Raw genomic sequence first — 63,146 nt, 5'->3', positions numbered from 1 at the left:
ACGTCTGTGGACTCCTCAGTGTTGTGATGCAGGTTGAAAGAACCATTTAGAACAGCAGGTGCTAACTCAGGACAGGTTCTGGTCTTCCCTCTTTCCACTAGTTCTCTCTGATCCTCTTCTGTTGCTGCTTTTCACTGTTTTGCTGAAGGCTTTTTGGATAGTTTTCCTCACTTCTCTTGGCCTTAGCATATCAAGAGGCCCAGTAAATGTAGTCTTAGGTGTGCCTGGGGTACAGTGGCTTGTACTAAAAGGAATGATGTGAAAGACTAGTTTTGGTTAGGAAATTAGATACTCTTGAGTATTACAGGAGATGTATTTGTTACGTTTTTTGCATCTCAGGCTGTCTAGTAACTTGAGACTAGGCAGCTGTAGTTTGACTTACAAATGATTTGAAAACCTGCATAAAAGATTTTAAGTTCGATCTAACCCCCTGCTCTGTGAAGCCAACAGTGTCTCTTATGTCCTTTAATATATCTGTATCATAAGTGCCATTTGGGAGATGCTTCAGCTGAAACTTGAGCAGCACATTTGAAGTTACCTGCATGTATGTATGTGGTTGGATGGGACCATGGCCTTAGCGGTCCTACTGAACAAAAGCAAGACTGCATGTTGTACAAAGGGAGAAAGTTGCATAATATAAAATATAATCTAGTAGTCTGATATTTCACAAAATGAGGTATTCCAGTAACTAGGATCAATTGTGCAAGTTTCAAAGAAAATTGAAGTATTTATACCATATAGCTGAGATCGGACTCTTGTGCTGTATTGATGAAGTCACACAGGTACCAAAAACTAAGCTGGCTTACATAGTGAAGAGCATTAGTTCTGACACTGCAGTAGATTGCTGAGAGGCAAAAATAATTCTAGAAAATGTTTAGAAATTGCTTTTCTACTTTAAAATTGCAAGTAGAATTTCAGTAAGGCATTGTATATTGTTTTTTTAAAAAAATTTCCATTGATAAAATCAACTTGGATAACTTGTTTTGTGTCACTGTAGTCTTTTTTAATTGGTTTTAATTAAAATGTATTAAAATATTGATGGCAGTCTAAATTACACCTTGGCACAGACCTACTGCAGGAGGTAATGGGGAGGGGAAAGAGCAGAGGAAGCCCAAATACCTAGCTCATTACTGACCCTGCTTTCACTCTTTTGCAGCAGTCCAGCTTTCAATTTCATACAAGCTGATACAACCAACTCTCCATGGTGAATGTATTTGCATTTTTCCCCCTTTAAACCAAACCAACAGGCCACATGCAAAAAATAAAAAAGCTTCCACAAATATTTTGAGTATCAAAGGATTTATTGAAGTAAAATAAATCAAGACCTTGTTTAGTTCAAGGTATGTGACTTTTGTAATTAAGTTATACATAGTGATTGATTCCTTTAGATAAAAATCCGCATGCAGACCTAACTCCTGCAGCTCTCACTGAATAAGTTAAAAATGTGACTTATGCTGTACTTTTTGTACTTTCCATATCTAGACCTATATTCATTTTATAATAGACTGTTCTTAGAAAATTTCAATACCTGTGCTTCTAAAATAAGACTTTCAAGAAAGCAATAAATGAAGCAAACAAGTCAAGAATATTTTGAATATTCAAGGTAGTGTACTTAACTACCAGACTTTTGAATTATCTTCCCTTGTGATTAAAGCTTAATGCTCCAGTTAAGTCCACAAAATATATTGCTATACATTATTAAAGTTCAACAGTAGAGGCAAATAAATTAGCACTTTTCCCCTCATATTCAGTAGACTCGAAAATGTGAAGAAGCCCTGTGTGTTAAGGCAGTTTTCTCCTCAAAGTCCAATTGTCACCCTCACTGTTGGCAACAAGCCCTTTTCTCAGCTCCCTCTTGCTCTGTGCTGTCATGGTATGTGTTCTTTGGTGCATCTGCTGCAACCTAGTGAGCATCTAGACAGCAGTTCCTTCCTCCCACTTCTGTGAAAAGCTGGATGTTAATTTCTTGATCTCAAGCTAATCAAAGCTGGATTTTAGGACCAATGGTTTATGTATTTCAAAGACTGACAAAGTCCAAAACAAAATTGAACAAATCAACTGCTCTGTGCTGTGGAAGGACTTGTCATTGTTGAATGGTAGGACACATCTCTGAGAATACCTGAAAGAGGAATGAGTCACAGTACAGACCATAAGGACCTGGAGCATGTCTGAAGTATCCTAAATCTGTCTTTTTATGGAAATTGCAAAGGGAGGACATGCTGGCTACTGACTAGAGCAGAACTTGTGGAATTTTTCCAGGTCATTGTAACGTTAAGAAAGTCTATTACTACAAATACTGAATTTTTAAGAAACTAGGTTTTTCTCCTGCCTTGAAATACAGCTGAGTTCTGACTCACTCTTGCGTTCTGTTATGCAAGGGAAGCGAATCTGACTTACGGGGCAGGTGACTTAAGGCTCAACAATGTGTTAAGACAGGAAAATGAAAATAGAGTTGAAGTGTATTACACCAGTAAATTCCTTTATGCCTTCAGGTCACTTTTGTTTAATCACAGTTCTTGCCTCAGCTCTTAAGATGACAAACTGTTCTGTATGACTAGTTGCAGATTTCCAGTAGCCACGTTTTCCCGTGCAGTAAGACAAACGCGTTGAAATGCCCCTAATTCTGTGCTTTTATTGCTTTATCTAAATCATCCACCACTTGCTGCAGCCTCTGTAGGCTGGGGTGGACGTTCTCCTCCATCCACTCCTCCACAGTACACTGGTGGAAAACTTTCTCCATGGCTGCTTGGAGGTCTTGCACCACAGCGTTCCACTTGGAGAGAAGACTAAGCAGAAATCAGAAGGAAGAAACAATCACATTTGCAGCTGAGCTCTGCCTCAAGGGAGGGCCTTTTAAAAGGAGTACAGTCTTTAAAAGGACTTTACAGGAAAAGAAGCTCCATTCCAGGAGCTCAAAGGACCTGATTTTTGTGCAGATGGCAAAAGGTTGGTGCTGTTTGTGTTTAAGTACCATTAATCTTGGCACTTTTCTTATGCGATTGCTTTTAAAGTACCGAAATGTGAGCTCAAAAAACCACTAGGCTTTGCATTTTAAGTGTAACTGAAACCCACTGTGAGCCTCGTTGGGAATTTAATTCTGGTTTTCATCGGGAAGAGTAGATGCAGTTGGATATTCACCTTATCACAACAAAAAATGTGTAAATTAGCCATTTAGCATGAATCAGCATCAACTTTAGGACAAGTTCTGAAAAGCACAGTGACAGGGAGCCGGGGAAAAAGGTCTGGTTTTATTCCAAGCCCTGCCTGGAACCTGGCCCATGGCGAGCTCCTACGCTGGGGCTGGCAACTGCTGTTAAGATGCAGCACGTCTATTAGGAGTAACTATAGAAGGGAGAGTTGCAGAGACCAATTTTGTACTTGTTTTCAAAGAATTTGTTCAACAGAAGGCAAAGACAAATGAGTTCTTCTGTTTAAAACCAAATTATGAATACTTCATATTATTTGATTTCCAGTGATGCTTCTGAAATAATTACAGAAGGAGGCGAGGACTCAAAACTACATGCGCTTGAGTGCCCAAAATAGGACAGACTTTATTTCCCCTAAAATGCAAAATAAGTCGTGTTACCTTACTGCATCTGGCTGAAAGTGATGCATTATTATGGGATGAATAATCTTCCTTTTTCTGTGGTAGGGGCTGAACCAGCCTGTGACATATCTGAAAATGAATGTTAGTATGAGCAGTTCTTGAAACAGCAGTGACATAGGTGTTTGTAGGCCGACAGGGAGGTGATAGGGCTTTAGCTGAACTCCTCCTGCACAAATGGAGATAATTCTTAAGGAGTAAGTAAATTTATCTTTGGAACTAGCTTGTAAAAGACTGTTCCTGGCAGATGAGAATAACTGATCATCTGTTGCAATTTAAGTTCCATTTCAAGGTGCTTCTTTTGGTAACCATACCATTAAAAAATTCATTTTTATTTTAAATAACAGCAAGATTTAATTCAGGAAAGAACTTGTTTCTTGAAATAAAGCAGCACACAGTGTTTAGGAATTCTGCTGAAATACTTGAAATTTGCAGCCAAGTATTACATTCTGCTGAGGTGTCAATATATAGGGATGTGATGCCCGAAACGTAGAGCTTGGTGTTTAAATCACTTTGCTGGAGTTATGCTCCGTTTGGAGATGGCACAGCCCCCACACCCCTGCAGGCAGCCAGAGAACCAACATAAACCTTATTACCTGTTCCTTTCGAGAAGTTCATCCACTGACGACTTGAGGTAGAAACTAACTTGTGTCACAAGTGTAAGAATATTGCTCCCAGGAAAGGTCCCCAGACTTGCGCTGTCCAAAGAGGAGCTGTTAGTTTCTGAGCTTACCATGCAATGAGAAACATCTGAATCCCACAGCTGGAATTTTACCTCATGAAAGTTTCAGTTTCCAGGTTGGACATTCCCAGGAGCTTTTCCACATTTTCTTTAATCTTTTCAGAATAGCCACCTGGCAAAAGACAGTGGAAATAAGTAAAAGGAGCCTAAATAACCAAAATGTTCTTAAAGAGGGTTTTTCTGGAGTACCCTGCATTGGCTTAATAGTTCTCCTTGGATGAAGACTTTTTTAAAAAGTAAAAGGGAACTAGAACATGAGAAAAAACTCGGAGGTGGAGTAGGTTGTCTTTGACACAATTGTCTTGTAAAGCACTTCCTAGCTATGAGCTTTCCATTCAGGGTGTGGAGTCTTTTTAGTGCCTTAGTTAAAAACAAGTAGGTTGTGGGTTTTTTATTTTGAAAATAAGAAACGCAGAAAGACAAAAATAAAATTCTACTGGCAACTGTTTTAAGAAAATCGATTAGTTAAGAACAACTTTACATGTAAACAAGATCTAAATCTAAATGAAATCAGTATCATTTATATACCAGTAGTGTTTCAAATCAGTTTCAAAAGCAATTCAGCTTCTTAAATTTTTTTTTGTACAAGCATGAAGAAGCTTGTGACTGTTTGTGAGTTAGAATATAATAAATTATTAGTATACTACGACTTTTTTATATATATATATACACACACACTTATATAAATACTTTTTTTTAAATACTTAGGCCAAGAGGCTTCTCTGCTCCTGTATCACAAACATGCAACATGTATAATCTATTGCTCATCATTCAGACCACAATCAGACAGTCAAACCACCTCAAAACACAACAAGCCTGTGCCAGCCTTGGGGCAAGGTCACCTCACTCTTGTGCTACGTATTAGCTGAGAGAGAATAAAGTTGTCACTGTACCATTCTTTAGTGCCTGCAGACACACAGCCAGTGATGGAATTGCCACAGGGAGAAGCTCACACAAAACAGAGAAGTGATCATATCTAAACAAGAAAATAGTCATTAATTAGACATTTCAGTGTCAGAACATACTAAGCCAGAGGGAAATGTTAATGTTTCAATCACTACAAATCAAAGAGCTCTAGATACCTTAAGGTTCTGACTCAGAGAAGGGACCTTTATCTCTGAAATGCTGAGTGTTCCTGTTTTACTAAGGAGAGCAGATACAAACCACATTACTTTCTCAAGCCAAATTAGGGTTGGAAATTGGAATTCAGCTCTCTGGTATTCCCTTAGACCTCCTGACTCTTGCATAAAAACCTTTTCCTGCTTCATTACATTAACAAACTCTTCTCTCTTATGCTACTTCATTCTATTTGAATTCACGTTAGACATTCAGAGACTCACCACGCATTATGTTAACTATGCTGTCTATAAGCAGGTCAAGGTGGCAGAAAGTACATTCAAGCCTACAAATCCAATCTGCTATTGCTGGTGTCTGCCAAAACAATTGCTTCTGCTGATTAACGCCTTAGCAGTTGACTGGAATTCTAAAATCCACCGTTGTAGTCAGTGGGTGAGGCTCAGCAATAGCCAACAGGAAGGACTGCAAGGTTGCAAAATTCCCTTATAAATCCCCAGCCTCCTTGTACCTCTTGGGGAGTTTTTTGTGGAAGTTTGCTTCCACGTGATCCTCAGAACCATTTAAGATGATGTTCCTTACCTCTGCCAGCCAGTCAGCGCGATACCTTCGAGGACATCAGCGGGGCTCTTGCTTGCCACTTTCAGCCACTGAAGATGGTTTTTTAAATGGTGTCCAATAAGCGTGAGAGACTGATTGACTCCCGTAGCTCCTTTAAAAGCACTAGCAAACCACACCTTGGAGAAGCCACATCTACGATACTTCTCTATCAGGTGCACTGAAATAAGACACAGAAGAACACTTACAGGACAAGTTTTTCTCCGTTTTCAGCTGTAACGCTCCAATTAACAGCAACACTGGTCCAGGTACAACACGCTGCTGAGCCTTGTCCCATCAAGTTTTGAGCAACACCAAGGATGGGTGATTTGACATCCCCTCTGAGCAACCTGTTTCATCAGTGTTTGGCTGCCCTTCTATTTTCATGTGTCCAGCTACTATGTTCCATTCCCTTGAACTGCTACATTGCTTCAATGCTAAGAACCATGGGTATGTTATGAGCATGTGCAACATCTGGCAACTAATCCTTCTTTCAACAAAGAAATATTTGTATGCACGTTAGATGCCTGATTGAGCCTTTAAGAGTTTTTCCTTTGAATTCTATAGGTGTATGAAGCCTTGAAGCTGCTTTTGCAGAGTTGTCCAACATGGAGCTATCTGCTCCCACTGGTTTTAATGCAAGGAGAGTTAACGTAACAGCGCCTGTGAAAAACCTCTCAATCTCCCATCAGTGATTCCACAGCCCTGCTGAAAAGAATTAAGCAGCAGACGATGCAAGTCCTTCATAGGAAAAGCATAAATAAAAGAAGAAAATAAATAATAGCAACTATTATGTGAAATCAAACAAGGACTATGTTTATGCTACTAAAGGGATAAAAAGCAATTTAACAGAAATGGAATTTTTTGGTGTCCAACTAAGGTACGTTTTAAAAAAAACCACTTTGTTTTGGCTATTTTGCAAAGAGCTCTGTTACCTGTTCAGCTTCTAAGCGGCTCAGCAAAGAAGTACAAACCTTTGCCCTCCACATCGAGGTCTGCTGCGTAGTCCCAGATCATGGGCTGCACAAGCTGTGGGACCCCAGACTCTGAAAGGAACAGAGTTCTTCTAAGTAACAGAAAACAGCGAGTTAAAAGTGAGAACTAAGTACCTATTACTGGTACAGTAACACAGAACTATGGCTTGTCACTAGAATTCTGCATGTACAGTGGAAGTGCCCACGTGTACTGTCAGCCTGGCCAGGGCTTTGAACACACAGGTTCACATGCCAGGGGCCACTAAGTCCTCACACATCTTGAAACCACCAATATGGATCAGCAGTGACAACTCATCAGAGATCCTATTCATCCCAAGCCCATTTCATTCTCGGTCCCTTGAATCTATCGGCATACCCGCTGGGATGAACTGGTGGAGCTGCAAACTGTACATGCAAGATTTCAGTTAAATGCAAAGGAAATATTCACCCTTTAAATTTGTGATTGTGTAAGCTGTGTTTGCACAGAATTTAACTTTTCAAGATACCTTTAAAGTACAAATAAAGATATAGGTTTAGCTTCAAATCCCAACTCCCTGACTAGTTTTAAACACGAGAAACCGACCTCTAGAGAAACTGCAGTAAATTGTACAGAAATTCAATATTTTAACTGCATCTCATTTTAATTTGTTTAGCCTGTTACTGCCTGTGGCAGTAGAGTGCAGTTAGCTAAATGCTGTGCTGCTCTTGCAGAAACTGCATGGGCCCCATCTGCATTTTTTGGGATGATTTCCCACTATTAAAGCCATGAATAGGTCAGTCACTGCTGGAGAAGCTGCACAGCTCTTCATGGTATTCTCTAAATCTGCTTAGAGCAGACATGTAAGGTGGCTCTGAAAATGCTGGAACTCTGTCTACACCAGGACTACTCAAATTTTAGCAGTAGTCTCATATTTTTCAACAAAACAAGACTTGTGACATCAAGGTCACTGTCACTGAGCTATCCTACAATTCAGTACTGGAGATCCTCAAGATGGGCACTGATCACCTGTACTGGGTGGTTCAAGTACTCTCACAGGGTCACAGCTTCTCCATGTGAACCTGCACCACTGGAACCACATGCTGCGCAGAGCAACAACTAACCCTGGAAAGTGGTGAAAGACATTTCAGCTGAAACCACAAATGCTAATAGTTTTTTGTGGCTTTCTTAATGTGTAAAGAAAGTAGAATTGATGGCAACCACTGCATGATGAGTGTTTTGTTTATGGCTGTGTATTACCAGATGGAAAACTAATGGATGCACGTGTTAAGACTTGCCCACAGTCACACAGAAAGTCTGTGACAGAGCCAAGGACTAAACGTCTCTACTCTCTAATGGATCATATCTCAATTATTCTCAGATTTCTTGTTTTCATTGTTTTCATCTGCCAACAAATCTGTTTTAACTGGTTGTCTGAACTGTTTTGTATGCTACAAAATATGACTCACCCCATCATTGAGCACACACCTGCCAATGTTTCCTCGCTTATCCCTCTGAGCATATCATCCCACACAATGGGCATCACAGTGGGGTAAGACGAGGCCACACAACTTGCAACTGCTTTTATGTGGGACAAGCACAGCTTCTCTGGAGTGTTGTCTTGCTGCTGCAGCCACTGCTTTGACTCCTCTCCTTCGCCGAGGTAGTAGACCTGAAACATCAAGCAAACAATCCTGACTTCTTGTACAGGAACAGGGGGAACGCATTTGACGCAGTGTCATGAAATCCTACAACATTCAAAGCCTATTGCACGGATTTGACACACTGAGTGGACATACTTGGAAGCACCTCTCAGTGTTGAAGACACTGCAAGCATTTCTATCAGTCTGCAGGAAGCTGTGGCCATGGCTAAATACATCACATAAGGGAATATTCCTATAGAAACTAAAATATTTAAAGAATAATTAATGCATGCAGTATTTGTTTTTGGAATGTTTGTCCTTGGAAGTAGCTCTCACCAGATTTACGCAGTCCAAATCTAGCAACCCATAAAATCTTGATTTATGTAAAATGAGGTTCCTGTTTTGGGGAAGAAAATAATCTGTAAGTGAATTTCGAAGTGACTTGGGGGCATGTCCAGGAGTGGCCCCAGCATACTTGGTCCTATGCAGAGAGTGGATTTGGGCCTGTTAGGCTGGATATGCATCTCAACTCTTTGCTGTTTTAGAGCAGGATTTATCTAAAACATGTTTATTCTGCATAAACAGTATTTTGCTTTATAAAAGCTTGCAGGTCCCTATCTGACCATGCCATTAGTTCCCACACAACAAGATACAAAATGCTAAACCAGTTCAGTACAGTTAAGGTGATCACACTGAATTTCAGGGATGTGTGTGCCACAGGGATGGTTTTAAGAAACTCTGAGAAAGGAGAAAACTCAAGGTTCTCCTCCTCGAGGAGACAAACTACTGAGATAAAGAAACCCAACACTTCCCACCACAAAAGGGCTTCCTTTGAATAAGATGGCCAGAACAAGAAGCCAAACTCACCTGATTCTCAATGAATACCTCCAACTGATATCTCACTTTAAACGCTCATTTGACCTACATCCAAATGCTGAGTTAGCTTTAAGAAACTGCTTTCAATACTTTTGATATTACACTCAGACCAACAGAAATGACATCCTGTGCTACTGGAATAATTTATCATCAAAAAGAGTTTTCTACACTGGCTTGAGTTGGTGGTTTCTGTCCCCAAAATTCTATCCAAATGTGTCCTGGGCACCACAGAAATGCAGAAGCCTCAGCCCTTATCATCATTCCTTACAAGAAAAAAATTCCTGGCTCAAGTGAAGTCCTACCTCATCACATCCGATGTGAAACCACTTCAGGTCTTCATGCAGTGCCATGACCTGGTCAATCATGGCTTTGACCAGTGCCCGTGACTCCTCCTTGTGTGGGTTAAGGGCGTTGGGAAACACCTTCACCTCCCGGAGATGAGCAAACTCTTTGTGCTTCAGCACAAACTGCAAGAGAAAGGAGAGCTTGGGGAACAACCGTAAAATGAAGGGGACAGCAGCGTCCTCCTGTGTCACCAGGGCTCTGCTCACAGTTGTCCTGCTAAAACCTGGGTTTTGGCTGTGTGAGAGCACAGGGGACAGCACGAGGTCTCTTGCCAGGGGTGGTACAGGCAGGAGGGGCACAGCTGCTGCTCCATGGTGCTGTGAGGGTCTCTGACCATGAAGCACCTCAAGAGGTGAGGGAAACGGAGCGGTCAGTACAGTGTCACCCTGGTGTGCGAAGGGTGCAGCTGATGGGAGCTGGATAACTGGAGCAGCAGGAGTTACACAGAAGATTTCCCAACAAAGAAGGCTCTGGGGAGACCTTCTAGTACCTTCCAGTACCTAAAGGGGCTACAAGAAAGCTGGAGAGGGGCTTTTGACAAGGGTGTGTAGTGACAGGACACGGGGCAATGGCTTTACACTGAAAGAGGGGAGATTTAGATTAGATCTAAGGAAGAAATACTTTACAATGAGGACGACGAGGCACTGGCACAGGTTACCCAGAGAAGTTGTGGCTGCCCCATCCCTGGAGGTGTTCAAGGCCAGGTTGGATGAGGCTTTGGGCAACCTGGTGTAGTGGAAGGTGTCCCTGCCCATGGTGGGGGGGATGGAACTGGTTGGTCTTGAAGGTCCCTTCCAGCTCGAACCGTTCCATGATTCTAACACCGCTCCCACGCCACGCCAGTGCCGAACCGGCGCCGCAGCCGCTCACCCCGCCCCGCGCCCCCCGCCCGCTGCTCACCTCCATGTGCCCGAAGCTCTGCACCAGCGGCACCACCTCCAGCCCCTGCGCTCTCGCCTGGCTCAGCACCGCCCGCACCTCCGCGGGGCTGCGGGGCAGAGCGGGAGGTCACGGCCCGGCCGGCAGCGCGGCCCCCCCGCGCCCTCCCCGGCGGTACCTGTAGGCGTGCGGGGCGCGCAGCGGGCGCAGCGGCCCCGCGTAGGGGAAGGTGTCCTCGTACTCCAGCAGCAGCCCGGTGGCGCCCAGGGCGCGCAGCAGCGGCAGCACCTGCGGGGGCGGAGGGGACAGCGGGCGAGTGGGGCGGGGCGGAGCGGGGCCGGGGAGCCCCCGGCGAGCCCCGCCGCCCCCCTCACCTCCGCCAGGTAGGAGGCGCGGGGCGGAGCGCCCTTCAGGTCCAGGTGCACCAGCCGCCGCCGCGGCCCGCCCGCCTCCATGCCCGCCACATGCCGCCGCTCCGGCCTCGATTGCTCCCGACTGCGCGCTCGAGGCGGGCTGCGGCACCGCCGGTCCGCATCGATTGCTTTGGCCTGCCGCCGCCGCCGCACTCCGGCATAAAGCGCTTGGCCGCGTCCCTCGGTCTCGGTTCTCGGCTTCAGTGTTTCGGTGCTGCTCGGCCGCCGTCTCTCCGCCCCGGTGAGGCCCGCTCCCGGCTCTGCGATGGAGCGCTCCTGCCGCTTTGCCTGACGTGTTTCTGCTCGGCGGCCGATTGCTTTCCCCTGGCAGGCGGCAGAGGCGACCCGAGCGCATCGCTCTGTGCCGGCGGGCGCGATGGCTCCGCAGCGGCGGGCGGCTGCGCGCGGCCCCGAGAGCGGCGGGACGGCGGCGGGGCCGGGCCGCGGGGGCCGCCGCCACAGCAGGTACCCGGCCGGGGCGGGGGTGAGCGGCGGGCACCTCGCGGCAGCCGGTGGCCCTGGGGGTGGCGGTGCCTGGGCCTGGCGGCGGAGGGCAGCGGCCCGCGGCAGCGCCGCCAGCCCCTGCGGGGAGGCGGCCTGTGGCCTCCGGGCGTGAGAGAGCGACAGAAGCTGCGTGTAGTGATAAATACGTATGTGCGTGCTCCGAGCGAGGGGTCAGGCGGGGTGCCGGCCCGGGAACCTTGGCCGGGGCTCCCCGGTACCGGGCAGAGGCCGGAGCGGTTCCTCACCGGCTCCGCCGTTCGCTCACGCGGGGCTGTCGCTGTGCTCCTTCCCTAGCGCCAGGAAGAACCGAGGCCAGCAGGAGTCGCGGTGGACTTGGCTGGAGATCGCGTTCGTCCTCTTCTCCGCAGCCGCCGGCGGGCTCCTCCACTGGGGCGCCCTGCGTGCCGAGGATGGGGTCACCGAGGTGCTGGCTCGTCGAGCCGAGACCCTGCGGGACAAGTTCACTGAGATCCCCTGCTCTGAGGACTACGACAGCCACAAAAGGTTTGAAGGTATTTGGATAGGGTTGTCTGAAGTGGGATGAAGCAGTTTCCAAAGGACCGTAACAGGCTGTTCAATGGGATTTGTGCTGCAGAACTGCGTGTTCCTCCCAAACACCGACTCACTAGGTGGATTGTTTAAATCCCCAAACGTTCGGGCCTCTTGGGTCAGCCCAGAAGTTGTGTCTGAAAGGCTTTTCTGTTGTTCCTGTGTATTTCTCTTCTGCAACCGCTTTGCTTAGGCTGCGTGAAATAAACCTTTTGCTAAATCTGTTTCTAGTGTCTTTTTGTACTTGGTTGATTCCTGTAATGGGCTTGCGAGTGAGTTTGTTACTGGTAAATACCATACAGGGTATGGGATGGAACCAATTTAGGGTATTATCTGTAGCACTAGCACTTGTGTGTGATAACAGCACAAATGCCAGCTTCTCATACACTTGTTCAGAAATGTGTGTGTGCCAGCAACTGTTAATAGTACCTGCAAAGCACTTCTCTGTCTTTATATCTTTCAGCTGAGTGTGTTTTCTGTCAAATTGGTATTTGTTTCCCTGGCAGTTACTTCTTTAGAGTGTTGATGTTGGATCATCTAAAGAAATGGAAGATTTTTGTCTTCTCTGATGAAGAGCAGTGAGAGTCTAGCCTGCAGTTTGCGTGGATGAGCTATGCTCATGTTCTCTTTCAGATTTGAGAAAGTGTGTCTTGGTGAACATTTTGAGCTGGTACTGCTGCCAGAAAGCAGCTCTGCTCTTGCTTTTTGTCAGCCTACCTGTATGTCTGTCTGTGTGTTGACTGATAAGCTATTGCATCTTAAAAAAAAAAAAAAAAAAGTTAGTTTTTAGCCAAATCAGTTGTCTCATCTGGTTTGTTATGTAGCTGACAAAACACTTGCTGGCACAAAGCTGGAGGCAGTGTGGAGGCTGGAAGAAACTGCATGGAGCTGAGGAAGAACAAAGATGATCAAAGGGCTGGAGGACCTGCCCTGTGAGGAAAGACCAAAGGAGTTGAGTCTCTTCTCCCTGGAGAAGAGAAAGCTCAGGGGGGACCTCATCACAATATTCTAGTACTTAAATGGCAGCTACAAAGAGGATAGAGGCTCTCCCTTCACAAGAGCCACATGGAGAAGACAAGGGGCAGAGGGTAAAACTTGCACTGGGCAAGGTTTCATCTTGATATAAGAAAGAAATTTTTTACAAAGGGAACAATTGCTGGAACCACCTCCCCAGGGATGTAGTAGAGTCTCTGTGGCGGGGGGGTTTCAAGCTGTGACTGAACAGGACACTGGATAATCTCATCTAGGCTCACTTTACCACAAAAGGCTGGACTAGTTGATCTCCTTTCCAACCTGATCTTCCTTTCCATATCACAGAGCTGTTCTGTGGTTTTCTGTCTTCTAACTTTCTTTCAGTGCCAGTTCTGGTAGAAAGTGTTCAAACTGCAGCCTGGGTGTGGTGCCCCAGAAATGTGGAGGTAATTTCCCCTGTTCTCTTCAGGTGGCTGGTCCTGACACTGTTGATCGAAAGGCTTGTAACTTAAACCAAAAGCTTGTGTGTAGTTGTGATCAGATAGTTTTTCCTCAGTGCTGTTGCTGTAGCATCTTGCTTGATTGGGTTTTGGAGGGTTCATCCCAAATGTTACTGAGGCAGAGAAAACTGCTGGCATGAAGCTGTTAACAAGAGAACTTCCTCAGCAGGGGGATTTTTTGACTTAAAATGGAACATGTGTTTTCATGTGCTTAACTTTTTATAGTTACTATAAGGTGAAACCACTTCTGGCTTTGTTTATGTAGTACCAAGGCCAGAGAAAACTGCAGCTGGTGTTGCCATGGATCTGGTAGTTATGACTGAACTAAGGCTAAAACTGCGTTGTGCTGTTGGGCTTTTGCTTACCAAAAGGAACTCCCCCACTGACAGCCTGATTTTTCCCTTATCTGGTTTGCAAGAGGCATTTTCTGAGCTGTGGACTTGTGGTTTTAACAACCCCATCAGTTATTCTTTCCAATGTAAGGGAGGCAGGAACTTGAAAACTTGTGTGTTTGACTTTTGGGTTTTGGCAGATGTTTCTACATGTGTTTCCCTTTCAGAAGGAGATCAGTGGTGTTAGAAATGCGTGAACATCTGTTTTGTTAGGTGGTTAATTGAAGCCGTGCTGGGGTAAGGAACTCTGCTCGTCTCTGCTCTCGTCTCCTGCTGGGTGCCCGCGAGAGGGTGGTGGTGAGCTGCTGAGCTTTGCTGTCCTGGCAAAGCTGGCCCCTTGCTCCACGTGTGTGTTACTGATAGCTCAGTGAGGCAGTAAATGCGGATTATGGTTCTCTGCCAAACTGGATTCAGCTCCAGAGCTTTAGTCGTTTTGTTGGAAATAGCTTTTTATCACTCAATAGCTTTTCATTCTCTGTCTGTACTCTGGCTTGCCATCCACAGCTGCCGGCTCTGTGTCAGAAGGAGGCACATTCCTGTCCTCACTTGGTATCTGATGCTCCACCATCAAGTTTCCACAGCTAAGATGAGCTTTTTATTTATGCACCTGTCCCTGCTTCAAACTGAACTGGTGCCACTGAGCTGCTAGTTTGCTTCAGACGATACAGTAGTTGGTGTTGCAGAGCAGCGGCTTTATTTCCAGAGCACTGCCTGCCAGTAAACATGCTTCATACAGAAATAAAAGGCATTATTTTTCAGAAGCCAAGCACTTATTATATTTGCAGAAGACAGGGTGTGCTGTGAGCACGGTCTCATCTGCATTCTGAACCCTGTGGTCAGCTCTTGGCTGTTTCTGCTGTCTTGAGACATGGTTAACTACTTAAAGCCACTGTGGCTCCCAGTGTGTCTGATGAAACTCCTGTGTAGTCTCTACTGGGTGTTGATGTATTGTGTCAGTGTGCAAAGCACCCATCATCACTGCCTAGGAGATGGCTTTAAGATGCTTTTCCAGAGACTAGATCGGTGGATGTGGAAAGCAGTGAAGTCTGAGCAGTGGAGGAAAAGGTCCAGTACCTAGACTACTGGTGTGGTTATGGGCTGGTATCCAATCAGTCTTTGCCTCCTCTTGTCCTACTTTGGGATGGACTGCATTAGGGGAGCATCATCATGGGGCTTTTTTTTCTCTTGGGAATCATTCCCATCTCAGTAGCATATGGTTCTTGGCCAAGTACCACTTTAAGTAGAAGACAAAGCTGCAGTTCAGGCTCTTAGACCCCTGTGTTACGTTCTGTTTTCTGTGCACTGAACAGGAACAGAGGCCATAGGGAGTACTTAGGCTTTTGCATGTTTTGGTGTGTTCCTCCTTTATTGAAAAAAAAATGTACAAAAATAACTTACATACGCATACAAAAAATACTGGGATCGAAAGCACAGTGCCTTATTAGAGAAGTGAATTATTTTGCATCTACTAGGCACAAATTTGTGGAAGCTACTGGGTACTTTGTAATACTAAACCGAATTTCTCCTGAGTACCGATTCTGCAAGTATGCTTTTAACACTTCAGTGTTCCCAGGTACCATGGTCTCTGAGACAAAGATGACACATTTCTTAAGGCTACAATTGTTTTCAAACAAAGGGAGTGTTTTGATTTTCCTTTGGCATTCATCCAGTGTTTGTGCCTTACTGTTGGTACCTGACTGACTTTATGCTGGACTATCTTTCCTTGTTTTTCGTCTCATTTTGGAAAGGCTTTTGGTTTTACCTTCAGAACACCTTCTGCTTCCAGTACTGTGTTTGTCAGAGACCCGAGACATGTATGAATTGTCCGAGGTAACGCTATAGTTCTGCCGAATCTGGACTCTGCAGTACCAACCTTTCCAAAAGTGTAAGATCTGTGCTGTTGTTTGCAGCTGGAAATAAAGAGCACAAATCTCTTCTGAAATCGGAAGTCTTTTCTAGCATCCTTTTTGTGGAATGTCATACAAGGAAAACTGTTCAGAAAGTTTGTCATAGAATATTGAAATTCTCCTTTGAATTTCCTCTTTCCCACCTCTTCTCTCCTTAAACATGAGCTTTCCCTCATCTGTAAGAAAATTTTCTTTGCCTTTCAAACATTCAAGAGACCTTTTCAATGGCAGAAGGACAGTCATTCCCCTTTTCTTGTCTGTATTACCCAAGAGAGTTTCCTTGGTTTTGCGGTGTTCAGCTCTCTCCTGAACTCCAAGGTCTTGTTTTTCTATCAGCCTGTTACCTCAATCTTTTTTAATCTTATTTTGTAACAGGGCTATAAAAAAGTGTACTGCCAACATCCAAACTTAGGCTTCATAAAATTGTTGACATCTTTATACCCAACAGAATGTTGGGTACAGTGTGGAGTATATGTTGTGTGATTTGGGATTGATTATTGTCCTGCAAACCTTTTACTGTATCTTCTGGTTACCAACTAAATGTTTGTTGGGTTTCGTTGTTTTTTTCAGTTCTGGGCACCCAAATGGGTTCCTCTTTGGCTGTTTTTTTTTTTATATGCATCTGAGTTTAAAATTGGGTGCTGGAAGCTGATACCGCCTCAGCCATCTGTCTCACTCTTTGCTAGCCTGGAGGCAGAGATGTCTCATCCCTGTCAATTGGCTTCTGAGATGCTCTTCAGCCTTGCATTCAAAAGTGAAGAATGGATTTTAATCTACCGCTGCTGAATGTATGATGGAGCCTTAAATTAAGACACAGCAACATAAAACATGTACATTTTTGTTAGGGCAGATGACAAATAGTTTGCAGTGTTTTCTGGCTACTACTTGTTGCTTTTCAGAACTGCTTGGTCATACGCTCCAAAGGAATACAGCATTTTCAGTGCTTACATTTTTTTTTTGCAAGATCTGCAATGTTTAACTTGCAAATTGTTAGTGCCTGGAATTGAGATTGAAAAATGCAAGAATTTCCACAAAAATTGTCCCTAGCCTTTCTGGTTGCAGAGGGGATATTTACAACACGCCTGAAACATGGCACAGAAGCTCTCCTCTCTACTCTCTCCTCTCCCAAATTTGTAACTTAAAACAACTTTTCACCTATAAAGCCCTTGTGGGTTTTTGTTGGTTCAAATTCTGTGCCTTTGGGCCTGGTACTGTATTGCAAAGTGTTGTTCTTTCGTATGTAAAGCACTTTTGGGTGACTGCCAGAATTTTTAGGTGGATTTTTTTTTATATCAAGGCACTATAATTTCTGATAATTGTATGTTTTGATTCTGCTCATTTATTTAGCTCATAGTCAAGAGGAGAAAAGTGAGCTGGGGGAGCAGTGTTTCTAGTTCATTCTTGTTACAGTGTTGGGTTTTGTGCTGGCATTGATAAGTGGATGCTTAAGAATGTAATCTCCAGTGTTATTTTAGACTGCCAGTTTCCTAGGTCATCTTCAAATAACTTAGTGTATGCTCCCTGGAATGTGAGTCTTGAGCTGACTTCAGTGAATTGTTGCTGGGTAGTCAGAAAATGCAATTAATCATCTGGGTTGTAATCCAATTGGTTTCCTGACTTTGATCTGTGTTTATACAGTCTGCTTGGTGTGGGTGCCTTTGACATCAGTGTAAACATACGTCAAACAAGTGACTTTTCTTTTGCCAAGCAAGAAAACTGGGTATAATTTGGTATGTTGCTGTTAGTACTCAGGCTGTTCACCCACACATCCTTCTTATTGCTTCTTTCTCCTCTTGAAACGCTGGTGTAAGTGGAGGGCTTTGCAGTGCACCCAGAACAGTCAGGGTACATCCAGTAAGATGAAGTGGAAATTCCTACAGAGTACTCATGCTGTGGCAAAATTTCTTTCCATCAGTCTGTGGTCATTATTATCGTTAGTTGCTTTTGATCAGAGCAGACTGATGCATTTGACTTGCATGGGTGGGTTGATTGATTTCTTTCCAGGAGTTTCCCTGTTCTGATGAGAAAATAGTCCTTGAAGAGGAGCTCAGTTCAGCAACAGTAAGTGTATTGGCAGGTGTCAGAAAATACTCATCCCAACTTTTGTGGTTTTACATCTGTATATGGATCTTCCTCAGTAAAGTGCTAAGTGTGACATTCTAAGGTCTCTGTTGGCTCAGAATTGATCTTATTTCTTGTTCTTGCCTGAAGACTTTTGTGGACTGGACTTCTAATTTCATAAGAACTTTCATATATTCTTTACCTTGAGCTCTTACTGCTGGCTTTTTTCCCCATGAGCTTTTAAAATGTAGCATTAGATTTCTTAGCAATGAATTTTAAGATACTTTTTTTATCATATGTGTCTGAGTTGTGTGCTTCAAGACAATTTTGTGCAAAGTCTTGTATAAAAAGCTGCCCCAAGGTGTATTTGTATTGACACCCCATACAGAATATTATTTGCTTCTTTTTGACTTGTGTTTGGTGGGGGTGCAGGCTGAGCAAATCTCTGATTGCAGTGCAAAACACACCAAGATAGAGATATAACTTTCTTGTAGTTTAGGTGATCTAAAATATTCTGAGATTGTCAATATCCCTTCTGAATGTTGTGAATCTGAAAGGGAGGTAGGAGAATATTAAGAGATTTGTTTTGAACCTTTTTTGAAAGATAATATCTTCTTTTTTTTTCTCTTCCTCTTTATGTTCCAGGGTGCACTCCTAGAAAGTGTGGAAGAGGTGTGACAGATGCAGTAATCACGAGGGAAGAAGCTGAAAGAATCCGTAGGTAATTTTTGTTTTAGCTCAACTCTTTTGAGCACTTTAATGACAGTGGGCCTGTGTTTAAGGTGTAGCACAAAGCTCTTTAGCTGAAGGAGGATGGGTTAAGCTGGTTAAAACACTAAACTTTTTTTAAAAAGCCATTTTCCATTTTTGCTGTAATAAAGGACCTTCTCTTTCATACAGAGTCTGCCTAGCTCTGTGGGACATGAGTGTTGTAGAGAAAAAAGGAAAATTCATTAACTAAATTTTAAAGGATTTTCACTTGGCCTTCTGTTCCATTTGGCTGTTAAAACCAGAGCAAGACAATATAAGCCTCCTTTCAGCTGAGTCTGTTTCTGGGTAATTATGGGCTAGTGCTGACCCTGTAGTCCTCTATGAACACTAAGTGATGAGTTTTAATCAAGCAGTAGGGGACACTGTCAAATTATGCAGTTAGAAAAGTTATCAGCCTCTTTGAGCGTGATTTGCAGTTGAGAATCACGTAAGTGGGAAATATCACTGTACTGCTTGAAGCAAATGCAGCTGCTAAGTGCTTTGTTCACTAGTCAGGTTGGCCACTGATTTCAAATTCAGCTGAGCTCCTGATTTTGGTACAGTGATTCTGTATTGTACAGGTTTACTTATACAGCCTCTAAGAATCAATATCTGTGGGGTTCTTATGTTTAATCTTACTTGGCCAGAATGTATTTGAAAGACAATGGGTTTTTTGGGGTGTTTTGGGGGTTTATGGAAGGGGCAACAAGCTCAGAAGTGTTCTGCAAAGTAGGTGCTTTACTGTCATGACAGGCTGCAAGATTCAGCTTCAAATAAATGGCAGCTTCTCTTAACTCAGTCGGGTTATATCTGATGCATCAAATAACATGTGACTCTTCAGTAAGTGTTGTGAATAATGACATGAAAGTTACCAGGCTTCAGTTCTCATCCAAGGTTATTGTTTTGCCTGCAGAATAGCAGAGAGGGGACTGTCCTTGGGAGGATCTGATGGAGGGGTGAGCAGTGTCCTGTTACTTTTTACATTCTTTTACTGTCAAGGCAAGGTTATAAATGTGTTTTTGGGGCCTGAGGAGATAGAGAATTTTTCTGTCCCTTCAGACTTGGAAAACAATTCGTTTGGAAAGTTAATTTGTCTCCTGTTAATACTTGTGCTAGCAGTGTAATTCGCGACTTCTGCAATACAGTTGACACTTCCTGTTACTCAGTTTAGTTATTTCTAGCACCTCTTGAACGGATTTTGTCTTCTCCATCTGGAAACAGTCACTATAGCAGAACTGCACAAGTTTGACTTCTGAAACTAGATTACAGTGGTTCACAGCATCATGTGAAGATTGGTTTTGTATAGTGACAAAAAGTAACCATGGAATGTCTTAAGTAGACCTTTGAATAATTCTTTAAAAATGAAAACAAAACCACTTCTCTAACAAGCACGTTTATTTTCATTTCTTTCCCCCATCTTTGTGCTCAGGGTGTTTTTGTGTATGAACAGAAACTTTCTTGTGCATTTGTAGACATAATCACTTATTTAGGCCTCTGCTGAATTGGGGCATATATTAGCAGAAAAGAAAGGTTTCAATGAAAAAATAATCGTGATTGCTAAGAAAGATCTGCAGAAAATATAACCTGAGAAACTTAAGCAGTGCTGCCCATCTGAAACAATATATTTAAAAGATTTTAATGTTCTCTGTTAAGTTCTGTCAGAATCTCTTTGGGTTTTTGTTTTGTTTTGATTTTTTTTGTTTGGTGGTGTAGTTTTTTTTTTTTTCCAGTTCTGTGGTTGCATAGTTTGCATCTCTGTCTAGATTACTCTGCCTGCTGGGACCTACAGCTTAGCTCCTGTCAGTGATGCTGTGAAGTGGGTTTCCCTATCCTGTTCTTTCAGGACCTACATGTGATTTTTCATTAGACTTCCACAAACAGGGATTAGAAGGGCAATGCATAACATAGGCAACTTCATGGATTTGGACCACAGAAAGCTAATGTCCCCCTGGGGGTCAGGAAACTGGGGAAACTGAGGCAGAGAAAGCTTGGATGAGACATGAGAGGAGGTGAACTTGCTGCCCTGCACAGAGCTGGGCAGGGGACCTGAGCTGGCTTATTTGGGCAACAAGCCAGACTATCAGACAAGTATAAATCCATCATCTGCATCATTTTGGAAGCATCAGTGTGGGATTTTTTTTTTAAAGGGGAGGGAAAACGAAGATCCTGTTTCTGCAATAAAATAAGTCTGTTAAGAAATCTGATGTCCATTGAGAAGTTTGGGCTCCGATCCAAGCCTTCTCATAATTTGTAAATGTGAGAAAGTTACTGCGGGGTGTTACTCCTTAGGGGAGGGTGCAAGAAGAGAGGTGTGTAGTATTGCATGGAGGCCCTAGCCAAAACAGTGGCTAAACACTATGCTGTTTATATGCTAAATATAAGGATATAAATGAAACATGCTAAAAACAAGAGCTGACCAGTGTTTCTGGGAGAAGCCTTTAAATGCAGTCTCTTTACCTCGTTTCTTTCATGGTGCTTTCTCCCCTGTTCTGCCATATCTTTCTCTTTGTTTTTCGATGTGTGTGCTTGTACTCCTCGTGTCATGGAATGAATATTTTCCCAGAAGTGCTGTCGTGGCTCCCAGGTATCATTAAACACTGATGCGTGTGTGGTGATGACATATAGATGAAACTGTCTTTATTTGAGCCTTTTGTTGATTCAAATCTCGTACCTACATAGCATACAAAATGTTTCAAGTCTTACTTCATCTGGCTGCTTTGCCCGTATGCCTCTCAAGCCTGTTGGATTGGTTCTGGCTTGTTGCTTTAAATTTCATAGGCTTTAGATTGTTTGGATAATTCCGTCCAATTACGTCTGTTGTTCTAAGACGAATTTTTTCCTTAAAAATTCCTTAAATAACTCCTTGTTTCTGTTTAGTTCTTTTTAATTCTTTCTTTAGTCACTTTGATCTCTCCACTGTTCCTGAATAAAACTTCTTCAGATTTCTACTGGGATTCAGACTGCATTTTCCTTCTCTCCGATCTCCTTTTATCCTCTTTTTAAGCAACATGTCTGTTTTTTTTTTCCTTCTCTCATACTTTTTATATTTTGAATTCACAGAAGTGGGTTTGTGTCTGGATATAATTTAATAATTTAAAGACCTAAACTTGCAGTTTGTAAATCTGTCAGTTCTCTCCTCCCTTTGCTGTCCTTTCTGCTTCCTTGGAGGATTGAAGTACAGTGCAGTTTCCCTTTCTATCCTTTTGTGTTGAGAAAGTCCTGGCAAACGTTTGAATTATTGAAATCTCCCAGGAGTCATGACCCAGTTGTCATGCTGAGCTTCCTTTCTTACCTTCCTTTGTAGTTTTTCCTAGATTTGTTTTTGTGTACACACACACAGAGGGAGGTTAGAGGCCATTGTAGTCTTCTAGTCTAACTTTCAACAGAATGTGAACAGGAGCATCTTCTCCACCAGTATGCTGCTTTCCCTTGTACGTCTCTATGAAATGGCTTTATGCTCTCTTCCTCATTCACAGAATGTGACTCGCATTAGTTCTCTTGATGTTTGCCTCAGCTTAGTTTTTTTCTTCTTTATAAAGATAATGACCTTTCCTGCCTATGTAGTGTTTTCTTGTACGCTACCCCTGCTTGCGTTACCACTTTGGTCATGACTCATTCATTCATGTCTTTGTAGGTGCTGCCGTCATAACTCCTCTCCAGTGTAAATGAAACAACTCATTTACTATCAGATTTATTGGCGTTTATTTAGAAGCCCCAGAAAAGAAATCCCTTGGTGCAGCCAGTCAGCTGCAGCCTGTTTCCTGTGGTGCAGCGAACACAGCAGGAGCAGCCACCTGGACCTCCCTTTTGCAGGGGAAAACTTAAATTTCTTAATCACTGAGAGAAGCAAACAACCTGAGTAGCTGTGATGCTGAACAGGGGTTTCTGATGTGGGCCCACTGACCCACGCACAGAACAGTTGTTCTGCAGACCACATCCCTCCTTGTTCTGCTTTCAGCCCTCCCAACCAAACTGGGGTCCTCACCACTGTCAGCTCTGTTTTCCAGGGAGAAGATAAAGCTTCTGCATAATACTTGTCCTGTCTCATACTTCTACTACAGGCCACAGGGTTTTCTTCCTTCATAATTACCCTCCTGATAGCATTTAGGAAACACATGCTTGTGAGGAGTGAAAGACATGCTTGGCAGTGTGTCTGTCACTTACAGCTGTGTGTTGGTGTGATTATCTGGACTTAATGGATTCCTCTCCAGCTTCCGGGAGTTGTCTGATATCTAGTGCAAACTTGTACTGGACACCATAGCCAAGTATTGCATTTAATTTCCACAGTAATAACCTGTCCCTCCAGCCATCTGACTGATGTATAAATTGCACTGGTTACGCTTGTGTTTCGTAATTAATTAGTGTAACTCTTAAGAGGCATTACTTTAAGAATGGAAGCCTGGTCCTTCTCTCAAGATTCAAGTAGGGAAGGGTATTTAAAGGTGGTGTTGGAGTGTGCGTAAGACTTCGCACAGTGACAGCAAGTTTGATGCTGCCCAGGAATCAGTGGCCATGTAGAACCTCCATTGCTTTTCCCTCTTCTCAGCTGAAGCATGTGAGTGTTCTCACAGGAGGGGTAGGAACAGTTTTTTGAGCTCTACCAACTTCTCTGTAGACAAGTAGAAGTAAGTTTCTCATCTTTCTCTTATGGGCAGTGTGTCCGCTGTTTTCTTTAAAAATCTCACTTAAAACTTTCAGAGGGGTGGAGGAAGAAGATGGAATTGCTGTAGAAGTGAATGTCTTGTTACTGGTTGGCAATCCCTTTTAGTGAGGATCAAAGGCAGGACCTAGCATGCTTTGCAAGGTGGGGAAATTGATCCTCTTTGTCACATGCTAAGAAATCGTTGTTGCTTGCATGTTCTTTTTGAATCCTTTTAGCAGTGAGAGGGTGGAGAATGTGGGACTAACAATACTGAAGGTCTAAAAGAATACGTATTCGTGCTTTTATTTTTTTAAAAAGGATATTCAATTTCCTTTCTATAGAAGTTCTGTAAACCAGGATATTGGGGTCGTTCTGTTAATCTCTTGGGAAGAGGTGTGTGGGTATGTGTGTTTGCAGTGTTCTGCCATCTTTTGATAACTTTGTAGCACTTTCAGCCTGGGAACACTGGCCTGAATTGCAGGCTGACCCTTCATCAGATAATTGGACTTGAAGTGATGGTGTTGACACCGGCTTCCACCAAGGTATTCTTGTCAGTATAGGAAGTGATGCTGAAAACGTTTGATGTTCTGAAATGGCAGATGCCAAAACAAATGTTTCAGTTTCTTTCCAAGGAACTTTTAAACAAATAGCCCTGTGCTCGTGTGTAATTGAGTCCCTGTCTATATTTGGCATTCAGTTATTTTCTTCTGAAACAAGCCTGAAGAATACTTGTTCTTTTTCAGGTTCCCTTTTCAGTTGTCTTCATCTGGCTTTTTGTATCATAGCTATTGTCTTTGCAGCAATGAATACCTGCAGTTCTTGGGAGTGTCTTTTATTGATTCATTTGATCATTTTGGATCTTCCCAACTGTAATCATCTGGAGCTTGAAGAGTGAGAATAAACGTGTATGTTTGGAAAGCAGGTTGAAAGTATTTGAAAGGCAATTTATTTTGAATTAAATTAATCTTTTCAGTTGTGTCCTGCTACTTCTCCTCATAATCTACTTTAGCATAATCACAAGCATATTTTTGAAGCTACGTGGGAGCAGTTTTACTTCTAGCTGTAACTTAGATTATTGTACAGAACCAGAAGCCAATGAATGAAAATATTTTACTTCTGAAGACTGAGTAAAGCTTACTATGAGTTACTCTTGCATGAGTGTGACGTTACTTGTTTCCATAACAGTCCTGTGAATTTTTTTGAGTTCTGTGGGAAGGGGAGGTCTGAAAAGCTCATGCTATGTCCACTTGAATAGTTCATTACTTCATATATTTTTAAAGCTTTGTTCATGGGTAAATAAAATGATGTGGGTAGATTTATTAAAAGAAGGTTGTTACTATCTCTTTTAAAAGGAGATTTTACTGGAGTTCCCCTGATTCAGCACTGAATCTCAGAGCAGTTGAGCCCACAGCAATTTTCTTTTGCTGAGAGATTGTCATGGTTGTCTTCGTCCAATGTGATTGAGAGGAAGAGTGGGGGGAGAAAAGTGCTTTGAGACTAGGAGTGAGCATGAAGCTGTTTTGCTATCCTGGCATTGCAGCTCCGACACGTCTGCCTGCTGCTGATTTGCTGCTGCTCACTCACCAGCCTGACTGTTTGGGTAAAGGTACAAAGCGGCTTCAAACAGTGCTGTGCTAACCATGCCCAGAAATTCTTCTTGCTGGGAAGATGGAAGTTGTTATTCTTTCCAGGCAGCTCCCCTAGTGGTGTTATTATTGTTTGGATTTTGTTAGAATAATGTGAATGGTAAATGGTGCATCAAGAAAAGCCAAATTCCAAGGTGAGTGCTTTTGCCTGGACATTGTATATCAAATATGTTATTACTTTGGTGCCAGTCAGGTTAATTAGCTGTTGCTACTTGATATTTCCAGTATGAAAAAAATAAGACTGCTTCTAAGCAGTCATATTTTTAAATACCTTTTAACTGATACAAACCAAACATGTATTTTGTGGACAGCAAGGGACATACAAAAGTGCACTTTATTCAATTTAGAGAAATAATTTAGAGTCCCGAGGGGCAGTGCTCTATCCTGGCAAATCTGAATACTAATCTCTTTAGCTTGGTCTGGAGCTCAGCAGAAGTGTTTGTCTTGAATCGTATGAAGAAGTGGATTGAATTTTCATATGTAAAAACTTTTCACTCTTTGGTTTTTCTTTTACAGCGGTTTAGAAATTGAGGAAAGGAAAGTTTGGCTCTAGTAAGCCTTAGAATTATAATTGTTCCTTTAAACAGACTTTTATGGCTGTATTAAATATGAGACAGATACAGGAACTCATGGTGAAGAAGTTTTAATAACAAATGATGAGCAAGATAAATATTAGTGCTGCTATTTGAGCGCTTCACAAATATTGGAAAACTAGTCATCTTTGTGTGGAAGGGAAATGCCTTCAAGAAGGGATCCAGGAACAGAGTGTCTTAACCCTGGCCCATGGAGGAAGACTCTGGCAATTCTGTGTGTCAGATTTGAGGCTTGGGAATAGCAGTCCCCTGCTTTATTCATAGTACCTTAATCTTTTGTGCATCTATACAGCAAGGGAGGTTTGTAGTTATGAAGTCGGCATCAGCATTGTGAACCCAAATGCTACAAACTAATATTTTTACTTGGGAGGCTGTGGAAAGCGAGAGCCAACTTGGCACAGTTATTAAAGGTCAGAGTTAAATAATGATAAAACCTTTTCATGCTCTTTTTCCTACTTTTGTGTTTCCTTTCCCAGGCATCAATTTTGGACTTGCACTCTGGAGCTCTTTCACTGGGGAAGCATTTTGTTAATCTGTACAGGTAAAATGGGACTGTGGCTTGCTGCCTCTTGTTATCTTACGCTTCAATGCTCGTTGCCTTTTGAAGTGTCTTAAGCCCTGGTGTTAGTAATGACAAACTGTGGAAGTTGGTTAGATCCACTACAGCTTCCAGGACCAGTTAAAAAGCTTTTGTGGCATGAAAACCAATCTTTTGTTAAACTGAGCTCTTTGAAAGCTACCATTACCTTTATTTTCAGAGTTCTTCTTGCACCAGTAAATAGCAGTATTTTTTTCACAGTTGTAGTCTAGTTTGTCAGCAGTGGAAGAAATCAAGTAGTCTGACCTCTTAAAAACTTGAATCTGTGTGCTTATTTAATGATGTGGGAGGGGACTTTTTTCATGCCTGGGGAATTTAATTATCAGCTGCTGCATCTTGATCCTTTAATCTTTTAACATTTAATCTTTGAGCAGTGCTTTGGGAACAGCATGCTGAAAAGCATTTGTAGGATTTCTTTGTATTGTGTTTTCATTTATTGATTGTAGGTAAAGCACAGATGGCAGTCTGATTTAGCATCTCTTCTTTTAGCCTGTTGTTTAATTTTTCAGGTACTTTGGGGACAAAATTCAAGACATCTTCACAGAAGAGGATTTTGCATTATATCGGTAAAGATTTTCAGTAACAGCTGAATGAACGACAAAACATAACTTTATGGGTTTTTGGTAGAGTGCAGGTTGGGAGGAAATTGTGCTTTAGATTCAGACATACAATTGAATTTGTAGCTCAAAATAGTAATCTCTGAGAATTAAGATGCCTTGAGGAAAATAAGTAAAAGGATCTTTTGGTGATTACCTGATAAATAACATCTGCTGCTTTGAACTTGTCCTGACATTGGTAATGCAGCTAGTATTGATAGTGTAAACGTAATCAGAATGATGGTAGCACCACGCATTTACCTCTCTGTGTAAGGGGCTGATGCCAGCCCTGCAGATCTGCAAGCAAGAAGAGCTGCTTCATCTGAGTTCTCTGGTTATTTGCCAGAACAGTATAGCTGGGATGTAAAATCCTTTATCATTAACTCCTATTTCACACATTATCCAGGAGGTGTTGTGTTAGATGATAAAGACAATCCTGTGCTATCATCACATCAGGAACGTGGGGATTTTGGGGTAGAGTGTAGCAGAACATTGAAAATGGTAAAGCCAGAAGTGGAAGGACTTCAAATTACTAACGTTCTGGCTAGAGAAGCAGAGTATACTTTGCCCCTAAGAAGCCAGAATATGGAATAGTGCTATAATGTAATAGCTTTGGCATCCAATGCTTTTAGCTTTCCTGTAGACCTGCTCATATACTTAACGAAGACAACAAACGTAATGAGTTCCGTGTGTCTGTGAAGGTGCGTGGCCAAAGCTTAGGAACAAGCATTCTTTGCTGACTAGACACGATAAATCTTTAGTTATGCATTTCAGTTGCTTTCTCATAATTTAAAATATACCTGGCTTGAACATTTTAACTTTTTTGTCTCTTCTTGCCTTTGTGAAGGCATATGACCTCCCTCTAGTGGTGTAAGTAGTATGAAGTAGCCAAATAGGCTTATTAGTTTTATTAGTATAGTGATTTGATTTGTCTTAAAATATTAACCACTTAAAGCTTATTTCTGTTTGACAACTATTTTTAGATACCGCTGTCTTCATAGATGAACTTCTTTAAAATGTGTTTACTTCTGCCACACTTCCTTGATTATTATTGAACTTTGACAGCACAAGGAACATACATAGTCTCTGCCTCACCAAGGTAGCGGAGAATATTTGGAAAATAGTCCTTGTTTTGCCTTCCATTCTGTACAAGAACAAAGAATCTGTAGAAATAACATGAGTGTATGGAAGAGGTGTCTTACTGGAGAATCTTTGTTTCACACGAACAGAAACATTCAGTTTTTCAATAATTTTTGTGAATTTCTGATCCTTGCACTGTGAGATGCGACAGTTGCTGGGGAATATCAATACTCCATTGGTGTTTCATGCCAATATAGGGGATGTTTCAGAGTGCTGGATAGGAATCTAATATGTTATGAAATAATTTCTGTTCATGTTAACGACAGTGCTTTAATATGGACCGTAGTGCCTCATGTCCTTCATAAATGCTCTTGAGAATAGCATAAAATCATTTATCTTCATTAGTTTCACTTACCTACCAAGGTCAGTTTAAAAATACACTCTTGAGAGAAATAACTAAATGTAATTCATATCTAAGCATTACTGATTGCAACAATAACAAATCTGGGTAGGCATTCTGAGCCAGAAGGCTGGCTTCTGAACTGTCTCTGTCAAAATTATGTTGCTTCAGAATTGAGCATGGTTTCTAGGCTGATGCTTTAACCACCATCTGCCAAGCAAATTACAGCAGTTCCTCTTGTTTCACATAATAGATCCATCTTTACCCAGAAGAGAGACTTTTAAATCCGGATGCTTGGTTTAAGGGTTGTGACTTCAGCAGAAAATGGCACCGTCAAAGATACATTCCAAAAATCTTACAACTTATTAAGGTAGAGAGACAGAATGAGCAGAGAGCGAGCTGAAAGTGTGCTTTCTTCCTTTATTTATTCTGCATGTGTGACTTCTGTTAAAACTTGCTGGCTGTGGGAGAGCATTGCTTTGTCTGCTTCTGCTGCCTTTGGTGCTTTTCGCTGGGAGCAGTGGGAGATGCTGACAAGTGGGCTGGGGAAATTTGTGTAGTTTTGCAAAGCTTTGAGTGTTCCTGTCACTGTACTTAGGAGACACTGCAAAGTGTGATTCAACAGGGCGTTTTTTTTGCTTGTCTGGCAGAGCTTGTATCTTACAGAAACTTTTCTGTGGCACTTTCAGATCTTTTACTCAGTCCTTTATGCTGCTGCTGATACATTAAGCTGGCAACTTTACAATCTAGTGAACATTCGTAAGTTGTGTGTTCCTTAGCTACTTCATTGGCTTTGTCCTTCCTCATCACTCTGACTCCAAAATAGATTACAGTAGCTGCTTTTACAGAAGGTGGTCATACACTCTTTCAGTGAGTTCTGTTCTGTCTTTCCCAAATTCTGGCCTGTGCATTTCAATATTATCCAATGACTCAGTGCAAATATACAAGGACTGCTGATAACAAATTCTGGGAGGGGTTAATTTACTTGTATTGTTTGCTGTATGTGTATTTATTGCCATGGCAGAGCTCTGTTTAGTGCATCTGGTCAGAGCCAGGGTATACCTTAAGCAGTTTGAATGATAGAATAGTTGCTGTGTTGATGAAAATGAATGCTTACCTTCTCCAGCATAAAGAAGTATTTTCTTTGTAGCTATAGTACAGCAGAGCTCTCTCAACAGTTTTTGATGTATAGGGAACATGGGTGGGAAAAGTATGAAGAATGAGTGAGCCAGGATCAAGAAGGAGGGGAGGCTCCTGCTTCTTCTGGGTGCGTGTGAGAAGTGGCTGAGGGAACAATGTGGCTCATACTATACTGGATCCAAGATGTCCAGAATTTCTGGGGTTATTCATTGCTTCTCTGATAGCATTTTCTAAGCTGAAATTTGGCTTATCTTGTCACATGACTTACACATGAAGTACAATGTGTTTGTCCTTAATTATTTTACCAATAGACTTTATAGGCTGCATCTGGAAGAGTAGGGAAGGGAATGGAAACAAAAACTTGCAGTCATGATATTGATAAATGTTGAGATGGCCAGGTCAGTGGAAAGCAGGCTGTACAGCAGACTTTTTATAGGCTGAAAAGTGACTTTATACTAGTTTTGAAAACAGGTATGTGCTGTGTTTAGCATACACTGGGCACAGAATGAGCTGATGTACACAGATGCATGTGTACACATGCTTTACAGGATTCTAGGGAACACTTTGCTCTCTAAAACAAGTCATGCCTTTGCTCCTACTGCAAGGTAAACATTTGATTCCCATGTGTAGTGTTTAATTTGCTATTGCAAAGAGGGACATAAGATATCTTCTGAAGTTTGAAGCAGAGTTCATGTTTGCACTAAGTTTGTCAACTTGTTGATGACTCCTGCAGTGGGGTGAATGGTGGCTATGTGGAACGAAGGGCATCCGAGATTAGCTCAAAGCACCCTGCAAAACATACCTCCTGCAGCACACAGTTATCTTTGCCTTTGGCACCAAACTTGTAAATGGATGGGTTTTGACACATTCTTACATCAGCTACAAGCTTAAGATCTCCTTGTCATTATTTAAAATAGTGCAACGCAATGTTTCCTAGTAAGATGGGTATTCTGCACCTTCATTCTCCCCCACTCCCTACATTAAGCATTAAGTTCTTTTATGTGGCTTTCTTAAACGTAGTATGAACTGCAGCCACTTACATGTGACAAAGAGAAGTCCTGGTTGTTATTCACATATATTGAAAAACAGTCTTGCCTTCCATGTTTTCCATTTTCTTCTCTAGCTTACAGTGTCTATGTTTTGACCTGACTGATGCCATGTTATTAGAAAGTAGAACACTATCTATGTCTAGAAATATATGTGCTGGCTCAGCTGGGAATTTCGTGGAGTTTCTTTAGCTTTTGAGCAGTACGGTACATGCTCAAGTAAGAAAGGGCACTTAGGCACTCAAAGGTATTGCTCTTTGGAGTTTGTTTCCAGCAAATCTTTGCCATATGGGTTATTCATTTAAGCCAGTGGAAATCTGTAGTGTATTCATGACTGATGTGCCTTTAGTTTTTCTTGTTGATTCTCAATAATTAAGTTATTTATTGCACTACATTACAGTGCAATAAATGTACATATTTGTAGGCAAAAACTTTCTAATTTAATAGTTTGTATTAAGTATAAATTGTTTGGGTGTTTGTTGGAGGTGCATCAGATGACGCTTTGTGTATCATGGTAGTATTTCATGCCTAAAAATTTTAAGAGCATCCACAGGATGTGAAGAAATAGGGAGGCTGAGATGGCCTGTCGCTCTTTGGTCCATCATAGGTTACATAGGTTTCTATTGTACCTCTTAAATTCTGTCCTGAACTTTGGGAATACCCAATTTACAGCAATGTGGATTACGTTTATCTTTGTCATATGTACACTGGAGAAGAAAAAAAATCCGGTCTTGAATATTTCCTTTTTGTCCCTACCATTTCCCTTCAGAAAGGTCATCCTGTGAAGGGCTTTTCTTATGAGCAAAGCTGGCTGGAAAGGGGTCTTGTTTCCAATGATCAGTACGTGAGTTTGGGTTACTTTGCTTGTTTTTTCCAATGTTAGATTTGGAGTTAATTGAAATTAATAAATGACTTCCTTACTGACTTCAGCATGGGCTGGATTAGGCCCTAAACCAATAATTTGATTGTTCCCCAGTTCTCGCAAATACATTTAATACTGAAGGCAAACTAGAAGATTAAGTGTTCTCTCCCCTGAGACTTAACTTTTTTAAGACTCTGCAGCCTGCACATCAAGCAAAGCTACTTTTGCTTTGTTATTTTCAACTTTTTATTATCGGCAGGTTAACCCCTCTTGCTCATGGAGCTCTGATGGGAATAGTCAGTATTCTTTTGCCCGTTGACTTCTTTCCTAACGGAAAGCTGTTGCTATAAACTTACTCCCTGGACATGTGGCATCATGGTGGGTCTGTATTATGTGTTAGAACAGCTGTAAGTGCAAAGGGTAAATACTTGTTTTTTTGAAGCCTAGTCCAAGATCTATCACAGTCAGTGGAGCTTTCTGATAGTTTACCATTTGTTTTGTTGAAGGGCAAATTATGTGCATAAAATTCGTGTTAGTCTGCTACATTTGCCATAATTGTCTTGATTAAGTTTTCGAGTGATGCTGTGCTATGTAGGATGACAGCTCACACGGAAGCAAAAGGCAGGAGCACACAAGTCAACTGAAGAAATGCAAGGCTGGCACATCTTGTTGCCTTGTGCACTTGAAGCTACCGTGATTAAAAGTAATACTTGAAATCAGTAGCACACAGGGAAATAAGAGGCCAGCAGTATGCTTCCACACCTGAAAACCAGCTACCTGTGTCAGCTGAAGGCAGCTGCTTCCATGAGACCAGACAGCACTCAAAGTCATGCTTTCAGGCATTTTTACCTCAACTGCTTCATTACTGTGTTCTTATTCACTACTTCCCCTGCCTACTTGACTAGTAAACAAGAAAAAACAAACTTACCTTCTGAAAAATACTTATTTTCTCTTTGCAGCTTACTTAAATTGTTGAGTTTATTTTCCTTTTCCTTTGATAACCCATTGGCCGGTCTAAACCAGGCAGATTTTTGGTTGCTGTTTTGGTTGAGCAGAGCTTCGCTTCCTGCTTTGTTTGCCAAACATGCAGTCTTGCCCAAAGCTGTTGCACGGAAGCCTCAAAGAGGAGCGAAGCTTTGACGGAGCCTTATAAACACCAGACAGCAAAGCTGAATAGGAAGCTTTTAATAGCGGAAAAGGAATCGGCCCGAAAGAGGAAGCAGTGCTGCTTAGAGAGCACTACAGCTGCTGGAGATTTGAAGTTATGTCAAGACTATGTCCTAACTACTTCAGAATAGATATATTCCAGCTGGCTGATGCAACTGGCCACGCAGTCAGAGCCAGGGAATATGCTGCTGTAGTGTTTGTGGGTTGGGCTGTTAATTCTTGTGTTGGGTTGTTCAGAGTGCCAGATGCCCCCAATTCATGAAGTGAGATGACTAATTATATTTCATGCTTTTTGGGAAACAAAAGGCAGCCTCTGCTGAAGTCCTCCTACTTGGAAAGAAAATTAGACACATAGATCAGGCTCCCACAGGCATGAGAGGAAGGACCTGTAGATCCCTGCCTGATGTCATTTTTACAAACTGTAGCACTATATAGTGCTCAACTCAAAGCCTCAGTTCGTGCAGCCCTGTCAATACCTGAAAATCTCAGCTCTAATTTCATTTAATGGTTTTGATATTTCACGAGTAAAATAGCTTGAATTGACCCCTAAAGTTTAGAACCATAAAAATGTGAAGTGAGACAGGTTAAAAATCAAATCTGTATGTGTTTGAGTTTTTTATTTTTGGTGAGGGACAAGATGTAAATAGAATGAATATTTAGGATTTTTTTTAGTATTTGTGGAAATAGTTTAACAGGTGACTTTCACAGCCTTACACTGTAGATCTGGTTTTAGTTCTGTCACTTCTTTTTAGTCACTGTTCAAGTTCCCCAGAGACATACTTGGGAAAAACATCTTGAAAATTATGCTGAAGTTCAGTACTACTCAGTGGGGAAATGTCTGACACAGAAAAGATGCAGAACTACTAGTGCAATTCTATGTACAACTTCGGAAGTGTGTTTACTCAGAGTATCTTGTTTGTATGCTGCTTTTGAAGCACTTGGGAAGAAAGAAAAGGAAGGCTAATACAATAGCTAGGAATGTGTTAAATTTGGGAGAAAACAATATAAAGATATTAAGAAGTATAGAGGTTTACATCTTGAAAAAACAACAAACTCCAGTGATTTCATTTAATCTCATTGTGTTGTTGCATTCTTTGCTTTTTAAATTTCCTCAAAGTTAAATACTAGCTGTATGTGTCTACTGGTGGGATTTGCCAGTGGTATTCCTCATTAATCACAAATCTCTCCTCTTTAATGATTGAACTAAGGCTGGCAGTTCTAGATGGCCCTGTTTTAGCCCTGTATGCAGTGATATCTGCAAGATGGATGCTGCTATATAAGTAATTCTGTATAGTAATGCCTGTGTGATTACTAGTTTTCTATTTTCATAATATTTTAAAAAAAATCATGTTCTGTTCTTCCTGACTTCCAAGAAACACAGGAATAACCAAGGTAGAAAGAGTTTGGTTGGATCTTTGAAAGTAGTTGGGAAAGACATCTTACATTGATTTTTAAGGAAAATCTGGTTATAATACCAATACATGTGTTGGCCAGGAACCCTGAGTTTCCTGGTGCTGTGGATTTCATTGTTTAGTTTAAAATTAGCGTAAAAATAGTTGAAGGTTCTTCAGAGGCAACCCTTTACGACAATAAAACTTTCTAGTTTTGTGCTTTGGATTAAAATATATATATGTGAAAGACTTAAGATTTTCAGTAGTTAATAAACAGTGAGATATGCATGGAATTTTTTAGTAATATGCTACTTAGACAAAGAAATTTTAAGACCTAGGCCACAGGAGACAAATAGCTTCCTTTTCTTGATATTCTGAGAATTGAAAAAATCAAAACAACAAACACTAGGAGGTCTCTCTTTTTTTGATGTAGTAGATCTCCTTTATTTAATGCAAAACAAGAGAGAAAGTCTGAGTACACCCATGATTACCAGCTGAGGAGGCGGCTTAGCTCCAAACAAGCAATAACAGTGAATAGAGGAGAACTCAGAAGAAGCAGGAGAGGTGTGTCACTTGGCATGCTGTCTTGTGTTCTTTGCAGTGATGTGAGACAGAGGATTCAACAAAAGATTGCTCAGGCATTTGGTATCAGCTCTGCTTCCATGTACCTGACTAAGCCAACGTTCTTCTCAAGAATAAACAGCACAGAAGCCAAGACAACACACGATGAATACTGGCACCCACACGTTGACAAGGTAAGTAGGAGGCTGAGATGGGATGCAAATATTTCCTGTTATTATTAGCTCACTTGTAAGTCATTTTGCATTAAACAATCAAACATGTTTGAAAACTGGTGTTTCTAAAAATCCTTCAGGGGATGAACCTAACAGAAGGATAAGTAAGTTTTAGAAACATAGGCTGTTACATACTTTTTCATTTTTTTCTCTCCTTCAGTTCTCCTAGAATTAATAAATTGTGTGAATGACTACTTAGGAATCTTTTTTGTCCGAAATGTTGATTAAATTGACCTGTACCTACAAAGCATTTCAGTTTCATCAAACCTATGTTTCAAATTGGGGTCTTGCTCTTTCAGCCAGGTCTTGCAGGGGCTACTTCAAAGTGGTCAATTGGTCACGGTTATTAGTTGACCTGAGCCTCTTGATAAGTGCTTAACATTTATATTTCAGTTACGTGAACTGAGGCTTTTTTACTGCATATTCTTGAATGGGAATGTGATACCCTCTTCCAATAATCTGATGTTTTGTTGTTTTTAGAAAGGAAGTGTTGTGACTTTCTTTTAACTGCATAATCTGCTATCTGCAGGCTCATAGCTTAATACTTTGCCTTTCTCAGTGGACTTAAATGATTTGGGATTGGTATTGAGTTTATTTCTGAATTTAACTGAGTTCAAAGGTTCTGTACAGCATAGCAGAATACAAGCTAACAATGGAAGAATCAAATAGAAAAAATAAAAGCCAAAAATGCAAACAAAGCTCACACCAGAATACCCACATCTCTTGTCTTCAGGATTTAAAAATTAGAGTCACTCTAGAGTCATGGATCACTCAAGATGGAACCAAATAAAACTTACCCCATCAAAAATCTGTATGCAGGCAGTGTACCTTGAAGTCTGTGCTGAAACATGTGAGATGAAAAATCAAACAGAGAAATATTCCTTGCCTTGAAAATATTTCCTGGAAAAAGTCAGTCTGAGGGAGTTATAATGTCTGTTATTGCTCACAACATTAATGTAAGCTCCTGTGCCCTTTCTTGTCATGTAAGCAGAAGCAGCTTAAATTTAGAAAATGTGGTGACGGTGCTGATACCCGATACAGCCGCTGTTCGAAAGAAGAAAGTAACGGAAGGTGGAATTTGCAGTCACTGGTATCACAAAGACAAGACCAGCTGTTGGATGCTGCTTCTTTAAACAGTTGGGATGTAACCATTGAACAGGAGCAGACCTAGGACCAGAGGTGGTAGGGATGGTTTTGAGGCACAGATTACTTTGACTAGTGCTGGCAGGAACTGGTTGTAAGGAGTGAATTGCACTGGTGGGGTTCACAGGAATTCCATCACATGTTGCACTCACTTCCAAGAGACACCAAATAAACTAGTGATTCTGGTTGTGGGAAGTGCAATAAATTCATAGGTTCCTTTTAGTTTTTCCACGCTTTGAGAATTAATTCGACTGCCACAAGGAAAGAGAAAGAAGTAAATTTCAATAGCTGATGGCTACTTTCTCCACTTTTTTCTTTCAGCCCAAAAAAGTCTATATTAGAATTTCAGACTCTGATTTATTACTATAATGAGATTTGTGTCTGCACAAGCATTAGACATTCTCTTTATTCTTTTCTGCCTGTGTTTTGCATTGGTAAATAAGGTGGTTGGATAACCTCTATTAAGTGTTTCTACCTAAATCTCTCTTATAATGTACAAATTATTTTGTCATTTAAAAGCAAATCTGTTTCCATGAAGTGAATTTGTTTCCTTTGTAGAAGCTGCTTCTCTGTTGTGGCATCCTGACAGTGCCTCTACATGACGGAGAGCAGGCTAGATGTTTTGGTGGCTTTATCCATCTGTTTGTCCACGTTTCCTTTATCTCACAGGCTGTCTGTTCAGGGAGCAGATACATCAACTGATGGGCCATGGCTTTTTCTAACTCACCTCCAGCTTCAAAAAGCAAAACAAACACAAAATGTGTTCTCTTAAACTTGCTATGCATAACCTAAACCTTAATAGTTTCTTTACTGAGTAATTGATTTATGACAGTGACGAAGAGATGATTATCCCAGTTGGGGCAGTGACCAAACACCTTGTTCACAATCATGTAGAATTTCTCCCCTCCTCCCAAAACAGCATACCTGCTGTAAAATATGAAAATGTGACTTATGCTACATTTCAAGGTGTTTTCTGAGAGAAGTATTGTTTAGATCACACTGGGAGTTAAAACTGTAGCTTGTCCTGTTTATTCTGTGTAAGTGGTTAGAACATTTTTCACTTCTGTAGCAGCTGATTTCTGCAGTATGCTGTCTGTACTGGGAAAGCTAAAGCATTCACACCATTGAAATGGTTTTTATCTGTGCCTTCAACTTAGACTTATATTCTAGGTTTGATCAAATATGTTTTAATGTGGTTATTTACATCCTTGTTCAAGAGTGTCCTTGCAGTAAGGATTGCATGTGAATATGCTAAATTTGGGCCACTGTCTCTGCTGTTGTGACAGCAACGTTGCATGCTAAGGTAGGAGCCTTCTGTGGATCAGTTCCTTTTCATTTTTGGGGAGAGCACAAGGGAACAGAACTTCCCTGGCCCCAGCCACAGTGAAGGGATTTTGTGGATGCTGTGGAATAGAGATCTAGAGCAGACTGCTTGTAAGTGCTCATGACTTGAGGATCCATTTCTCACTCTTTAATCTTCACATGGAGCAAATGCTGTTGCCAGAGCAGAGGGTGTTGGGGAGATGGACAAAGCACTATGGGCTGGGGTCATTCTTGTGGAAACTGCCCCAGCTTAGTTGCTCATACCTCCTCTGGGATAAAGGACTTCAGCTATTGCCGGATAATACAGCTACTTTTATGGTTTAAATGACAGCAGTTTGCATTGTCTCCTTGAAAATTCAGAGTTTGAACCAGGCTAACGATGCCTTAAATGGGGTCTGATAGAGATACGTCCTTGATCCTGTTTACTTCACGTCCATCATGAAAGTCCAAATTACATCATCATGTATCATTTCTACTGGACACTGACCTCCTTCACTTCTGGTACATCATTCACTGGAGTGGGCATTGAAGTATTAATTTAAATCCTTTCCTTACTGCATGAACAAGCCTCTAATTCCTCTCTCCTCTGTAAGTTCTGTTTGTATGTCCAAAGGACTGGTGTTGTTTTCCCCTTAAGTGCAATTGGAGCAGAGCTAACTGCAGATGTAGCATTCACGTACGTCTTTGCCAGATCATGGCTTACAGAAAGTGTTACCATGTGTGTAGAATATACATCTGCACATAACTTTAGCTCACTATAGGTGTACATTTTGTATATCTGTATCTATATTGTTGTATGTTTAGAAAGAGGTAAAAAGTAAGGATTTATAGCCCATCAGGCTATGCCAGGGACTGAATTCAAATAGAAGGTCAGTAGGTCAGAGAAGGCCCAATAGAGTAGCCAAGTTGTGTAGCTTCACAGGTTGCCTTCAGTGCAGTCAGCCTGCCTTGTATTTTAATTTCTCCAACAAAGTTTCACTTACTGCTTCCAGACTGCAGGTGAAACAAGGGAGGGAAAAAACCTCATTGCTATTGATCTGAGGTCGGAAATTTCCCAGATAAGAGTAGTGTTATTCTTACGCAGCCTCCAAAACAAATGTGAATACAAGAGAGTTGAAGAAAGATCAGTAAAACTCAGCATGTTAAATATTTTTCCAGTTTGTTGCATGTCATTTTGTTGTATCGTTACTTATGCTTTCTCCTTGGAATAGAACAAATCACTTCATGTATTTCTGTATAATAATTAAACAGTGAAGCTTGCTTCTAGAAGACTTCAGGGTTTTTTTTCCTCTGCCTTTTTCCAAAAGAAAGGTAAAATTAAGCCTTTAAAAAAAAATGAACATGAGATATTTTTTTTGTTTCAGAGTCTTACACTTGGTTGAAAGATGTAGGCTTCTTGGAGCATGTGAATACCCGTCTTGCCTTTTTTTCCTATATTGATGAGTCTATTGCAATTAAATTTCTCAATCTGAATATCCTTGGTTTGGAAGATTTTAACTGCATCATGCACCAAAGCACAGATCTATTTTGTCTGTATGAGTCTTTGTTTTTTTCCCCCTAACATGTATTTGGTTTTTATTTATGCAGGAGTGAAAATCCTGAAATCATCCGAATGACTTGTTTAATATTGTTGAATTTATAAGCATCTAAATTGGATAAAGAGAGTGTTGGCTTAAGATGTGAGGTTTCATCTTGGATGGAATTTGTTTGGAACTGAGCCTTTCAAATATCTGATTTATAATGGAATTGCTGTTGCACACTCAACTCTGACAGCAGTATAGTCATAGAATGTTTTCTAATAGAAGTGATGTGGGACTTCACGATTTCTGCAGTTCCCTGCCTGGGCAAGGATCCTGTCATACTTCACAGAATTGTCAGGCTCTGCCATAAGATCAGTTTTGGTTTGTTTTCCTTGAATTTCTTCTATTGGAGCTATTCCAGGACTTCTGTGCAAATTTTTTTTTTCTTTAGCCTAGGCTTGTTCATGATCAGTTTATAGCTTCCTCCCCTCCCTGCTCTGTGTCCTCCCACCCCCATGTATTTATAGGTAGCAATCATATTCCCTTTTTTGCCTTTCTTTAAACTGAACAAGCCAAACCATCAAGTCTCCTTATCTGCATATCCTCTCCATCTCCCTAACCCTTCCTGCAGCCCCCTCTCCTCTGGCTGTTGAGGATATCACTGATAGCAGCTGCTATCTCTTCTAGCAGATGTTTCATTCTTTTTTTTTTTTTTTTTTCCCTCATGTTGTTAGACGTTTAATGAAATGCATCAAAAGATCTTACTTCTGCCTTAGGACAACATCATCTTTGAAATCCATCATCTTTGAAGTTTATTCTTGCGTCTGCTCAAACCTGTTACCTCAGCTCATCTACAGCCTCTGGCAGTTCAGAGATACGCTGTTTGGTGTCTTCCATTGTCTACTAAATAGATACTAGCAATGTACAGAACATTGGAAGTAGCTATCAAGGCTATTTTTGGGATTATCTGCACAAAGAGATAGGTAGAGACTTACAGGAGAAGAGCGGTTTTGACTTTTATTTCTGCAAGATATCATGCTAGATGTATGCTGATTGCAAAGTGAATGCATGTTATTTTCTTCTGCAAAGGAAAGCAGAGATTGCTGTCCTAAGTGTCTTTTAGTAACTGCAGGCCTACTGCATATATTCCTACAACTGTTTAGTTGCGTATAAACATTTGTCCCTCAAAAACCCAAGAGTGCCATGCTGCCAAATGTGGCTAGTTCTGACAATTAGTTGTATTTGTAGCAATAGCCTTGAAAGAAGTATCATATAAATATCATTATGAGCATCTACCATTAAATATTAGTGGTGTTTGACTTATTTGGGTAAAAGGTGCTCAAAAAGAGCACACTATACTGTCTGAAGAGTCAGGCTGAATGGCAATGCCTGCATTTTTTCCACTGAATTGTTCAGAAGGAGCTATAGAAATTTGACTTGCTGCAGTGTGCCTGTATGGCTTATCACCTGGTTTTAATGACAGTTTTTCTCACATAGTTTGAACTTCTGGTTCAATTATTAACCTTTCTGGTATTGGAAGGCATTACCAGGGTAACAAATAAATTTGATATGCATAGGCAATTTCTAGCATTTTAAATAATTGAGTATAATTTAGTGTCCCCTTTCCATAGTGTTGCATTTCTCAGGCCTGGCTGCCTTCTGAGAATTAGTAAGGAACAAGAACAGGAACGGAAAAGCTCTTTTCCGTTGGATACTTGGTTCCCAAATCAGTCACCTGTAGAAATTGGTTGTGTTTGGTTAGACTAAAATGGTTTGTAGTCAGCTCTTAAAAGCTCAGAATTGGTAAAGCCACCTTGGAGAAGATGGGAAAGTGCACTGATGGAGCAAAGATTGCAGCACCACTGTAGAGTGCAGCATAAAAGCACTTGCAAGTCTAACTCATCAAAATTATGAGTTGAACGGACTTCATTATACTAATGCCTTCACCGACTTGCTTAAACTGACTGGAAGCTTTATTACCAAATCAATGATGGTGAAAATAGCTTTGCAAAGCTGATTGCATGAGGAGGGCTGCAGAATGGCTATGTTGAGGTGCTGCAGTACCACATGCTCATTAATTCCCACTTACTGCCTTGTATTGCTTCCAAGGTTTAGTTAAATATGGGGAGAAAGGAATCACCGAAATATTTCTCTTGTTCTTGTGATTCGGACTGTGTAGTGCAGCATATCACTGGATTTGGTTGTTTTCCTTTACACCCTTCTGGTCAAAATAATAAAATGAGTAAGAATGAAAATGTCTTCCTGTTGCATCTGCTGTGTTCTCTTTAGTCATTGCCCTTAGAGAATAATATGTACAACTGCTGTTTAGCCAAAATTTAACTGGCACTGATGAATGTAACTTAAAACAAAATTGAAAATATTTAGAAAACTTCTCTGAGTTTAGAAGTAGCACCTACCTCTAACAGTCACCAGGTCAGTCAAAACACTGCAAATGCTGTATATTTATACAGTACTACTGTGCTGCACAAGTTGCTGTTTGATGGTGTAACGCAGAACTTAATTGAGTTGTGATATGCAGTAAAGAAATTGGAGAATACAGCCATGGATATATGTATATTTTTGATTGTTCATGACGTGGATATGAAAAGGAAATATTTTCAGAATCAGTTAAATTCAGTGTTAAATATTTAGATAGCTTCACTCTGAGCATTAATATATAGTGTTTATTTTCTCCATCTTCAACATACATATCAAGGAAAAGAAATTATTTTAAAAGGAAGGAAAATCACTTTGTAATAACTGAGAATGGGATGTTTGGACTGGGAAGAAGCACAGACTTTGAAAGTCATGTTTGAAAATTTTTAAACAAAACTTGTATGGAAAAGAAGTTCCTCCAACAAATGTGTGTTTACTTGGAAGGTCTGATTCACTGCCACCATGAAGCTTCTGCATGTGGCTGGGGAAAGAATAAAAGATGAGGTTTCTGAAAATGTATAACCGTGATTAGATAATGGGTGGAATTTATTAGTCAAAGACTGTTCTTGAGTCATAAAAATTTCACCATGAGGATAATATCTGAGCCGTCTTATATTTTTTGATGCAATGCAAAGGTGTAACTTCTGACACTATGTTGTTTTTTGCTAGCTGGTTAGTAGACTTAGGATGATAGAAATCAATAGGACCACTTCTGTAATTATGGAAACTGTAATAATAATAAGCATAACACGCTAGTCTTGTTTGTAGTGTGTGTGTAAACATAACAGAATAGACTGATAAACATATATCATTTCTAGAAAGTAATATTCTCAGCTTTCAGAGGCCTTTTTATTAAACACATGAAAACTGGAAAACTAGAAGAAAACCCGTCAGATCCATTATTTGTGCTCTGCAGAGATGGGAGTAGAATTTAGTAATAAATGTTGTCTTACTCCCAGGTGACTTACGGCTCCTTTGACTACACCTCACTGCTCTATCTCTCTGACTACACGGAAGATTTTGGAGGTGGACGGTTTGTCTTTATGGATGCAGGTTCCAACAAGACGGTAGAGCCCCGAGCAGGTAAGAGTCTTGGCGTGCCTGCGTTGAAGCAGGCCAGGTCGCACCCTTTATTAACTGCGTGGGCTGGTGGGTGTAGTGGGACTTTTTGTGTCAGCAGTAACTGTGGGATGGTGTAGCGTTTTGTTTTCAGATTGATTACATAAAAAGTAAAGATTAAAAAAGTTAAAATGTGGCCACAGTTTGAAATATCTGGAGTTAAGCCATGCCAAGTGATTTCCTTGAAAAGCTTAGAACTGCAATCCAGTTATGACAGCAGGTCACTGCGTCAAGAGCAAAGACAACTGTGACTACAGCAAATCCAAAATAAAGCAGTTTATTTTAGATTGTCTGGCCTGAAATTTCTTTGCTGTTCAAGGTGAGGCTGGAATTTCTGTGGGCTGCATATGAAGGTGATTGATTACCACAGCTCTGCCTACCTGTGGTAACATGATGATCTATGATAACTTGGTTCTAAGTCCATAGCTGCTTTCAGTAGATCTGACGAGGATGAGCATTCTGATGGCTGTCTGTTATACCTTAAAAAAGCCCCAAACCTTGCCTTTAAGGCTGGCTTAAGATTTTTCTAATACATAGATCATTTGAAACTGGAATTACTTTGGGGCAATATGGCTAGGAAGAAAGCTCAGCCTCAACTCATCTGTCTGGCAGGTGAGTACTGAGCTTACAGCAGTGTAAACCTTTATAATGTGAGACCAGTCACACTTCTGCAAGAAAAAAAACAAGGGCAACTTTATATTCCTACTGTGTTCCATCTTTTTTTCAAGAGAGGAAAAAATGGAAATTTATTCATTTAAAGACAACATCAGTAATTTACTGCTGACAGGCATTACCCCAAGCAGAACGACTCCTGACTATCGCTGCCTGGAAATGGGGATGGGTGTGGGGCGGTTTTGACTCATGCATTGTAGCAATCCAGTCACCAGCAGTAATGCTGGCTTAGATAAATTCTGAGATTGTCTGCATTCTGGGTTTGGTATCAAGAATTGTATGTTTGATTATTTTGGCTTTTGTGGTTGGAAATAAACTCTAAACTGAAAGTATCATCTTGTGTAAAATATTGCCATCAGTATTTTGGAAGGGAACACATTAAACTATTTCATTTTTCCAGATGCAATTCTAAGATTTTCTAAGTTCTAAGATGAACATGGTTTTATAGCTGTAGAAATCATAGTTGAATTCTAGGTAGCTGGGAGGACAGCTGTCTCCTTGCGCAGTGTAGGGGCACTCAGTTCGATTGCTGTATGCAATATGCTCTTGACTTATTTTCAAAAAGTCTGCAACTGTGAAACTGCTTCCATTCAGCCCCATCTGGTTAATTTTCAGGCTTTGCTGCAAGATGTTTGCTCTTTGTCATTCTCTTGTCTCAAAAACTAGGATTCTCACACTTGTTGTGCAAAAAGCCAACCTACACAGAGTCGAGATATTTGTTTATTGCCTATCTGTGAGCTGGGTGCTAGGTGGTAAAATCACAAAGCTAGCACCCCTTGGTGCTTAAATTGATCCTATTCAGACATGCATAGAATCATAGAATGGTTTTGGTTGGAAGGGACCTCAAAGACCATCCAGTTCCAACCCCCCTGCCATGGGCAGGGACACCCTCCACTACACCAGGTTGCTCAAAGCCTCATCCAGCCTGGCCTTGAACACTTCCAGGGATGGGGCAGACACAGCTTCTCTGGGCAACCTGTTCCAGTGCCTCAATAATTACAATGCCTCATAATTACATATGTATAAGCTATAACACTTCTGTTGGTAATGGTTTTACTTAAACCTCTTCTGATTGGTACAAGTTTTCTTTGTCTGCAATTGAAGGTGTAAACCTCTAGAAAATCATTGTGCATGCTCAGTGGATAAAGGTCGTCTTCAGGAGGAGGGTAGCTTCAGTGATGTGGGTGTGTTTTTCTTACTAAAATGAATCAAGTTCAGCTAAAGGACAAGAATTTTGCAACTAGTTAAACATTTACATGGCCAAATTGCCAAGATCCTGGTACAACAGGATGAGGCTCCTCATTTCTTAAATTTAAATGGTTAGGCAGGGCTTTGTGACCTGACTTTACCATCAATCTGGTAACGTGGTGACATATCTCATACCAAATCTTGGGGAGGAAGGTGGAGCAGATGAAATACAGAAAGATTTCTAACAGCACCTGATTTTGGCCATTCCCTTTCACGAGTGGTTGCATTGACGCACGTGTGCCACAGAACTGGTTCAACACACCTTTTAAAGCAAAACAATGCAAAGCTTGTAGGGAATGGTCTTTTTTTGAAAGACCGAATGTGCTACGTGTGCACAACAGAATGAAGTTTAATGCCAGTTACACCTTTCTGGCACACTCCTCTCTGAACACAGTTGTCAGGGATCCCGTGTTGTGTCACTGCCTATGGTGCAATCTAAATAATTCCCAACATCCTGTGAGCGAAGGAGGAAAGCTTTAGAGGTGAAGCAGGATGTGAAGGCAATTGCACTTAGTTTTTCTCTTGCTGATAAAATGTGACTTGTGAGATACAAATGAGGGAATGACCCCAGGGTGTCTTCTGTTGCTGGTACAAGTTGATGTATTTCTAACGTTCCAAATGTTCCTTTGTGGTGTTTTTTCTCTTCTTCTCTCTTTGTAGTTTTTTTGTTTGTTTTATGCTTCTTTTGATTCTCTGTGCTTCTCTTGTCACTGCAACCCAACTTTTATAACCATGTGCTGATAAGCTTTTATGCTTCCCATTTAGAAGATTCAGGTTTGTTTTTTTTTTGAGATGACTGTTGTAATCGCTGGCTCAGTTTTAGTACCTGAACAGCTGACTTACCTTCTCCATGTTGCTAATGCCATTTCAGTTCTGAAACCTGGCACTTTTTGTTGTCTGAAAGTTAGTCTGCATTTTGGGAACCTAGTACTGTGTGACAAAATAACAAATTACTGCTCACAGAAAAAGCAATGTGCTTGAAGTACCAGGCTTTACAGTAGGGAACAGAAAGACCTTGTTACTGATGCAGCAGAGCAGAAAAGCAGTAATTTGAAATACAAAAAGAGACAATTGAAAATAGAACACCGGGATTTCCTGTGTTTGGGAGTGCTGCTTAGGCAAGTCCAATGCTGCTTCAAATGCTTTTGCAGCACTTACTGTTGAAGGATCAGTCTTAGTTTGGTTAGAAGTGGAGCCTAATTTTAAAACACTTATCACTTCTCTAAGTGTGTATCACTAGTGGATTGTATAAGAAGTCTGTAAGTCCCAATTCTCACGTATTTGAATGACTCTCAATATAATTTGTAGTATGGTGAATAAAATTGCCTAGTTCAATTATTAACAAATACCTCTAGCTTTAAGAAGGAATTATAATTTATTAACCTAGAGGCTCTTGAGATTTTTTTCTTTTTAACGGACATGAAGTCACCACTGTGATGCCAATTCACATGTATAGACCTTTGGCTAATTCATAACCAAACATGGCATTAAGAAACGCATCTTTCTTGTGCCCTGATAAGCTTCAGAAATATATGTGTGTCCTTTGACTTAAGTCAGGACCTCTGTCTGCTGCAAGAAACTCTCTGTACCATGAGTAAGAGAATTCTTAGTGCCAAGTGAAATATTACTTCAAAAAGAAAACACTTTTTGGACAAAGAAACAGTTCTAAAGTCATATCTGTTGCTTTTAAATGTCTACACGAATTCTATTTCCAAAATTGACATATTAGCATTTTTTTCCATCCTTTGAACCAGAGGTAGTTCTGTTCAAGAGACTGAAAGAAATAGAGCAACACTTAGAATGAGGTCCTTCAAAACAAAGCCCACAGCGCTCTCAACATGAACTTTCCTTTTCTGGCCTGAGGCCTGGTTTAGTAGTCTTCAATAGATACAGGAGGATTAAGAATAAATGGCAGGCATCAAGGCATTCCTTTTTCATTGATAAAATTTGTATACTTTCTCCTGCTACTGTATTTGTCAGTGTAAACCATATTTAAAATTTCATAATTTTCGAGTGTCTTGTGTGAATTTCAAGACTGGCAATATTAGGTCAAAGGCTTCACTTTATGATAAAGTGTAGATGAAACCCTGTAGTTGGAAGGAAATCTCAGTACCAGTTATGTGGTCTTTATTGGCATGTACATTTCTTTGTATTAAGGTCAGCTTTGCTCTTAAATAAATCTTATTATTTATTTAAACTCAAATGAATTTGTTCTTTATACTAGTTTATAAGGGTAGAAGGAAAGGTTGCAATCACTTCAGTGTGTGTGTGGAAGAAAATCTATGGTGCAAAATGAATTCTGTGCATTGAAGAGTGAAATGTGACTCTTCCTTGAATATCAACCTTAGCATATTTTCATAGCTGTCAGAAGTGTGTGTTTCTGAAAGTGTGAAAATACTTGATGAAGGTATGAGCTATTTGGGAACTTGTGCAGTTGGATTATTCTTCATTTAGAACAGAAAAAAGTGTATGCTCAAAGCCTGAGCCATTAGTTTTTCTGTTCAGATAAGGAAAAGCATACGTTTCGGGATGCACGTGTAGCTTTCTCAGTGCAGGAGCGGGCTTCAGGGTGTCTGTACGTTCACTGAGATAAGTGTGGCTTTATTGCAGTGGTTAGACATCACATGATTCTCAGATCCTGTAATCATGAGAATAAGTGCAGTACTCCAAGTTAAGTGGTGGGAATTTGTCCTCTCTTTATTGTGCTCCTTAAAAAAAATCAGTTTGGAGGAATTCACTACCAAAGGCTGAGGGAATGCAGCATAGTGGCAAAGTGCAATGACATAAGTAAGATTTCTAGATGCAGTTGTTCTGCAACATCATTAACACAAGAGTGAAAACTCTGTTTAAAGCATATATTTAGTAATCCATCTTGTATCGTGGAATAGTGGATTTGATTCTTTTCTTCCCCACTGAGTATAGATAGTGTGATCATTCTGTACACTCAATCTACATCATTCAGATTCACTCTAAATCATGATAATCTTCTGGCATTACTTGCCTGAGTTTTCCTCCAATCAGGAAAACTGGAGCACATCTTGATGTTAAATCAGTAACAACTGAAAGTTGAGAATGACTTAAAATGCACAGCAGTAGCTGTCAGTCCTAGCGAAGAATAAATGGAACTGACAATGGCAGCTGCAGTAATAACCAGCAATACAAAGTTCATGGGTTGTAGGACAGCAGTTCTTGCTGATTAGCAATACTAATCACAAATTGCACCTGGGACTGGTAAGATGATTGCAGAGAGAAATGGTAGGAGGAGGACCTGTTGCAATTGTGACAAAAGGATGCAGAAAATAGCTCAATAGCTCCTCATTTCTTTGTAGGACTCTGAAGATTTTTCTTTTGCTTTCTGTTTTGTTTTCCATAGAAGGATAACTGTCTTCCAGACTCTGGTTTTGTATTCCCGTGGTGCTTGATGATAGGTTTATGATGGCATTAAATGAAATAATATATTAATTGGGGCCATAAGGGAATAGGTACCTGGGAGTCACAGGTCAGACCTGTACTTCACATGGTGCTTATATAAATTGCTTCATATAAAATACACTGTCTTGTTGAGGGCGTGTTATTAAGGACAGTAATGGTCACTTTACACTAGCTGGACCATTGAAAGGATTGAGAATTGTTGAGGGGACCTGGGGAGCTAACCAGATACCCTGTGTTAGTGTTCCACAGAGCATTGGGAAGCCCTGCCAAAATTGAGAATTGGCCTGTACAACTTTCTTCCCCCGATACAACATACTGAGCTATAAATGAACACGTGGCGTGCACCTTATGTGCCTTCCTTTGCTTGCTGCGTAGGACTTTAAACAATGTAATGCACATGCAGGCTAATATTTCATTAATTTGGTTTGATACTGCTAGACAAATATGCAGCAAAGCTGAAGGCATGAAGAGGGAGGAGAGGAAAATCAGCTTCAACCAGTTACTTGATGAAATTCAGGTAATGTAACAGAAGTAAATCAACATACCAAATGAACTGCCAGTTCAGCCGTATAGTTCAGTAATGACATTTCTTGGTTCCTAAGCTTTGTGAGTGTTAATGTCGCACACCATAGGTGCTGTCATGAAGTCTTTTTGTTTAAAGGTTGTTTTCTGAATAAGAAATGAGCAGCAGAATTTACCTTTGTGTTTATGCTTCAGTGATTTACTAAATGTAAGCATGATTTCCTTCTCTATCAGAAGTCCAAAACCTAGAACTTGGACATCCATGTGATTTACTACAGCTTTACTAAACATGTCATGTTTAGCAAGATCAAGAAAAGTAAAATAAATGATCTGGAGTTATTTTATGTGATTGAAATTGCAACACTTTATTCTTAGAGGCTTCTGTTGGTGACAACTTTTTGTAGGAGACCAATTTAGAAACTTTCTGCAGCTGCCCAGAGTGCTCTAACGTGGGAGAACAGAGCAAACTTGACAGTATTGGTTGGGTGAGGTTGAGTGCTGAAGGGGAGGACTGGAAGGCAGAGCAGAGATGGTATCCCTGTCCTCCTTTTGGTTGTAGGGGGAAGAAATGGAGCCAAAAAGCCTTAATGAGACTCAGTTTACGCAGCTTTCATGTCTAAATACTTCACTAGGTTGTCACACCTTCAGACATAATGTACCGAGTGGAAATTCCTGTTACTTTGAGCAACCAACTGTGCTGATAGGAGAGAAGCTGGCAGGGATTCTGCTGAAGTCTAAAAATGCTTATGTACTTTTAGTAGGAAATAATTAAGTTCACTTATTTTCTTTAAAAACTGTAATTTGGAAGTTTTCAGTCCAGGTTCTTCTGAGTTTAAAATAGAAGCGAGTACTTTTGAAAGTATTCATAATACTTCTACAAATTACAAGCTGACTGTGGGAGAGTTTGCTATGTGAATTGATGATTTTACTTACAACAGCAAGTATTTGCTGTCTGGTAAATGAATTTTGGACAAGCTTGTAACTAGGCTTCATTAGATACCCATTGGCAGTTCTATTTATTTTATTTTTTTTTAGGCCATAGGGTTCTTTATGCTTCTGTGTTTGGCATATATGTAGCAAATTTGTTTAGAGAAGCTTGTGCCCTCTCTTCACCCCAGATCAGGGCACTTGCAGATGCTGCCATTCCATGTTACTTTCGTGGGATTTAGATAAGGACTTGCTTAAAGCTGTCCCCATTCAACACTAAGTAATAGAATATCTGTTAAATAAGTCTTATAGTGTGATTACAGAAAATATTATTATCAGGTTATTTGCCTAATGATATGGTGGTTTTTCGTAGATACTTTACATGAGAATGAATTAGCAATTAATCCTAAACAGATGACAAGGATGAGAGCACAATTGTGTTTGTGCAGTTTCCCTGGCAGTGCTTCTGCCGTGGTGCCATTTAGCAGATGAGATACAGTTTTTCTTTCTTTCCTGAGTAACATTTAGAGCTGGTAAATGTTAAGCAGACAGTCAAAGCTGTCACTACATAAGATGAAAGATGTTGAATAGATCTGTAGTGCCAAATAAACTGTTCCTGCTTCCGTTTAATCAGGCAGATGAGTTGCTTCGCTTCCTTCTGAGCAGCAGCTCAGTCTTTCCAGTGCCCCCAACCAACTGCCATGGACAGTGAATGGAGGTGAGACCTCTCACATTCCCCAGCCCTGCTTTGCATCCTTTCCCTGCCACTGGTACCAGGCAGGGGTAGCCCCTGCCCTCCCCTGGTGTCCAGCCACAGCTTAAGCAGAGCAAGGAGGAGAGCGAGGGGACAGTTATTCCCTTAGTTGCCTGCATAATTGAGTCTTGGTTGAGACAATCTAACATGTAATTAGTGGTTTCTCCTTGATGTTCTCATGACCCAAGTAGTTTACAAGGAAATTGGGCAGTGAATTAAACTAGAAGGGCCAGAAGAATACTGCCAAGAAAGCAGAAGTGGTAGTTTCATGTCAAGGATGGGAGTGTGAAGGGGCTTGGAATCCAGTGGCAAAACAGGCATGCTGCAAATAGAAAGTGATTGCCAAAGTTGGTATTAGTGTGAGCAGCCTGTTCCATGTGTAATCAGAATAACTGAGGCTGGAAGGGACCTCTGGAGGTCATCTGCTCCATGCTGCCTGCTCAAAAATCCAAGCACAGGAGGCATGAGGTTGCAAAATACATGTGCCCGAGACATACCTGGGAAATGTCAGCATCTGAATGCTCCACTCGCATGTGCTAATGGTATGACCCTGAGCAACCTGGTAGAACTCAGAAGTTGGATAGAATTCAGAAGATGGCCTTGATTTGAGAAAGGGAATTGGACCAGATGACCTCCCAAGGTCTCTTCCAATGCAATGAAATGCAATGAATTTAAATAATAGAGGCATAATAATCTTGTAGTAGTTTTTCTTACGAACATTGTGGTATGTTAATACTTGTATGATTCTCAAAGTCCTTTCATATATTCCCTACATCTTGTTATAATTTCATCTGGCATGCCTTACTACTTTTTCTCTTGCTGGAATAAGACACAACAGAGGATTTTTTTTTAACACACTTGTAAAACAGAGCGTGTGTTAACTGCCAAGTATTGTAATGGTGTTTACTAATTAATTTTCACAGTAACCTTGTTAAATAGGTCAGTACTAGCTTCATTTTAGAGATAAGGAAACAAATGAGAGAATGAATAGTTTGGTTGAAATCACAGTGAAATGCCAAGGGCATAGTTGTGATGGAAAATTGTTTCCTTTGTATATAAGAATACTTCAGTTTTTACTGTGATATAAGCTGAATGTGTAATTGTTTTCTACCTGTACGCTGCATCTTGCAGTGGTGAGATTTTCTGAGTATGTCTAAAAAGAATTCATTGCTAAGGGGCAATTATGAATGTCATTAAAACCTGGGAAGGCAAAAGCAGGGAAAAGCAAAAGCTCATACTTAATACCTGTGTTCCTCTAGTGGTTTCGTTTGAGTAACTAAATGGGACATAATTGCTGCATAGTGAAATATCCATTGCTTTTGCTGCTTGTTAAGTGTTATTCCCCAAAATAAGTGTTGCTTCATCTAAATTAGGATCACATAAAATTTATAGCGGTGGAGCTTGTGACTGGCACTTGTATGTCTTCATAAATAATGATTCCTGTGCATCAGTGCAAAAATTGATTCTCAAAAACGTCAGGAGAGGAGGTGGTTACCTCTAATACAGCTAAGGTCTTGCTCCCTGTAAGAGGAGCAGGACCTTTTCCTGTTGTTCACATCACGAGCTTCTCTCAGCCTGACAGCATTTAAGAATTTGACTTGTTTCAGTGACACAGAAGACCGGGCTCAGTTTTGATGGGTGCTGTGGCACTGGGCTTGTTGGCAGGTCCTTGTCGTGAGAGTGGCGTATTTAAATGAGTTTGCACCTGCGTTTTCCATGACATTAATTCTTTCATCCCCAATACAATTTATCCTTTTCTTACTCTTCAGTTTTTAAAACTTGTGTGGATGCTTAAGGGCTACAGAAGGAAGGGACTGGAAAACAGCTGCACCTGTGGATGAAACTCTGGACTATTCTTAGAGAAGCAGAGCTGGAGGCATATCTGTGATCTAGAAAGGGGGGTGACTGCACCACAATAACACTTTGCAGTCTGCAAGGAACAGAAGCTCATCAGCTAAGCTTTTATTGTAGCAAACTCTGTCTTGAAACACACTTTCTAGCACTTAATACTGGAAAGTAGAGAAAACATGGAAAAGAAGAGGAAACAAGCTGTACATTCAGGTATTATTGTCAAATAGGGATCAAAGGCAAGGATTGATTACTTCTGTTCCTGTAGAGAGATGCAGGTGAGCTAATCATTTAGAAACAGGCTCCTGCAGGTCTTGAGGTTACTATAGATCTTTCCAATTTTGTCTTTTTGCTCTTCTAATAAGAAAGGTGAGCAGAAGTGTATTTGCGTGGGAGGACCTTCCGAAGAGTCCATTGTTGCACTCTTCCATGGGAACTAGGCTGGAGCACAGCTCACTCCCCTATCACTAGACAGCCTGATGGAAATCTTGAAGTCATTTGGGAACAGTTATAAAGAAGTTGTAAGTGTTTGTGGGCAGAAAAGAGGGAAGATCATGGATAGAAGTGACTACGAAATGTGAGTATTTTTAGCTAATTTGGGGACAGTATGTCCAAGTGCTGCACCAATTGCTGTGGTGTTTGCCTGATTGACTTCTTGTGGAATGGAAAGTGGAGGTGAAGAGGAGATGGAAGAGAGTAGATGTGAGAGAGCAGCCCACAGTTCCTGTCACTTAAGGAAACTTGCCTGAGGTTGAGGTACTAGACAAAGCATCATGAAACTAAAGAAGCAATGGGGTTTTTGGCATCTTACAGTGACTGGAAAAATGAGTCAAATGTTCGCAACCAGGATGAAATACTTTTAAGACTATAGATTTATCTCAGTGGGAAAAAAAACCAAATCCTTTATTTTTTTTTTTTTACCCTTGACATCACTTCTAACCTCAGGACACCTCTATTCCTATCTTCATCCTTCAGAACGTAGCTCAGATACTGACCTCTTTCTGAAACCTTAGAAGCATGGACCTCAAAATAGATGATGATCCCTCTGCTGTTTTTTCCTCTCTAAAAGTTCATCCCTTAAGGACCAGGGATTAAATACTTTTTTGGTTAGATAATATATTATAAAATTGTGTTGAGTAGTAGCTTGTGATCTCAAAAAAGCTTACACTTCAGCAGTAAGTGTTCATATATCAAACTGAAATTATGTGCCAGGAGGTAGTAGTCGAGATTTCTTTGGTGGAATAGAAAAGCATGTTGGAAAGAAATCTGTGCAGGCAGGTCAGAGGAGGGGAGAAGAAAATGAAAAGACCCATTTGAGGCCATTGTGAAATAATGAAAGAAAAGGACAAAGGAAATGGGATTAGAATTTTATACACTTTCTCCTGAGCTTTTGTCACTCAGAAATGTTTCATCAGGAAATTGTAAGTACATAGGCACTTTTATCCACAATGAATGGTTGCACAGCCATTCTTTAGCATTTGTATTACAACAGTCATCTCTTACGAAGCTCAGCACTCGCTCTCAGTATTTCATAGTCTGGAGAGCTTAGTGGACCTGCCCTATGTATGTCTTCCTCACCAGTCACAGTGAGAAAAATCCTATCAAAGCTGCATTAGTTGTGGCAGCAAGTAACACTTGAAAAAAAAAAGTGCACTTTAAAATGCTTTGAATACAGTCTCACAGCTAAAAACAGATCCATATTGCATATGATCCTACTAACTTGCTAATGTGGTTCAAACTTTAGGGTTTAAAATCTTAACTCAAAATTGATCAAAATATAACCAGAGCAGGTTAACCTAGGAGTAGGTCCACACTTCCTTAAGGAACTTGTCTAGTCCTGACCTGCTTGCTTTCTTGTAGTGATGTAATTTTTCAAGTGGTTTCCATATACTGTGTATTGAAACAAGATTATGAAGGATCCAGTCTTGGAGTGCTTGAAATTCCTAGAAGTCATCCTATCCCCTAATGGTACGGCTTTATTTTATCTTGTGTCTTTCCCCAGGACTCTAGATAATGATATTGCCATATATTCCTTGAAGGTTTTGTCAGATGGGATGGGAATTAACATTCTTTACCCTCTTTGAACATTTGTACTATTAAAAAGTGTAGCATGGAGAGAACGTGCTTTTGCTTTAAAAATTTGTGAAGGAAGTAAGTTTTAAAAAAACCCCTCACTTTTTCCTCACTCAGGAAGATTATCTTTGGAAACTGACTGTAGGTTTGTTCAGTGACAAGGAGGTAACAGTTAACAGATATGAGACCAGATGCACAAGGAGCTGTAAGATACCATGTATATGAAGACACATTTATTAAAGAAAGAAATTAGAAGACATTCTGTATAGCCAAAAAATCCAATTTAACTGGCTTAAACAATACACTGAAAGTTGTTTAACTCTGAAATACTACTATTTCTAATAAGAAATCAAACAAAAATGCTTGAAAACCAGTTTAAGGCAAAGCTTTGGGTGAATAGGTGAGGGACTGATAATAAACTACTTGAATGATGTTGAAATAAGATTTAAAAGAAAAAAAATCCTGCCAAAAGGACTTTGTATGAAATCCTTGGGGAGTAGCATGGTTCACTGCAACACTCAGAGGATAGGAGTACACTGCCATCATTTCGTCTTTCATCCAGAAGAGCAGGACACCAAGGTGTAAATGAGCTGTGCATACCAATGGATCTGATCATTTTTTTCATACAGATATAGCTTTACCAATTATTGATGTGCAGCCACAGGCAGAGAAGGGTATATGACTTCTTCTTGGCAGTTGAGACAGACTGTGAACTATGAAAGACTAAATGTGAACTGAACGTGCAAGGGACACAGAGGCTACTCAAATAGACTTCTGAGATTAGTGGGTGAACCGAGCTCCATGAGGCCAGTCGAGTTTTGTTCAAATCTCCCATGTGTGCTGCTTAGGAGTGTGCAAGCAAAATAACTTCTGGATCTTTCGGATCACTTCTAGTTAGAAGAGAAAGCCAGCTGTGTTGTCTGGTGCCCATTTCTGCAGTGGAGATTGTGTAACGGTTGGATTAGTTTATCTTGTGCAAATTTTAAGTAGGTGTCTGTTTCGTTTTGCCTGATTGTGAATGAGTCCCAGGCAGAGTTTGATTGTCAGTAGGAGTTCCCTGTGATAAGCTTCTTAACAAACTTTAATCTAATTTGAACAGTGGGGGAAAAAGCCTGAGTAGGAAAAACATGTTGCTGGGATAAAACTGCTGTGCATAGGAGTATTACTAGCTTTCTCGGGAGAACTTGAGCAGTCCTACAGAGTTGCGTCATTTCTGAGACACTTGCAAAACATCAAACTCTTGTGTTCTCAGAACAGTTCAATAATGTGAAAGTGCAGAGGGATCCTTCTGCTCTTTCAGCAAGTGGGATGCTAATACACCTCTGCTGTCATTATCAAAGTAACTGCGCTTCACCTTGATGCCACTTAAGGCCTGGAGAACCCCAAGGCAGGGTGGTGGTCAAAGCGTGGACAGGATGTAGCACAGGAGTAAGCACTTGCACCTATAAAACAATTTCCAAGCCAATACATTGATGGAGCAGCTCTTTCTAAGGAAAATTAATTTGTATATGATTGATACATAACGTTCTAACCGGGCTGAACAGTGAGTGATCAGACTGTGCACAAAAAGCTATAGCAAATACTTGGTACAAAGCTGATAAGCTGCCACAGCTGCTTGTAAACCTGCTGAGCATTTTTTCACTGAAGACTTTTTGCCACCTTTGTAGTACTTCCTCCTCCTTCAGTCTAAAATTAGAGCCCAGACTAGAAGGGGAGCAGGAAGGAAATCAATACACTTTGCTGACAGTCACTAGAGTTGCTTTTTTTTTGTTGTGTGAGTGTGTTTTCTTTTTTTTTTTTTTTCAATTGAGGCAGTAAGAACTGGCATTAGATGTTCTTGGCTTCCTCCTGCCTCTTATAAACTCTGAGATACAGTGGTATTACGTCTCCAGCTTTGTAGCACAAAGGATTAACATATGTTTTAAACAGTACATAAAGCTGTCAGAGTGCAGCATAAGCTCATAACAGTTTGTCTTTGTGATGACCTATGGGCTCTCAGGTAGCTAGGGAACAGTCAGACTGAGACAACTGCAAAACTGTGCAGAGAGCTGATAGTGGAGTGGTGAACTCCGTGTCACTGATTAAATACTTTGTCTTTACAGGCCGAGTTTCCTTTTTCACCTCTGGATCAGAGAACCTTCATCGAGTGGAAAAGGTTCACTGGGGCACTCGCTATGCCATCACCATCTCCTTCACTTGCAACCCAGACCATAGTATTGGGGATCCAGTCTTGATGTAATTCCTCCAGGGATGGAACACGAGGTCAAATGGAATGAGAAGCCCTACAAAACAAGAGGAAAGAGGGAGATAACATCTCTTGTAATCTCACATTCAATTAGAATTTCCCAGCTGTATTAATATATTGTAATACATTCTGTTTTCACATGTCCTTTTCCATAAATGTTGCAAACAGTGCCTTAAAGACCATCTTAAATTTGCTATATTCTAAAAATGGTTTGTCTTCATGTCCTAAACAGGCTATAAAGAAGAGTTCTGGACTGGGCTCTTTTTTTTTTTTTTTCAGTTCTCCAGTTTGAGACAAGTAGTCTTTTGGACCATGTCTTGATATGACTTCCCATGCTGCTGTTTAGTGTTATTTAGTCTGTTATTACTGTTATTCTTTTGAACATACATTCTGTTGAGAGGAATGTATTCCCCTTAGCATGGGCATTAGTGGGCAATACACCTATGGTTTGACTTCTGGGACTTACTTGAACTTTTTTTTTAATTGAGTTACTACAACTGTTTTCTGCTACAAACTGATACTAGTTAATACAAGAAATACAATTCTCTGGCTAGGCAGAAAACATACCGCTTTTGAATTACAAATGTTTGGTGTGCTTGAGAATGTCATGGCATTAGACCCCTCTGATCAGAATGCAGCATTCCCAACTAGCCTCATTTTCTCTGAGTCATAGTGAAAATGATCATTCTTCCTGTTGGAAGCCTAGTGTTAACGTTACTAAGAGCTCTTTATGGAGATGGCTTGACCACATAACCCTGTGCATTAAGTAAATACTAAAAAGGAGAGCTGGGCAGAAACAGCTGTCAGTCCTCTCGATTCCTCTGAGCATCCATTGATACCTAATTCCCAGGTAGGGCAGTATCATTTAGGAGAGGAACTGCTGAGAAAAAAGCTAGGTTTGTTGTGGCTTTCCATATGCCAGTTCTGGCCTCCTTAGACTCAATCCTGTAAAACTCGATCTGCTGTTGGAAGGCTGGCTAACAAAACCACGTGTGGACTGTGCTATGTAGGGTCTGAGGGGAAACTGCTGGCCACCTACGTTTTAAATTGGTATGGTCTGAGCTGGAACTCGATGATAAAACACTTTTAGTCCCAACAAATACATGTTTTCAATGTAATCTTAAGACCAAGTTGAAGGAAGCTTGGTTTTTTGTTGTTGATGCAACTACAAATCTTGTGTTGTGAAATACTCTCTTATCTTGTCCAAAACAATGTTTTATCTGTTTCAGGAAGTTTCTCAATAGCTCTTTTTACATTTCCTTTTCAGTTTAGTATGAAGACCTTTTTTCCTGTTAACATAGACCATTAGTCTATGGTGTTACTTGAATAATAAATTGCAAGGACTTCAGAGAAGAGATGATTGCATTGCAGTACAGATAAAGTAACAAACAAATGCATAATCTTGCCAACTATCTTGCTTTCTTATTACAAAGATTTTTGTGGGTCAGCACATTGATAAGTAAATGGTAGGAAAACCTATTTTTTTTCTCAATCAAATCCTGAAGCAAACATTGATTTATTGATTGTCTATGTAATTTCTGTGAAACGCTAAAAACTTTGAAATGTGCTTTGATTATTTTTAAATTTTTTTTTATGCATACAGCTTTCACTTTTATATTAATCTACCCTTGTATGGAAATAGTAAGCATTGGTGGGGATTACACTGAAGATCAATATAAAGAGGAATGATGGCAGGACACTTAGAACACTCACAATGGACTTGTTCTCATTTGGTGCACCAGCAAGATTAGTTTTCTAGAATTTCATTTTGTTGTTCTCAAACCTGAAAAAGGCTTCCTTGTCTATGCTAACAAGGAAGAATTGTGAAAATGGCTGGATGCTAGGAAATAATAAAGTCAGTTGGGTTCCATATGTACTTGTCTTAAGGCCTGTTAATTCTAAATTTGCATTACAACCAAGTTGTAAGTCTATGTGAAGGCAGTCCAAGATCACCAGCAACTACTTTACTGGCTTAAAACTTTATTCCTGATTTTACCTTGAGATTTAAATGTAGACCCTTTTTCACAAATACCTGATGGTAGTGGAATCTAAATATGAATAGACCTGTGTGGATTTGGGTTGGGATTCTCCAGGTTGATGTCCTGTGTTCTGGAATTCTTAACTTCACGGTAAGTTCTGTCACTGCTCTGTAACACTGTCATATAAGTTGCTTTGCCACTTTTAAAAAAGTGTTTGTTAGTTACTTCTGTCTGTCGTGCAGACCGTGAGTTGCACTAAATGAAAATGGTATTTTCAGAGCTATATAAATATAAAATAAAATATAAAATACTATAAAATACTGCTCAACAAGATCATGTTAGACCATGGGGGAAACCTCACTTAATCTCCCCTTGGACTTTCATCCTTTGAAGATCCTACGTATCGTGATCTCTCCCAAAAATGGTGCATCTCTCATGCTACGAATTGACTGTCATTTGGAAATAAAACCAAGTTGGTATTTTTCTTTCGGAGTTTTTAAGCTTCAGTAACGTGGTCAATATGATGACCAAACCTGTCAAATATAACTTGTGGAAAAACGTGTGCACTGTAGCTGGTAAGAGAATTCATCTTTTGAAAGAAATATAATAATTCAATATGTTGTGTTTCAGTACCAACCGAGATTTTTCTATTTGAAGCTTTAATATCTGAACTACTCAGAGTAGTAATTGCAGAAAGGCTGATGTACCTGGGGCGGAGTGGAATTTGCAGAATTCACTGATCATTAGAAATAAACTTGGCTTCATATCTTTTAGTCCACTTAAATACCCTGAATAACTTTTTATTAAGGGTATCTCTTCCCAGTTCTTGACAGATAATTCTGAATTTGAAATACTTTAATTACTGTCTGTTGTCTTTCAGGTTCAGCCTGCCTGTTGCTACTGGGAAACACAGTGCTCTGTTTCTTAGAACTCTGATTATGCTGAGGACAGGACTTGTTCTGTAAAACCAGCAGAAATCTGGTGCCAGGCTGCTGCGGACAAGTGTTCCTAATTGAACACACAGTGATGGGAGAATTTGGCTTGATGTTTCCCAGTTGTGTGAGAACCTTTGTAAAGAGCCCTTATGGTTCAAACAAAGTAAAGAAAGGTCAGTACATGTTTAGTGTGAACTGGAGTGAAGTCCTGACATGAAATTTACAGCCTTGTACCTGAAAGCATACTTCTTATTGGGACTGTTGATTTGTGTTTTGAGAGAAAAATATTTGGAAGGAAAGGCAGAGCCTGCTTGTGTGAAAAGTCCCAGAGTGAGACAGAAAATATGGCAGGAGAGCAAGCCAGAGTTTGAATCCCTACTAAGAGACTGAGTGAAGCTTCCTGAAGGCTCCTGTGAAATTGTCCTAGTTTACAACTATCTTTCCATTCAAAGGTTTTTAGAAATACCAGAAATTTTCTAAAATTAACAGATATATGATCAGAATAGTGTTTTAGTGTAAACCTAGCTTACAATCCTGTAGCATGCATTTTATTTTCATTTTTTTTATCCCCCATGACATGATTCTAGGAACTCTAAGTGGACTTCATGGCATTTCTCATGTATAAAATTTTCATCGTGTAAACAGTTGTGGAATCATTGTGTTTTTTAATTCCCCGTAAATCAGCTGAAGGTTTGGAAAGGTACACTTAACGTTGAGATTTTCCTGAATATGTATTGTCTACCCGAAATATTCTAAGCTCCATCTTAATGAATTTCAAGTCCAGAAATGCATACAAGGATACTCTATTTACAAAAAGATTTTAATCTGGATTCATGGCAGAAATTTAGCTTCCTATCTTTTTTAATTAATTTATAAGGTCAACATCTCAATAGGGTATTTTCCAAGGCTGTAGCACATAATGCTGCGTGCATTAAAAGTGTAGCTGAAATGGCATTGATAATGACTATGCTGTTAAGAAAATCTAATTTTGTTTCTTCTTCAGTTGCAATTCTTGGTACATTTGAATTTCTCCTTTATAGTTTTCCTTTCCCCAGTAAATTAAGATGGCTTTGTTATTAATATGGAGCTCCTCACATTCCTTCTACATCCAGATGTCCTTACACAGCGTTTACATGTGAACTGGGTCTCTCTAAATGTGCTCATGTGTAGCTTTGTGCAATATTTCTGTCTTGCCTAAATTCTAGGAATAAAACCAGGAAATGTTGCTGGAGGTCAGGGCTCTTTGAGGGGAGGAAAAAAAAAAAACCAAACAACCAACCATCCTCTTCTTCCCTCCCCCAAGCGAAAAAAGATAATCCCAACTCCTGTCTCTCCTTTTTGAGTCTCTTGTGCGGAAATCCAGCCAAACATTCCAAGAAGAGCAGAAGAATTATTTCCTTTCTGAACGGCGGATGGCTCTGGCATGCTTCGATCATCTTAGCCTCATTGAGAAAGGCAGCCTTCTTGGGAAGTCCAGCCAAGAGAGCCATCGTAAAGTGGTGAGTGCCTGTTGCTCCTTGTAAAATACCAGAAGAACTACAGCGTACTCTGCCTTATCTCTCTTTTTGTAAACCTTCTTAGGAAGCTGAAAGCTAATTTTGTCACGTTTGCTGAAACCTGCCGGTCCCCTCTCTTTTTTTAAAGACAATCCAGTTATCCCTAAAGTATCCGTGTAGGCACTATTTATCTTCCCTAGGAGTGTTGGTGGCTTGTACAAAAGCTTTTCAGAATGGACTATCCAAGGAAAATATCTCTGATTTCCAAACTGCATATCTTTCTTTGATTCTGTCCATCATTTCCCTCAAATCACTTCTCTCTCAATTCTGTCCCTGCATACTTAGGCTTTACCTGTAGCATATATTGAATAGGATATATAAGCTCAGTCTATTATTTATCCATAGACTGGCTCACTAGAACTGAAAAGGAACTAGCTTTTCCCCTATAATCCTTTTAGCCCATGCAATGTATTATTTAAGAAGAATTTCTAATGGTAGTGGAACTGTCAAGTGTTGCTCAATTTTTGAGATTTTTCATTCTTCAGCATTCATTTTTTCCAAATACTCTTATTTTTCTTCAATTTTTCTTCCGTTATAGGCATTGTCCATACTTGAAACAACACGCTTTATTTCAGAGAGATTTATTTCCATCTTTCCTGTTTTCCTATACAGCTAAAATAATGACAAGGCAGGGGTCAACACTGCCTGCTGTTGAGCGTTCTTGTCTTTCATGGTGACCTGTGGACAGTGAGTACTGAATTTTGAAACAGATGCTAAAGAATTTTTTTTTTTTTTGCTATTCTTTGTCAGTGACTGTTTTGCATTAAGGAACTGCTGGTAGAGCTGCTCCTTTGTGAACTCTCATTGACTTTACCGGGATGTTACGCATGCAGATCAGACTGTGGGATAACAGGAAGAAATGCCTTGCTTGGGTAGTTCTTACTGTGAAATCAATAAAGCAGCCTGGAAGTACCATCTCCTTTATTTTTGTAACCTTTAGATACATCCAAACAAAGCAAAAACCTCAAAATATCTGAGTTTACTGCTGGATAATCCTCAGGCTGTCCAAGGAGTCTGGACTGGCTGAATCCATGAGCTGCCAGGTCAGATACATTGTTAATAATGAACTTCACTGAGACCTTCACCCGAGACTCCAAGCTGAAGACTTAGTGGTGCAGAAGTACAGAAGGAGCATGTGTCTGAAGCAAAAGCACTTCTTTTTGAAGGAAATACTTTATTTATGGAGCGAAGCTGAGATTTATGGAGTGTTCATGCTACTTTGTTCCTGGAAATTTCTTCTAATAGGCTTCCAGTGTTCAAAAAGCTCATTTTAGCAATGGATACATTTCCTATTCTTTTGTTAACAACCAAAGAAGTCAATTAGGTTACTGAGGCATGACTTTTCTGGACAGACACCTTAAGAATTTGTTTCTCATTCTTCACTTTATACAATTACATAAGCTGTTTATGTAGATGCTAGGACACTTTGCTGCTGACTCCACAGAAAAAAAATCTTGATGTTTTCTTTTGAGACTGCTTTCCACTGCCAGGGTAAGGTCTCTGGGTGGATTCACACCTTGGAGGTGATCTCCTCAGCATATTAACTTGCCAGCCAGACCATTCTATCTGCGGGAATAAACAATGTCAGGTCCTAATGGAGCAATTCTGCATATGTTGGCTTTGGATGATAGTTTCTTCCATTCCCTCTAGCAGGCAAATATTTTTATTTCTGATTTATGTTACTGAAGAGGAGACATGTTCTGGGAGTCCTCTCTGCATATTAGGGCTTTAAATATGATTCACTGAATAACCCTGTAAAAAGAAGGCCACGTTTTACCAGGTGATTGAAAACTTGACTGCTATGAAACCAGACAAACTCTAAGCCCAGTTAGTCCTTGCACTTCTCAACATGAAAGAAGTGAAAAAGTAATCGTGTGCTTGGGTTATTTCTACTTCACTATGGCAGTTCTGTGGGCCATTCGTGTGTGTTTTCTCATTTGTTTCTTTATTTTAAAGGGAGACAGACATTCATTAGGAAGGCATTCCTTTCCCCAGGGAGGAATATGATGAAAATAAACTGTCATTTATTAGTATGAAAAAAGAAATACACCAAAAGTCAGTCAAGCAGAGGGGTAAGTTAAATTTCAGATAGTGTTAGGCACAGCACAGCCACCAGAGATTTCTCCCACACTGAAACATCTGTATCAGTGCTGAACTGACATTTCCCTCGCTTCAGTCTGCTCGATTGTTTCATTAGAAGATCAGCCAAAGAACTGGAAACTGTGAGCTTTCAGGCAGCAAAGCTCTTGCTGTGTTAACCTTTCATAAAACTTTCACCAAGCTCTCTTCCTCAACACCATTTACTTAAGCTGTTTATCCTGTCCATATTCTGTTTGAATTAGTAGTGAATGTTGAGTACACTAAAATAAGTTGTCATGCTGCATCCATCTAGTTAAAAAATAATGAATTAAGTTTTCTTCTGCATGTATCTTGTGTATCAACAGGGCCTTTTTTAGGTGATGGGTGTCCTCCATGTATAGCATCTGTTATTGTACTTATTCTGGCACTAGGCAGAATTTAGACCTAATAAGAATATAATCCAAGAAGAAATTAAGACTCAATAAATATAGAAAAGTATACAGAAATTTTCCCTTTGGGGAAAAAAAAAAATTTGAAAAATTTGTGGTTTTTGGAACCATAAGAGAGGACAGTGTTTTACTCATTTTGTAATTTTTTAGTTGAGGTGTAGGGATTATGTAC

At 40.5% G+C, this 63,146-nt stretch overlaps 2 protein-coding genes across 3 annotated transcripts; one reads left to right on the top strand and one right to left on the bottom strand.

Moving 5' to 3' along the window:
* Positions 1-2,547: 2,547 nt before the first annotated feature.
* Positions 2,548-11,166, bottom strand: HEXD (hexosaminidase D). 2 transcript variants are annotated; one of them, XM_086624142.1, is made up of 12 exons: positions 11,086-11,166; positions 10,890-10,999; positions 10,733-10,820; positions 9,790-9,954; positions 8,457-8,640; positions 6,992-7,063; positions 6,003-6,198; positions 5,240-5,322; positions 4,380-4,458; positions 4,201-4,302; positions 3,587-3,676; positions 2,548-2,786 (listed from the first exon to the last, which is right to left on the bottom strand). In XM_086624142.1, the coding sequence occupies exons 1-12, from the start codon at positions 11,164-11,166 to the stop codon at positions 2,618-2,620; spliced, it is 1,419 nt and encodes a 472-aa protein (XP_086480268.1). In that variant the 3' UTR covers positions 2,548-2,617. The 2 variants fall into 2 exon arrangements, with proteins under 2 accessions (XP_086480268.1, XP_086480269.1); XM_086624143.1 differs by lacking the exons at positions 10,890-10,999; positions 11,086-11,166 and adding an exon at positions 7,998-8,093 and having other exon boundaries at positions 10,733-10,758.
* Positions 11,167-11,500: 334 nt separating this feature from the next.
* Positions 11,501-57,848, top strand: OGFOD3 (2-oxoglutarate and iron dependent oxygenase domain containing 3). Its single transcript, XM_086624018.1, has 9 exons — positions 11,501-11,589; positions 11,923-12,140; positions 18,655-18,730; positions 19,673-19,715; positions 26,117-26,181; positions 26,748-26,804; positions 34,522-34,675; positions 42,096-42,219; positions 55,834-57,848. The coding sequence occupies exons 1-9, from the start codon at positions 11,501-11,503 to the stop codon at positions 55,968-55,970; spliced, it is 963 nt and encodes a 320-aa protein (XP_086480144.1). The 3' UTR covers positions 55,971-57,848.
* Positions 57,849-63,146: the final 5,298 nt, after the last annotated feature.

The sequence above is a fragment of the Tauraco erythrolophus genome, chromosome 20 (assembly GCF_009769465.1).
Source record: "Tauraco erythrolophus isolate bTauEry1 chromosome 20, bTauEry1.pri, whole genome shotgun sequence".
Taxonomy (NCBI): Eukaryota; Metazoa; Chordata; class Aves; order Musophagiformes; family Musophagidae; genus Tauraco; species Tauraco erythrolophus.
This window is presented reverse-complemented; position numbering and strand designations above follow the sequence as displayed.

Excerpts from the sequence above, each read along its gene's own strand:
- OGFOD3 (XM_086624018.1), top strand. The coding sequence starts at position 11,501 with ATGGCTCCGCAGCGGCGGGCGGCTGCGCGCGGCCCCGAGAGCGGCGGG. Across the intron at positions 34,676-42,095 it reads GGCACCCACACGTTGACAAG|GTGACTTACGGCTCCTTTGA; the intron begins GTAAGTAGGAGG and ends TCTTACTCCCAG. Across the intron at positions 42,220-55,833 it reads GACGGTAGAGCCCCGAGCAG|GCCGAGTTTCCTTTTTCACC; the intron begins GTAAGAGTCTTG and ends TTGTCTTTACAG.
- HEXD (XM_086624142.1), bottom strand. The coding sequence starts at position 11,166 with ATGGAGGCGGGCGGGCCGCGGCGGCGGCTGGTGCACCTGGACCTGAAG. Across the intron at positions 8,641-9,789 it reads TTCACATCGGATGTGATGAG|GTCTACTACCTCGGCGAAGG; the intron begins GTAGGACTTCAC and ends TTGATGTTTCAG. Across the intron at positions 4,303-4,379 it reads GAAACTGAAACTTTCATGAG|CGCAAGTCTGGGGACCTTTC; the intron begins GTAAAATTCCAG and ends CTCTTTGGACAG.